Source organism: Oncorhynchus gorbuscha, linkage group LG10, assembly GCF_021184085.1.
Source record: "Oncorhynchus gorbuscha isolate QuinsamMale2020 ecotype Even-year linkage group LG10, OgorEven_v1.0, whole genome shotgun sequence".
NCBI classification, from domain to species: domain Eukaryota; kingdom Metazoa; phylum Chordata; class Actinopteri; order Salmoniformes; family Salmonidae; genus Oncorhynchus; species Oncorhynchus gorbuscha.
The window spans coordinates 79,522,153-79,594,241 of NC_060182.1; the positions used below are offsets into that span (position 1 = coordinate 79,522,153).

The window sequence follows — 72,089 nt, forward strand, 5'->3', positions numbered from 1 at the left end:
CGAGTTGCAGTAATCCAGACGGGAGATGACAAGTGCCTGGATTAGGACCTGCGCCGCTTCCTGTGTGAGGCAGGGTCGTACTCTGCGGATGTTGTAGAGCATGAACCTACAGGAACGGGCCACCGCCTTGATGTTAGTTGAGAACGACAGGGTGTTGTCCAGGATCACGCCAAGGTTCTTAGCGCTCTGGGAGGAGGACACAATGGAGTTGTCAACCGTGATGGCGAGATCATGGAATGGGCAGTCCTTCCCTGAGAGGAAGAGCAGCTCCGTCTTGCCGAAGTTCAGCTTGAGGTGGTGATCCGTCATCCACACTGATATGTCTGCCAGACATGCAGAGATGCGATTCGCCACCTGGTCATCAGAAGGGGGAAAGGAGAAGATTAATTGTGTGTCGTCTGCATAGCAATGATAGGAGAGACCATGTGAGGTTATGACAGAGCCAAGTGACTTGGTGTATAGCGAGAATAGGAGAGGGCCTAGAACAGAGCCCTGGGGGACACCAGTGGTGAGAGCGCATGGTGAGGAGACAGATTCTCGCCACGCCACCTGGTAGGAGCGATCTGTCAGGTAGGACGCAATCCAAGCGTGGGCCACGCCGGAGATGCCCAACTCGGAGAGGGTGGAGAGGAGGATCTGATGGTTCACAGTATCGAAGGCAGCCGATAGGTCTAGAAGGATGAGAGCAGAGGAGAGAGAGTTAGCTTTAGCGGTGCGGAGCGCCTCCGTGATACAGAGAAGAGCAGTCTCAGTTGAATGACTAGTCTTGACACCTGACTGATTTGGATCAAGAAGGTCATTCTGAGAGAGATAGCGGGAGAGCTGACCAAGGACGGCACGTTCAAGAGTTTTGGAGAGAAAAGAAAGAAGGGATACTGGTCTGTAGTTGTTGACATCGGAGGGATCGAGTGTAGGTTTTTTCAGAAGGGGTGCAACTCTCGCTCTCTTGAAGACGGAAGGGACGTAGCCAGCGGTCAGGGATAAGTTGATGAGCGAGGTGAGGTAAGGGAGAAGGTCTCCGGAAATGGTCTGGAGAAGAGAGGAGGGGATAGGGTCAAGCGGGCAGGTTGTTGGGCGGCCGGCCGTCACAAGACGCGAGATTTCATCTGGAGAGAGAGGGGAGAAAGAGGTCAGAGCACAGGGTAGGGCACTGTGAGCAGAACCAGCGGTGTCGTTTGACTTAGCAAACGAGGATCGGATGTCGTCGACCTTCTTTTCAAAATGGTTGACGAAGTCATCTGCAGAGAGGGAGGAGGGGGGGGGGAGGAGGATTCAGGAGGGAGGAGAAGGTGGCAAAGAGCTTCCTAGGGTTAGAGGCAGATGCTTGGAATTTAGAGTGGTAGAAAGTGGCTTTAGCAGCAGAGACAGAGGAGGAAAATGTAGAGAGGAGGGAGTGAAAGGATGCCAGGTCCGCAGGGAGGCGAGTTTTCCTCCATTTCCGCTCGGCTGCCCGGAGCCCTGTTCTGTGAGCTCGCAATGAGTCGTCAAGCCACGGAGCGGGAGGGGAGGACCGAGCCGGCCTGGAAGATAGGGGACATAGAGAGTCAAAGGATGCAGAAAGGGAGGAGAGGAGGGTTGAGGAGGCAGAATCAGGAGATAGGTTGGAGAAGGTTTGAGCAGAGGGAAGAGATGATAGGATGGAAGAGGAGAGAGTAGCGGGGGAGAGAGAGCGAAGGTTGGGACGGCGCGATACCATCCGAGTAGGGGCAGTGTGGGAAGTGTTGGATGAGAGCGAGAGGGAAAAGGATACAAGGTAGTGGTCGGAGACTTGGAGGGGAGTTGCAATGAGGTTAGTGGAAAAACAGCATCTAGTAAAGATGAGGTCGAGCGTATTGCCTGCCTTGTGAGTAGGGGGGGAAGGTGAGAGGGTGAGGTCAAAAGAGGAGAGGAGTGGAAAGAAGGAGGCAGAGAGGAATGAGTCAAAGGTAGACGTGGGGAGGTTAAAGTCGCCCAGAACTGTGAGAGGTGAGCCGTCCTCAGGAAAGGAGCTTATCAAGGCATCAAGCTCATTGATGAACTCTCCGAGGGGACCTGGAGGGCGATAAATGATAAGGATGTTAAGCTTGAAAGGGCTGGTAACTGTGACAGCATGAAATTCAAAGGAGGCGATAGACAGATGGGTAAGGGGAGAAAGAGAGAATGACCACTTGGGAGAGATAAGGATCCCGATGCCACCACCCCGCTGACCAGAAGCTCTAATTTAAAAAGCAGGGATCCAAAAGATCAGGACCTGCAGGCTTTCTCTGATCTAAGGATTTCAGGGCTTTATGTACCACCTGCACTGAGAATGGCAAAAAGCTAAAAGTTTGACCGGCTCTCACTGGTTCATCCACACAGGGTTGTACAGAGACAGAGGACACTGAATCAAACAGCCTACCAGATGATACAAAGTGCTCATTGAAACAATTCAGCATTTCAGTTTTGTCATATATAGCAACTGAGTCCTTCAAAACACATGACGGTAATTCATTAACATTACTGTAACCAGACATAGACTTAATAGTCTTCCAAAACGTTCTAGGGTCATTCAGGTTATCAGTGGTAACAGACATAAAATATTCAGACTTGGCCAACTTGAGAAGAAATGAACACTTGTTTCGTAACTGCCTAAAAATGAGCCAATCAGCATCATAACATGATTTCCTTGCTTTAGCCCCGGTTAGATTATGGTCGTGAATAATACAAGACAGCTCAGAAGAAAACAATGGATTATCCCGCCCTTTAAACCTGAACCTGCGGAATGGGGCATGTTTGTTTACTATTTGGAAAATAACATCATGAAAGAATTTCCAGGCAGTTTCCACATCAGGGATAAGCTCAATCTTGCTCCAGTCAAAATAAAACAAATCATGAAAGAAAGCCTGCTCATTAAAACACTTCAAATTTCTCTTACGAATAAAGTATGGGTTTGTCTTTGGAACCTTAGTATTTTTAACAGCAACAACAGCACAATGGTCACTTAAATCATTACAAAAAACACCAACCGCAGAAAATGTATGTGGAACAATATCAAAACAATCAGGGTAGATTTATCTGGGCATTTAAGATTAAAGCAAGTGTGTGAGTTAATCAACTGGGTAAGATTCATAGAATTACAAAACATTTTTAAATCATCAGACACCGGCTTTAACCAACACCAGTTGAGATCACCAATCAAGATCATTTCACTGTAAAGAAGGTTAGACATAAGGTGCGTAAAAGAAGAAAATGCATCACCGAGAGCAGAGGGAGGTCTATAACAGCCAATCACAGTTATAGAGAGGACCATTTAAACCTCAATATTCAAAGCAAGAAATTCCAACTGTTTACAAATAGTTTCAGACTTTGCCAAACTTACATGGAATTTAGATTTTACATATATAGCCACACCCCCACCTTTCTTAACCCGATCAGAAATGTGTGGATTGGTTGAAAAACTAGTTTTAATGACTCCAACCTAAGTGTATGTAAACTTCCAACTTCAACTCTATACACCAGCGGCGGTCGGTGCTGTTTACGTTTTTTATACGAGCGTGGTATATTATTTATATTTAAGCAATAAAGCACAAGGGGGTGTGGTACAGTGCCTTGCGAAAGTATTCGTCCCCCCTTGAACTTTGCGACATTTTGCCACATTTCAGGCTTCAAACATAATGATATAAAACTGCATTTTTTTGTGAAGAATCAACAACAAGTGGGACACAATCATGAAGTGGAACGACATTTATTGGATATTTCAAACTTTTTTAACAAATCAAAAACTAAAAAAGTGGGCGTGCAAAATTATTCAGCCCCTTTACTTTCAGTGCAGCAAACTCTCTCCAGAAGTTCAGTCAGGATCTCTGAATGATCCAATGTGGACCTAAATGACTAATGATGATAAATACAATCCACCTGTGTGTAATCAAGTCTCTGTATAAATGCACCTGCACTGTGATAGTCTCAGAGGTCCGTTAAAAGTGCAGAGAGCGTCTTGAAGAACAAGGAACACACCAGGCAGGTCTGTGATTCTGCTGTGAAGAAGATTAAAGCCAGATTTGGATACAAAAAGATTTCCCAAGCTTTAAACATCCCAAGGAGCACTGTGCAAGCGATAATATTGAAATGGAAGGAGTATCAGACCACTGAAAATCTACCAAGACCTGGCCGTCCCTCTAAACTTTCAGCTCATACAAGGAGAAGAATAATCAGAGATGCAGCCAAGAGGCCCATGATCACTCTGGATGAACTGCAGAAATCTACAGCTGAGGTGGGAGACTCTGTCCATAGGACAACAATCAGTTGTATATTGCACAAATCTGGCCTTTATGGAAGAGTGGCAAGAAGAAAGCCATTTCTTAAAGATATCCATAAAACGTGTCGTTTAAAGTTTGCCACAAGCCACCTGGGAGACACACCAAACATGTGGAAGAAGGTGCTCTGGTCAGATGAAACCAAAATTAAACTTTTTGGCAACAATGCAAAACGTTATGTTTGGCGTAAAAGCAACACAGCTCATCACCCTGAATACACCATCCCCACTGTCAAACATGGTGGTGGCCGCATCATGGTTTGGGCCTGCTTTTATTCAGCAAGGACAGGGAAGATGGTTAAAATTGATGGGAAGATGGATGGAGCCAAATACAGGACCATTCTGGAAGAAAACCTGATGGAGTCTGCAAAAGACCTGAGACTGGGACGGAGATTTGTCTTCCAAGAAGACAAAACATAAAGCAAAGTCTACAATGGAATGGTTCAAAAATAAACATATCCAGGTGTTAGAATGGCCAAGTCACAGTCCAGACCAGAATCCAATCGAGAATCTGTGGAAAGAACTGAAAACTGCTGTTCACAAATGCTCTCCATCCAACCTCACTGAGCTCGAGCTGTTTTGCAAGGAGGAATGGGAAAAAATGTCAGTCTCTCGATGTGCAAAACTGATAGACACACCCCAAGCGATTTACAGCTGTAATCGCAGCAAAAGGTGGCGCTAGAAAGTATTAACTTAAGGGGGCTGAATAATTTTGCACGCCCAATTTCTCAGTTTTTGATTTGTTAAAAAAGTTTGAAATATCCAATAAATGTCGTTCCACTTCTGGCTCCCAGGTGTATTGTATACAGGTAACGAGCTGAGATTAGGAGCACACTCTTAATTAAAGGGAGTGCTCCTAATCTCATTTTGTTACCTGTATAAAAGACACCTGTCCACAGAAGCAATCAATCAGATTTCAAACTCTCCACCATGGCCAAGACCAACGAGTTCTCCAATGATGTCAGGGACAAGATTGTAGACCGACACAAGGCTGGAATGGGCTAGAAGACCATCGCCAAGCAGCTTGGTGAGAAGGTGACAACTGTTGGTGAGATTATTCGCAAATGTAAGAAACACAAAAGAAATGTCAATCTACCTCGGCCTGGGGCTTCATCCAAGATCTCACCTCGTGGAGTTGCAATGATCATGAGAACGGTGAGGAATCAGCCCATAACTACATGGGAGGATCTTTTCAATGATCTCAAGGCAGCTGGGAACATGGTCACCAAGAAAATAATTGGTAACACACTACACCGTGAAGGACCGAAATCCTGCAGCGCCTGCAAGGTCCCCCTGCTCAAGAAAGCACATATACTACATGCCCGTCTGAATTTTGCCAATGAACATCAATGATTCAAAGGACAACTGAGTGAAAGTGTTGTGGTCAGAGCTCTTTGACGTCAACTCAACTCGCCGTGTTTGGAGGAGGAGGAATGCTGCCTATGACCCCAAGAACACCATCCCCACCGTCAAACATGGAGGTGGAAACATTATGCTTTGGGGGTGTTTTTCTGCTAAGTGGACAGGACAACTTCACCGTATCAAAGGAGGATGGACTGGGCCATGTACTGTCAAATCTTGGGTGAGAACCTCCTTCCCTCAGCCAGGGAATTAAAAATGGGTCGTGGATGGGTATTCCAGCATGACAATGACCCAAAACACACGGCCAAGGCAACAAAGGAGTGGCTCAAGAAGAAGCACATTAAGGTTCTGGAGTGGCCTAGCCAGTCTCCAGACCTTAATCCCATAGAACATCTGTGGAGGGAGCTGAAGGTTAGAGTTGCCGAAGTCAGCCCCGAAACCTTAATGATTTGGAGAAAATCTGCAAAGAGGAGTGGGACAAAATCCCTCCTGAGATGTGTGCAAACCTGGTGGACAACTACAAGAAACATCTGACCTCTGTGATTGCCAACAAGGGTTTTGCTACCAAGTTTTTCCCTCATTAAAATGCAAATCAATTTATAACATTTTGACATGAGTTTTTCTTTTTGTTATTCTGTCTCACTGTTCAAATAAACCTACCATTAAAATTATAAACGGATCATTTCTTTGTCAGTGGGCAAACGTACAAAATCAGCAGGGGATCAAATACTTTTTTCCCTCACTATCAGTAGGGGTGATGTGACTATAATAAATGGCGTAGCAGCAGTGTACAAAACAAATGGAGGAGAGTGTCAATGTAAATAGTCTGATGGCTATTTGATTAATTGTTCAATGGTCTTACGGCTTGGGGTAGAAACTGTTAAGGAGCCTTTTGGTCCTAGACTTGGTGCTTGGGTGCTGCTTGCTGTGAGGTAGCAGAGAAAACAGTCTATGACTTGGGTGACTGGGGTCTTTGCCAATTTTTTGGGCTTTCCTCTGACACCACCTATTATACAGATCCATGGCAGGAAGCTTGGCCCCACGCACTACCGGTCAGGATACTCTTGAAGGTGTAGCTGTAGAACGTTTTGAAGACCTGGGGACCATTGCCAAATATTTGCAGTCTCCTGAGGGGAAAAATGTGTTGTGTGCCCTCTTCACAACTGTCTTGGTTTGTTTGGACCATGATAGTTTGTTGATGATGTGGACACCAAGGATCTTCAAACTCTCAACCCGCTCCACTACAGCCCTGTCGATGTTAATGGTGGCCTGTTTGGCCTACCACTGTTGTTTTGTCAGCCAACTTAATGATGGTGTTGGAGTCGTGTTCGACCACACAGTTGTGGGTGAACAGGGAGTACAGGAAGGGACTAACCACACACCCCTGAGGGGCCCCAGTGTTGAAGATCAGCGCTGCAGACGTGTTGTTGCCTACCCTTACCACCTGAGGGCGGCCCGTCAGGAAGTCCAGGATCCAGTTGCAGAGGGAGGTGTTTAGAATAGGCCTGAGAAATCAAAAACTTTTCACAATGTCATCGGATTTAGGTAAAAATTTGGGTGAAAATATACGGAATGCCGTAACGTTGATTACTTTTTGCAAATCAAATTATTTTTTCACGTTTATTCTGTGTCATCCCAATGATTGTTTTGCATTAAAATTACCTGGAGACAATGATGATTCAAACATTTTTCGCCCAGTGGGAAGTCTCTTATCTGGCTTCTTTTAACAAAATGTAACATTCGTTCTGCCCACAGAACGAGATTGAATAAGGAAAACACCACTGAGCCAATAGACAATGACGAGATTCGATGGGAGCCAAGTTCATTTACAGAAAGACTGAGTGGATTTCACCATTTTGATTGCCAGGCCGGCCGGTGCCTTGACTTGCTTGGCCGCTGGTGTCCTCCAGCTCAGACAGTCCAAACAGGCAGACTGCAAAGCCCGGGGTTTAGTATGTAATTAAAAGGCCTACAGAGACAGCAGAAGGTCCGTCTCAACCCATTTGGCATCAGCCAGACCAACACCCTGCTAGGAGAACAGTGTGAGGATGGGACTCAGCCAATAACTACCAAAATGACATTCTGCTGCTCATGTCTTGTTGACTTCCATCATTAACTACCGTTCTACTGATTGGCCATGTGTAAATCAAATCAAATCAAATCAAATTGTATTTGTCACATACACATGGTTAGCAGATGTTAATGCGAGTGTAGCGAAATGCTTGTGCTTCTAGTTCCGACAATGCAGTGATAACCAACAAGTAATCTAACTAACAATTCCAAAACTACTGTCTTATACACAGTGTAAGGGGATAAGGAACATGTACATAAGGATATATGAATGAGTGATGGTACAGAGCAGCATACAGTAGATGGTATCGAGTACAGTATATACATATGAGATGAGTGTGTAGACAAAGTAAACAAAGTGGCATAGTTAAAGTGGCTAGTGATACATGTGTTACATAAGGATGCAGTCGATGATGTAGAGTACAGTATATGCATATGCATATGAGATGAATAATGTAGGGTAAGTAACATTATATAAGGTAGCATTGTTTAAAGTGGCTAGTGATATATTTACATCATTTCCCATCAATTCCCATTATTAAAATGGCTGGAGTTGGGTCAGTGTCAATGACAGTGTGTTGGCAGCAGCCACTCAGTGTTAGCGGTGGCTGTTTAACAGTCTGATGGCCTTGAGATAGAAGCTGTTTTTCAGTCTCTCGGTCCCAGCTTTGATGCACCTGTACTGACCTCGCCTTCTGGATGATAGCGGGGTGAACAGGCAGTGGTTCGGGTGGTTGATGTCCTTGATGATCTTTATGGCCTTCCTGTAACAACGGGTGGTGTAGGTGTCCTGGAGGGCAGGTAGTTTGCCCCCGGTGATGCGTTGTGCAGTCCTCACTACCCTCTGGAGAGCCTTACGGTTGAGGGCGGAGCAGTTGCCGTACCAGGCGGTGATACAGCCCGCCAGGATGCTCTCGATTGTGCATCTGTAGAAGTTTGTGAGTGCTTTTGGTGACAAGCCGAATTTCTTCAGCCTCCTGAGGTTGAATAGGCGCTGCTGCGCCTTCTTCACGACGCTGTCAGTGTGAGTGGACCAATTCAGTTTGTCTGTGATGTGTATGCCGAGGAACTTAAAACTAGCTACCCTCTCCACTACTGTTCCATCGATGTGGATAGGGGGTGTTCCCTCTGCTGTTTCCTGAAGTCCACAATCATCTCCTTAGTTTTGTTGACGTTGAGTGTGAGGTTATTTTCCTGACACCACACTCCGAGGGCCCTCACCTCCTCCCTGTAGGCCGTCTCGTCGTTGTTGGTAATCAAGCCTACCACTGTTGTGTCGTCCGCAAACTTGATGATTGAGTTGGAGGCGTGCGTGGCCACGCAGTCGTGGGTGAACAGGGAGTACAGGAGAGGGCTCAGAACGCACCCTTGTGGGGCCCCCGTGTTTAGGATCAGCGGGGAGGAGATGTTGTTGCCTACCCTCACCACCTGGGGGCGGCCCGTCAGGAAGTCCAGTACCCAGTTGCACAGGGCGGGGTCGAGACCCAGGGTCTCGAGCTTGATGACGAGCTTGGAGGGTACTATGGTGTTGAATGCCGAGCTGTAGTCGATGAACAGCATTCTCACATAGGTATTCCTCTTGTCCAGGTGGGTTAGGGCAGTGTGCAGTGTGGTTGAGATTGCATCGTCTGTGGACCTATTTGGGCGGTAAGCAAATTGGAGTGGGTCTAGGGTGTCAGGTAGGGTGGAGGTGATATGGTCCTTGACTAGTCTCTCAAAGCACTTCATGATGACGGAAGTGAGTGCTACGGGCGGTAGTCGTTTAGCTCAGTTACCTTAGCTTTCTTGGGAACAGGAACAATGGTGGCCCTCTTGAAGCATGTGGGAACAGCAGACTGGTATAGGGATTGATTGAATATGTCCGTAAACACACCGGCCAGCTGGTCTGCGCATGCTCTGAGGGCGCGGCTGGGGATGCCGTCTGGGCCTGCAGCCTTGCGAGGGTTAACACGTTTAAATGTCTTACTCACCTCAGCTGCAGTGAAGGAGAGACCGCATGTTTCCGTTGCAGGCCGTGTCAGTGGCACTGTATTGTCCTCAAAGCGGGCAAAAAAGTTATTTAATCTGCCTGGGAGCAAGACATCCTGGTCCGTGACTGGGCTGGATTTCATCTTGTAGTCCGTGATTGACTGTAGACCCTGCCACATGCCTCTTGTGTCTGAGCCATTGAATTGAGATTCCACTTTGTCTCTGTACTGACGCTTAGCTTGTTTAATAGCCTTACGGAGGGAATAGCTGCACTGTTTGTATTCAGTCATGTTGCCAGACACCTTGCCCTGATTAAAAGCAGTGGTTCGCGCTTTCAGTTTCACGCGAATGCTGCCATCAATCCACGGTTTCTGGTTAGGGAATGTTTTTATCGTTGCTATGGGAATGACATCTTCGACGCACGTTCTAATGAACTCGCACACCGAATCAGCGTATTCGTCAATATTCCCATCTGACGCAATACGAAACATGTCCCAGTCCACGTGATGGAAGCAGTCTTGGAGTGTAGAGTCAGCTTGGTCTGACCAGCGTTGGACAGACCTCAGCGTGGGAGCCTCTTGTTTTTATTTCTGCCTGTAGGCAGGGATCAGCAAAATGGAGTCGTGGTCAGCTTTTCCGAAAGGGGGGCGGGGCAGGGCCTTATATGCATCGCGGAAGTTAGAGTAACAATGATCCAAGGTTTTACCACCCCTGGTTGCGCAATCGATATGCTGATAAAATTTAGGGAGTCTTGTTTTCAGATTGGCTTTGTTAAAATCCCCAGCTACAATGAATGCAGCCTCCGGATAAATGTTTTCCAGTTTGCAAAGAGTTAAATAAAGTTCGTTCAGAGCCATCGATGTGTCTGCTTGGGGGGGGATATATACGGCTGTGATTATAATCGAAGAGAATTCTCTTGGAAGATAATGCAGTCTACATTTGATTGTGAGGAATTCTAAATCAGGTGAACAGAAGGATTTGAGTTCCTGTATGTTTCCTTCATCACACCATGTCCCGTTAGTCATGAGGCATACGCCCCCGCCACTCTTCTTACCAGAGAGATGTTTGTTTCTGTCGGCGCGATGCGTGGAGAAACCCGTTGGCTGCACCGCCCTGGATAGCGTTTTCCCAGTAAGCCATGTCTCCGTAAAGCAAAGAACGTTGCAGTCTCTGATGTCCCTCTGGAATGCCACCCTTGCTCGGATTTCATCAACCTTGTTGTCGAGAGACTGGACATTGGCAAGAAGAATACTGGGAAGTGGTGCGCGATGTGCCCTTTTTCGGAGTCTGACCAGAACACCGCCGCGTTTCCCTCTTTTTCGGAGTCGTTTCCTTGGGTCGCTGCATGTGTACGGTATCCATATTAGGACAGCATAAAACGTCTATGGTGATTGAATCAGAGTCACTCATGACTCACAAGGACTTTGTACCTGTGATATCTTCAGCAGTGTGTGGAAGAATATGTTTATTCACAAAATGTATAGATATGTATAAAGTTCACCAAAAAGAAAGATTTTTTAAAACTTTATTTTTCTCCATCCATTATTAGGATCTTTTCTTACAATATTTTTTAAAGTTGAACAGTAAGAATTAAAAGGAATTGTAACAATCGTTCTGCCCACAGAACGAGATTGAATCAGGAAAACACCACCGAGCCAATAGACAATGTACCGGCGCCATTTACTATCCATCCCCTGTCACTGCAAAACATGGGGGGGGGGGCTCCTCAGGCCGGTCTTGGCCCGATATGAGACTCCGCAGAGTGGCAGTCAGTTGTCAAAAGCGCCGAGGCATGACCCAGCTTGCCGTATCAACCACACTGGCTCTTCTTACATTAATCATAACATCTCAAGGATGTATACAAAGTAGATAAACTGCTTTACACTATTATTTACTTTGATTACTTTTCAGCATTTTTAATGGTAACAGACTGCCGTTCTGGTAGAGAACTAATGCAGGCATGACAGTTATGTATGGTTCATTTGGATCCAAGTTAATCTCCTCAGCATGCAGACATTCCCTAGAAAGAGAGTTAGGAATAATTTAGATATTGGTAAAGTTCTGCTAGTCTGTTCATATAGAGCCAAACACTATTGACCATGTTTATTAATATCAGTCTTACATTTGACTATGTTTCTGGGGAATTGTCCTCTAGTGTGTCTATTGATTCAATTTAAATAGCTATCTGTGTGATGTCCTAAATGATTTTTGCTTTCATTCATTCTAATAATGTTCTCTCTCAGGCTGAGTGTTGTGGTAAAGCAGAGTTGAAGGCCAGCCACATTGTTAGACTAGTTATCCCATCCTGCCCTAGTGCAAACATATCAATACTGTGATTCATTATTAAATCTCCTATGTTTGCTCTCTTCTCGACTACTGTCTTGGTTTCCCTTCTCTTCTTTATCTTGTAGTGCATCTTTTCTGCATCCAGCATCTCCTTCGGCTATTTCTGCTTAAACATTGTTCTTCAGTACATTTTTACATGACACTTTAGTAGACACTCTTAGCCAGAGTGACTTACAGGAGCAATTTGGGTTAAGTGTCTTGATCACGGACACACAGACAGACCTAGTTTCACCTAGTTGGCTCAGGGTTTTCGAACCAGCAACCTTTCAGTTGCGTGAGTATTGTTTGATGCTTCATGCATTTCTGTAAATGTCCTACACATGCAATGTCTTTTTTTTTACATCTTTAACACTCAGTAACTACTTTGCTGTGTTTTACCAATATAACTCTTTACCAATATCAATCTCAGTATATTGACTGACTGTAAAATTCAGGTGACATGCATCTGTTCAGTGGCAGGCAGGCCTGTAATTTCCTCCAGCCTCTACAGTATGTATAGCATCTCTATCTCCATGAATGACAGTTAGAAGGGACTTTGATAATTGATAGAAGCCAGATCTATGACACATCCATACTGCCTCTGTTGATCAAAGGGGGAGTTTTTCACTTTCCAAAGTTCCTCTGAAAGACCTTCTGGAAGAGGTATTGTTGGTGAAGTTTGATTAGAATTAAATATTTATATAAATTAAACAAAGACTTACCTAGACTAACTAGAGTAGCTCTATATCTCAGTATAGTAAAAAATGCCATGCAAATACATATGAATTCAAATGGCGTGCCAATATACAGTGAAGGTCTACTATATATGCTTCTAGCTGTACGTGTCAGGCTACGTTGGCAATAAGGTCGATGGTGGTTGACCTCAAATGTCATTGTTGACCCACGCATGTTCATTTCTTTGTTTTTTTCCATCTATTTTTATTCTGGTTGAATCCATGTTGTTAAATGATCCATTGTTAAATGATCCATCGAAGATGCCTCGTTGATCTAGACATTCTATTTCAATGACAAATTGTTAGATAAAAACATACATGACAGTGATGTGACTTGGAGGTGATTGTTTCATTAAAGTGTCTCTTAATTAACTGTCTCTGTGAGTGTAGGGCTGTTCATGGCATTAGGTTTGACAAATGTGACCATTTCATTGGTCTTTTTCCAGGGTTCTTATTTCAATGTTATTGGTTGCGATGGTGCCTCCTTTAGGGTGAAGAAGTGTATTTATAGTTCTCATGATAACTGCATACATGCCAAACAATCAGCAGAGGGTCAGCTCATTAGTCAAAGACATGTCACTAAACCCAAAAAGCTTCTCATATACTGCGTAAACAAATAGAACTACAGACTTCATATGTCAAAATATAATCTATTGAATATCATATCATGTCATTTTTTACATGAACACTTCATTATTATATTCATTTATGTGATGTTTATAGTGTTCGTGTGTCCTTCCTGTTGTGTTTTTATTGTGTATTTAGTGTTGTTGTATGTTTTGGCTGGTGCAATCAAATTTGCCCTCTCATTGATTAATAAAGTACTATCTTATCTTAAACATGAAGTCTTTGTAAGAGTATCTCAATTTTAATAAGATAGACAGATTGAGAGAGATAGTGATACACGTGATTTGTTGAGAGGGACAGAAGAAACGTGAAAAGCTATAGAAAACAATTATGACAGTGTTAAAGGGTTTACTGCCTCTGGTGACCCTGAGTGATGTGTGCATGGGGAGTGGCAGTAAATGCTGAAAGTGATGTGGTGGTGAGTAGGGTTATGGAGAGCAGATATGTAGCCAAGCTAATGACAGGGAGATGTGTCATCAGCACAAAACGAGCCCTAGGCCTGAAACGCGGATGTAGGGACCATGCAAGGTAGGACAGAATAAAAACTGATGTAAATCAATGGAGACTTGTTCTATTATTGTACAGGCCAATGGGGACTATATCGGAATAATGTTGGTGAGTTATGGCATTGAGATTAGCGAAACAGGCCCTCTAGATTCAACTCGAGCCAATCTGATTATGGTGTAGGTAGGATGACAGTAGGCCTATGAGCCACAAGATTCAGCTAATGGCTGTAAAATAAAAATTAATTATTTTATAAACACAGAGTTTCCACCCTTCAACCTAATAGATCCAGACTGATAGGTGCAGACTGATTGATCCAGACTGAAATATTCAAAGTGAGTGATTACCAGGATTTGTAACTTGAGTCTGATAATTATCTATACAAAACAGTTAGACCGCGCTCAGGTCTGTTCAACGCTGGTCCGACCAATCTGATTCCACGATTCAAGATTGCTTTGATCACGTGGACTGGGATATGTTCCACATTGCGTCAAACAACAACATTGACAAACACGCTAATTCGGTGAGCCAGTTTATTAGCAAGTGCATCGGCGATGTCGTACCCACAGCAACTATTAAAACATTCCCAAACCAGAAACTGTGGATTGATGGCAGCATTCGCAAGAAACTGAAAGCGCGAACCACTGCTTTTAATCAGGGCAAGGTGACCGGAAACATGACCGAATACAAACTGTGGAGCTATTCCCTCTGCAAGGCAACCAAACAAGCTAAGCGTCAGTATAGAGACAAAGTAGCGTCGCAATTCAACGGCTCAGACACAAGAGGTATGTGGCAGGGTCTTACAGCCAGCCCCGTCGTGGACCAGGATGTCATGCTCCCAGACAGACTAAACAACTTCTTTGCTCGCTTTGAGGACAATACAGTGCCACTAACACGGCCTGCTGCCAAAACGGACTCTCCTTCACTGCAGCCGATGTGAGTAAAACATTTAAACGTTTTAACCCTCGCAAAGCTGCAGGCCCAGACGGCATTCCGAGCCGCGTCCTCAGAGCATGCGCAGACCAGCTGGCTGGTGTGTTTACAGACATATTCAATCAATCCTTATCCAGGTCTGCTGTTCCCACATGCTTCAAGAGGGCCACCATTGTTCCTGTTCCCAAGAAAGCTAAGGTAACTGAGCTAAACGACTACCGCCTCGTAGCACTCACTTCTGTCATCATGAAGTACTTTGAGAGACTAGTCAAGGACCATATCACCTCCACCCTATATGACACCCTAGACCCATTCCAATTTCCTTACCACCCCAATAGATCCACAGACGATGCAATCGCAACCACACTGCACACTGCCCTAACCCATCTGGACAAGAGGAATACCTATGTGAAAATGCTGTTCATCGACTACTGTTCAGCATTTAACACCATAGTACCCTCCAAACTCGTCATCAAGCTCGAGACCCTGGGTCTCGACCCCGCCCTGTGCAACTGGGTACTGGACTTCCTGACGGGCCACCCCCCGGTGGTGAGGGTAGATAACAACATCGCCACCCCGCTGATCCTCAACACTGGGGCCCCACAAGGGTGCATTCTGAGCCCCCCCTTACTCCCTGTTCACCCACGACTGTGTGGCCATGCACACCTCCAACTCAATCATCAAATTTGCAGATGACTCTACTGTGGTAGGCTTGATTACCAACAACAATGAGACTGCCTAAAGGGAGGAGGTGAGGGCCCTCGGCATGTGGTGTCAGGAAAATAACCTCACACACAACGTCAACAAAACAAAGGAGATGATTGTGGACTTCAGGAAACAGCAGAGGGAGCACCCCCCTATCCACATCGACGGGACAGTAGTGGAGAGGGTAGTAAGTTCCTCGACGTACACATCACGGACAAACTGAATTGGTCCTCCCACACAGACAGCGTGGTGAAGAAGGCGCAGCAGCGCCTCTTCAACCTCAGGTGGCTGAAGAAATTTGGCTTGTCACCAAAAGCACTCACAAACTTCTACAGATGCACAATCGAGAGCATCCTGTCGGGCTGTATCACCGCCTGGTATGGCAACTGCTCCGCCCACAACTGTAAGGCTCTCCAGAGGGTAGTGAGGTCTGCACAACGCATCACTGGGGGCAAACTACCTGCCCTCTAGGACACCTACACCACCCGATGTCACAGGAAGGCCATAAAGATCATCAAGGATAACAACCACCCAAGCCACTGACTGTTCACCCTGCTATCATCCAGAAGGCGAGGTCAGTACAGGTGCATCAAAGCAGGAACCTAGAGACTGAAAAACAGCCACCACGAACATTGAGTGGCTGCTGCCAACATACTGACTCAACTACAGCCACTTTAATAATGTAAAAATGTATGAAAAATGTATGTATCACTAGCCACTTTAACCTTTCTTGTGCAGGCATTCTGCTAGCGGAACCCCTCGACAACATTCTGCTGAAAAGACAGAGCGCGAAATTCAAAAATATTTTTTGGAAATATATAACTTCCACACATTATCAAGTCCAATTCAGCAAATGAAAGATAAACATCTTGTTAATCTACCCATCATCTCCTATTTCAAAAATGCTTTACAGCTAAAGCACAACATTTGATTGTTAGGTCAGAGCCAAGTCACAAAAACACACAGCCATTGTTCCAGCCAAAGATAGGAGTCACAAAAATCAGAAATATAGATAAAATTAATCACTAACATTTGATGATCTTCATCAGATGACACTCACAGGACATCATGTTACACAATACATGTTTGTTTTGTTCGATAATGTGCACATGTATATCCCAAAATCTCAGTTTACATTGGCACCTTATGTGCAGTAATGTTTTGATTCCAAAACATCCGGTGATTTTGCAGAAATACTCATAATAAACATTGATAAAAGATACAAGTGTTATTTACAGAATTAAAGATAGACTTCTCCTTATTAATGCAACCGCTGTGTCAGATTTTTTTAAAACTTTACGGAAAAAGCATAATCTGAGAACGGCGCTCAGAGCCCAAAATAGCCAGAGGAATATCTGCCATTTTGGAATCAACAAAGTTAGAAACAACACCATAAATATTCACTTAACTTTGATGATCTTCATCAGAAGGCACTCCCAGGAATCCCAGTTCGACAATAAATGACTGATTTGTTCCATAAGGTTCCATCATTTATGTCTAAATAGCCACTTGTTGTTAGCGTGTTCAGCCCAGTAATCCATCTTCATGAGACGCGAGCATTTCGTCCAGACAAAATCTCGAAAAGTTACAGTCCTTTAGAAACAAGTCAACCGATGTATGGAATCAATCGTTAGGATGTTTTTAACATAAAACATCAATAATGTTCCAACCGAAGAATTTCTTTGTCTTCAGAAAAGCATTGAAACGAGAGGTGACTCTGTCGGGAGCGCGCATCATGAGACCAAAGCTCTCTGCATGACCTCTGACTCAAAGAGATCTCATGAGCCCCTCCTTTATAGTAGAATCCTCAAACCAGTTTCTAAAGACGGATGACATCTAGTGGAAGCCCTAGGAAGTGCAACCTCATCCATATCTCAATATGTATTCGGTTGGCCAAACTTTGAAAAACTACAAACCTAAGATGTCCCACTTCCTGGTTGGAATTTTCTCAGGTTTTTGCCAGCCATATGAGTTCTGTTATACTCACAAACATCATGTTTTCTATCCAATACTGATAATAATATGCATATATTAGCATCTGGGACAGAGTAGGAGGCAGTTCACTCTGGGCACGCTATTCATCCAAAAGTGAAAATGCTGCCCCCTATCCCACAAAGGTTAAACAATGCCATTTAAAATTATGTTTACATACACTACATCACTCATCTCGTATGTATATAATGTACTCTATACCATCTACTGCATCTTGCCTATGCTGTTCTGTACCATCACTTATTCATATATTTTTATGTACATATTCTTATTCATTCCTTTAAACGTGTGTGTATAAGGTAGTTGTTGTGAAATTGATAGGTTAGATAACTCGCTGGTTATTACTGCATTGTCGGAACTAGAAGCACAAGCATTTCGCTACACTCACATTAACTTCTTGGAAACATGGGGCAGTATTTTCACATCAGAATGAAATGCATGCCCAAATTCAACTGCCTTCTACTCATCCCCAGAGGATGAGATATGCATATTATTAGTAGATTTGGATATAAAACACTCTGAAGTTTCAAAAAATGTTTGAATCATGTCTTTGAGTATAACATAATTTATGTCGCAGGCGAAACCCAGAGGAAAAACCATTCAGATGGGTTTTTCTTTTTAGGTCACTCTTTTCAATGGTATTTCATTAGGAATCAATATTTCTAAGGGACCTTCATGCAGTTCCTACCGCTTCCACCGGATGTCAACAGTCTTGACATTGAAATTGGTTGAGGTTATTCCTTTGTGTAATGACTAATTATCCCTGTTCAAAACGAGGGTCACTTCCAGTGTACTGTTTGTTAGAGACACGTGACCAGAAAGGTAGCGTTAGTTTTCTTCCTGTATTGAACACAGATCATCCCGTCTTCAATTTGATCGATTATTTACTATAAAAAATACCTAAAGTTGTATTACAAAAGGATTTTGAAATGTTTTGGCAAAGTTTACAGGTAACTTTTGAGATATTTTGTAGTCACGTTGCCAAGTTGGAACCAGTGTTTTTCTGGATATATATGGACGGAATTAATCGAACAAAATGATCATTTGTGATGTTTATGGGACATATTGGAGCGCCAATAGAAGGAGCTCGTCAAAGGTAAGGCATGATTTATATTTTTTATATTTTTATTTCTGCGTTTTGTGTCGCACCTGCAGGGTTGCAATATGCTTCTCTCTCTTTGTTTACGGAGGTGCTATCCTCAGATAATAGCATTGTTTGCTTTCGCCGAAAAGCCTTTTTGAAATCTGACACGTTGGCTGGATACACAACACGTGTAGCTTTAATTCTTACATGTGTGATTTCATGAAGGTTTGAATTTTATAGTAATTTATTTGAATTTGGCACTCTGCATTTTCTCTGGCTTTTGTCCAGGTGGGACGCTAGCGTCCCACATATCCCATTGCTATCTGCTAACCATGTGTATGTGACAAGTAAAATTTGATTTGTTTTGACATCATCTCAAACCACTTGACATCTCAATACACCCAATTACTGTATTGTGCATTGTTTTTCTTCATGGTGTAGTCTACAGGTACAAACCTAGGTGACCAGCCTATGCACAATACAGTAATATACTATTAACTTAAGTGTTTGGTAAGGATGGTAAATTAATACTGCACAACAAGTGGTTGTTTTCCATGTAATTTGATGTGGATGTTTTGTGTCTTTTCCCATATCTTTGGACATTTTGATGTAGATGTTTGAGGTCAGAGTTTTGTTCTTTCTGGATTCAATGGCATAGAAAGGGACAGGGCAACAACTCTTACAAGATTTCTTACAATTCCAACTATTGAATCTTGCAAGATACTTAATTATACAACTACAATTTTTGCCAAAGCTGAGGTGCTGCAACAACAAAAAATGAGCACACGACAGACATCTCTATCGATCCACTGATACAAATAATATATACAGTATACATTTTTTATAAATATATATTTTTAATTCTGATTTTGCAGGGGGTGCTCCTACTTCCCATTGCTATGACAGTACCATAATCATAATGTTGATGGTTGTTTAAAAAAATAATTGTGCTCTGATGGACACAGAAGAGGACACTCTTGGCAGATTGGTGCCATGATTGGCTCAGTGTCTGAAAAATGGCCACCTCTCTCATGAGACAGCATAACAACTGCATGCACAATCTATGTCATCCACATGAAGGCCAAAGTTTCATGCTCAGCCCGGGAATATATTGAATATTTATGCTCTACAGATAGCTCCCCTAGGGGGACAAACACCATGGCAGAGAGGTTTTTCCCAGAGGTCAACATCTGACGAATGGCTTGCTGCATTTCCCATAAGTCACTCTTCATGTTCAATGTTAATAGAAATCAGATGGTCTGAGGAGAAACGCGATCAGCATGGCAAGACACACACACACAGATGCACACACAACACAAACACACATATGCACACACATATGCACACACATATGCACACACATATGCACACACATACACACACACACACACACACACACACACACACACACACACACACACACACACACACACACACACACACACACACACACACACACACACACACACACACACACACACACACACACACACACACACACACACACACACACACACACCATGTCCTAGCCTGTGTTTAAATTAGCTGGAGCCTAGCAAAATGACAGCAGCCTTTGCGGTGGTGCTGGAAATGCTGTATTAATACCCACAGCCAGATAACACGTGATACAAGTCCATTTTCGACATCCTTCCATGTCTGAGGATGTCGGGAAATGACGTGAAGTAGATTTGAGTCTACTTGACGTCAAGTAGATTTGAGTTGTGCTAGGATGCTGTGGATGCCAAACAGGGCATCTGCCTCTGATTCAAAAGGTTGTAAGTTTATATCCAGCAACAGAAAGTTGTTTTTGAGATTTCTGTTTTAAGCCTATCCCAAACCTTAACCCTTACATGAACCATTTGAAGTCAATGCCTAACTTTAAGATTTCAGAGTAAAAGCCTAAACTTAACCCTAACCTTATACATTTGGACTTAATGCCTAAACTTAACCTTAACACTGTTAAGGTCAAATGTGACATTTGAGAATCATGGCTGAACGTCTAATTCTGACGCAAGGCTGTGATAGCTAGTTGGATACCCAAGGCAGTATTCCTATGTGTGGGAGACACACGGAGATACAATTAATAAATAAATGCGCTATCTGCCCGATGATGTAACGTGCATAGGAACACGCTTACACATAGTGTTAGGCACTAGGTAATGTTAGTCACTAGGTAAATCGGACTTGGACAGGTTTAGGAGGTAAATAATTATGTCAGATATTATATTTGTGTGGGTGTGTACATGGCATGTACACACTCACTCTGTTTAAGTGCTTAGTTTTTGTGTTTGTGAGGGGGCGTGTTTGTGTAAGTATAATGTGACTGGCTTTCTCCACTACATTAGCTAGGATCAGTCCTGTAATCCCTCTAAAGAGGCTTTCTGCACTGGCTCACTGGGTTCTGAGAGCATCCCTCTTTACAGAGATCAATGAAGAGTTATATATCTTAGTATCAGGGCTTACAAAACTTACAAGAGGCAAGTGTTATTTAGTACGGGCTTACCGACCAGTGAATATGAAAAAGTTATATACAGTTGGTGCAAAAGAGTGCTAAACAGAAAAGCAAATCAGCATTTTGCCACACATTTAGATTGTACATTTTCCATGGGCTGTTACTTTGGCCCATTGCGCTCTCGCCATCAAGCCCAGATTTGCTTTTCTGTTTAGCACTCTTTATATATATATATATATATATATATATTTAAATATATATTTAAACCTTTGTTTTTAAACTAAACAGTCTCAATAAACAGTGCATTCGGAAAGTATTTAGACCCCTTGACTTTTTCCAAATGTTAATACATTACAGCCTTGTTCTAAAATGTATTTTTTAAAATATTTTTTATTCCCTCAATCTACACACAATACCACATAATGACAAAACGAAATTCAATTGATTGGACATGATTTGGTAAGGCAGACTCCAAAAACCAAGCCACGAGGTCGAAGGAATTGTCCTTAGAACTCCAAGACAGGATTCTGTCGAGGCACAGATCTGGGGACTGGTACCAACATATTTCTGCAGCAATGAAAGTCTCCAAGAACAGTGGCCTCCATCATTATTAAATGGAAGAAGTTTGGAACCATCAAGATTCTTCCTAGAGCTGGCTGCCCGGCCAAATTGAGCAATTGGGGGAAAGGGGCATTGGTCAGGGAGATGACCAAGAACCTGATATTCACTCTGACATGGCTCCAGAGTTCCTCTGTGAAGATGGGAGAATCTTCCAAAGGGACAATCACCTCTGCAGCACTCCACCAATCAGGCCTTTATGGTAGCGTGGCCAGACAGAAGCTTGGAGTTTTCCAAAAGGCACCTAAAGAATCTCAAACCATGAGAAACAAGATTCTCTAGTCTGATGAAACCAAGATTGAACTCTTTGGTCTGAATGCCAAGCATCATGTCTGGAGGAAACCTGGCACCATCCCTACGGTGAAGCATGGTGGCGGTAGCATCACCATGTTTTTCATGGGAGTTTAGTCAGGATAGAGGGAAAGATGAACGGAGCAAAATACAGAGAGATCCTTGTTGAATGTTTGCTCCAGAGCTCTCAGGACCTCAGACTGGGGCAAAGGTTAACTTCTTATGGGACGGTAGCATCCCACCTGGCCAACATCTGGTGAAATTGCAGAGCGCAAAATAAAAAAATACCAAATTCAAATATTTCACGTTCTTGAAACTGTATTATACATCAAAATAAAGCTTAACTTCTTGTTAATCCAGACGCTGTGTCAGATTTCAAAAAGGCTTTACGGCGAAAGCAAACCATGCGATTATCTGAGGACAGCGCCCCCGCATACAAACACATGAAAATCATATTTCAACCAGGCAGGTGCGCCACAAAAGTCAGAAATAGCTATATAATTCATTTTTTATTTTTTTATTTTACCTTTATTTTACTAGGCAAGTCAGTTAACTCTTGCTCCTACCTGGCACGCAGGCGTCCCATCTAGAGATCTGGAAATGCAAATGCGCTACGCTAAATGCTAATAGTATTAGTTAAAACTCAAATGTTCATTAAAATACACATGCAGGGTATTGAATTTAAGCTACACTCATTTTGAATCCAGGCAACAAGTCAGATTTTTAAAATGCTTTCCGGCGAAAGCATGAGAAGCTATTATCTGATAGCATGTAACACCCCAAAAGACCCGCAGGGGACGTAAACAAAATAATTAGCATAGTCGTCGCTACACAAACCGCACAAATAAAATATAAAACATTCATTACCTTTGACCATCTTCTTTGTTGGCACTCCTAGATGTCCCATAATCACTATTGGGTCTTTTTTTCGATTAAATCGGTCCATATATAGCCTAGATATCGATCTATGAAGACTGTGTGATAAACTGAAAAAAATTGCGTTTCATAATGTAACGTCATTTTTTAAATGAAAAAAGTTGATGATAAACTTTCACAAAACACTTCGAAATACTTTTGTAATGCAACTTTAGGTATTAGTACACGTTAATAAGCGCTAAAATTCATCAGGAGGCGATGTAAATTCTATTGGTGTCCGTCTGGAAAAAATGTCCGGATGTTTCTCAACCAAACCATCAGGTCGGAGACCGGAGGGAATCCGTTCCCTTGATTCAGTTTGACCAAGAATCAAAGCCGAAGCAAATGACAAGACTCTAGATATCATGTGGAAGCTGTAGGTACTGCAACCTCGACCTCATTTAATTCGGTTCTTCTTGAACAATTCCTGGAAGTGGCGCATGGATATTTATTTCCATTATCAGTGATCAGATTTTCCTGCACTTTTCGATGAAAAGCACGTTCTGTTATAGTCAGAGTAGTGATTTAACCAGTTTTATAAACGTCCGAGTGTTTCCTATCCACACATACTAATCATATGCATATACTATATTCCTGGCATGAGCAGCAGGGCGCTGAAATGTTGCGCGATTTTTAACAGAATGTTCGAAAAAGTAGGGGGTAGGAGTAAGAGGTTATGAACAAATTCTTATTTTCAATGACGGCCTAGGAAAAGTAGGTTAACTGCCTGTTCAGGGGCAGAACGACAGATTTGTACCTTGTCAGCTTGGGGATTCGAACTTGCAACCTTTCGGTTACTAGTACAACGCTCTAACCACTAAGCTACCCATGCCTTACCTTTGAAGATCTTCTTCTGTTGGCACACCGCAATGTCCCAGAAACATCACAAATGGTCCCTTTGTTCAATAATGTCCTTCTTTAAGTCACAAAAATGTCCATTTATTTGGCGTGTTTGATTCAGAAATAACTCAACTTCAACTTGCCCAACATGCCTACAAAGTATCTAATAAGTTACCTGTAAACTTGGTCCAAACATGTCAAACAACATTCCTAATCCAACTTCAGGTACCCTAAAACGTAAATATCGATAAAATTTAAGACGGAATAAACTATTTCCAATTCCGGATAAAAACATGAAGCGTGCTCCACTTCACGCGCATCAAAACTGTAGTCCACCTGGGGTGACAGTTACAATGAAAAGCACTACTTCATTTCTCAAAAGAAAAACATCAAACAATTTCTAAAGACTGTTAACATCGAGTGGAAGCCATAGGAACTGCAACCAGGTTCCTAAAAATAAGGGTATCCCATCCACAAGGAAAATCCTATGACCTCAATTTTGTTCCACTGGATGGTTTGTCCTCGGGGTTTTGCCTGCCATATCAGTTATGTTATACTCACATACATTATTTTAACAGTTTCAGAAACTTTGGAGTGTTTTCCATCCAAATCTACCAACATACCACATCCTACCTTCTGGGCCTGAGTAACAGGCAGTTTACTTTGGGCACACTTTTTATCTGGAAGTGAAAAATACTGCCCCCTACCCAAGAGGTGTTAATCTTCCAACAGGACAATGACCCTAAGCACACAGCCAAGACAATGCAGGGGTGACTTTGGGACAAGTCTCTGAATGTCCGAACTTGAACCCGATCGAACATCTGGAGAGACCTGAAAATAGCTATGCATTGACACTACCTTCCAACATGACACAGCTTGAGAGGATCTGGAGACAAGAATGGGAGAAACTCCCCAAATACAGACGTGCCAAGCTTGTAGCGTCATACCCAAGTTGACGAGGCTGTAATCGCTACCAAAGGTGCTTCAATAAAGTACTGAGTAAACAGTGATTTTTCAGTTCTGGTTGTTTTAATGAGCAAAAATGTACTATATAATCCTGTTTTTGCTTTGTCATTGAGGTATTGTGTGCAGGTTGATGAGGGGAAAAAACAATTTAATCCATTTTAGAATAAGTCAATAACGTAACAAAAAATGGAAATAGTCAAGGGCTCTGAATACTTTCTGAATGCACTGTATACTTCCATAAATGTTTTCAACTGGTATCGGAGACATTCAGACGAGTCTTGTGAGGCCCGTGGGCATCCTAGAGCAAAACAACTGACATGTATATATTCGAGAGAGTGTCACCTTTTCACAGAGTGTGTAGCCCAAACTGTTCCGCCACTACAGACAGAAGTGGGTATATAAGCTGTACCGACTTCAGACAAGTCCCAAGACGCTTGAGGAGGTCGCAGAGCAATACGTAAAAATACTGTCGTGTTCGTGAGAGTCTCATCTTCAATAGCGGGTTTTGTGAGTAGATATATTTTTGTGATGTCTCATGGTCTGACAAACACAGCACAGCTCTGTCACCTTTCACTGCAGATGCGGAAGTGCAACATTGGAAGATGTGGTGGATTGAGAAGCATCCAATGCAAAAAGCATATCTCTTGCTTAAACTGACAGATTTTATGGGGATTTTTTAAATATGCTAATTAGATTTCCATGGGGGTGCCTTAGGGTTCAGACCTAGGCAACCAGATAATGGGAGTTCCTTACTAATTAGTGACCTTAATTCATCAATCAAGTAAAAGGGAGGAGTGAAAACCAGCAGACACTCGGCCCTCCGTGGAATGAGTTTGACACGTGACATAAATGTATAGGCCTATGGGTGCCGACAGAGATGGCCGCCTCGCTTTGCGTTCCTAGGAAACTATGCAGTCTTTTGTTTTTTTTACGTGTTATTTCTTACATTAGTACCCCAGGTCATCTTAGGTTTCATTACATACAGTCGAGAATAACTACTGAATATAAGAGCAGCGTCAACTCACCATCAGTACGACCAAGAATATAATATGACTTTCGCGAAGCGGATCCTGTGTTCTGCCTTTCACCCAGGACAACGGAATGGATCCCAGCCGGCGACCCAAAAAACAACTTCGTAAAAGAGGGAAACGTAGCGGTCTTCTGGTCAGACTCCGGAGACGGGCACATCGTGCACCACTCCCCAGTATACTTCTCGCCAATGTCCAGTCTCTTGACAACAAGGTTGATGAAATCCGAGCAAGGGTAGCATTCCAGAGGGACATCAGAGACTGTAATGTTCTTTACTTCACGGAAACATGGCTCACTGGAGAGACGCTATCGGAGTCGGTGCAGCTAGCTGGTTTCTCCACGCATCGCGCCGACAGAAACAAACATCTTTCTGGTAAGAAGAGGGGCGGGGGCGTATGCCTTATGGCTAACGAGACGTGGTGTGGTCACGAAAGCATACAGGAACTCAAGTCCTTCTGTTCACCTGATTTAAAATTCCTCACAATCAAACGTCGACCGCATTATCTACCAAGGGAATTCTCTTCGATTATAATCACAGCCTTTTGCACACAATGTATATAGACTCCCCTTTTTTTCTACTGTGTTATTGACTTCTTAATTGTTTACTCCATGTTTAACTCTGTGTTGTCTGTTCACACTGCTATGCTTTATCTTGGCCAGGTCGCAGTTGCAAATGAGAACTTGTTCTCAACTAGCCTTCCTGGTTAAATAAAGGTGAAATAAATAAAAAATAGAAAAATATATATTCCCCCCCAAGCAGACACATCGATGGCTCTGACCAAACTTTATTTGACTCTTTGCAAACTGGAATCCATACATCCTGAGGCTGCATTCATTGTAGCTGGGGATTTTAACAAGGCTAATCTGAAAAGAAGACTCCCTAAATTGTATCAGCATATCGATTGCGCAACCAGGGCTGGCAAAACCTTGGATCACTGCTATTCTAACTTCCGCAACGAATATAAGGCCCTGCACCGCCCTCCTTTCGGAAAAGCTGACCATGACTCCATTTTGTTGATCTCTGCCTACAGACAGAAACTAAAACAAGAAGCTCCCACGCTGAGGTCTGTTCAACGCTGGTCCGACCAATCTGATTCCACACTCCAAGACTGCTTCCATCACGTGGACTGGGATATGTTTCGTAATGCGTCAGACAATAACATTGAGGAATAGGCTGATTCGGTGTGCGAGTTCATTAGAACGTGCGTTGAAGATGTCGTTCCCATAGCAATGATTAAAACATTCCCAAACCAGAAACCGTGGATTGATGGCAGCATTCGCGTGAAACTGAAAGCCCGAACCACTGCTTTTAATCAGAGCAAGCCAAATGACTGCAGTCCCAATTATAATAATTTCATTTTTTTAGATGCACATTTTCTCCTCTCCTAAGCTCCTGACTGCATGTGCTGCCATAAAAATCGAAAACATTTTCTTTCATTGAGAAGTTTTTTGACCACTCCTCCCTTAGCAAACAGTTTGTCCTGCGTCTGAACTAGTTTTCATTTGTGGCTTGCCTTATTTGTTGTTCCCATTAAAGTCAATGAGGGAGTTATATTAACCGGAGTCACAGTGCAACAGTCTATGGCCCGTGATGTGAACGGGCAAAAGCAGTGAGGAAGATGCACCCTTTTCAAATGGAACATTAACCTGTGCTGCTCAGCCATGCTGTCAACAAGACAGAAACATACATCTCGATTGCATAAAATATGTTTTACATTTTTCAAACTAGTTTTCGTTGGGAGGTCGCATAAAGCATTTTTATCCAAAGCAATCCCTTTTGCATGCGATATCATGTCTTGTTTTGCAATATTTTGACTCATGTCTATGCTAATAATAAAATCAAGAGCCCAGTGAAATACTTGAAGGCAGGATAAGAGGAACAAAGTCAATTCTTTCAGCTTTCATCCAAAGAAATTTCAAATGAGTGAAAGGACAATTGTTAACATCCAAATGATAGATGAACTTGTACCAGGAGTGGGGTTCGAACCCACGAGGACATATGTCCATTGGATCTTAAGTCCAACGCCTTAACCTCTCGGCCATCCTGGTGTAATAAACACAAAATCAAGGGCGCAGTCAAAATGGAATAAGGAGAACACAGTTAGATGTTTTGGCTTTGATCCAGACAATATGTAAATAAAACTTGATTACATCCAAAGTAAGTTTTTTCCAGGAATGCGGTTGGTACCCACAAGAACATAACATTCAATGGATTTTTATTCCAACAGTCTAAACCACTCAGCCATTATGGTGTAAAGTACAATCAAGAGCCCAGTGAAATTGGAATGAGGAGCACACAGTCAGTTATTTTGGCTTTGAGCCAGACAATAACTAAATGAGACTTGTTGACATCCAAATCAAACTTAATACAAGAATGGGGTTTCGAAGCAAGAATAATAATAATTAAGTTGATAATGACTCTAACACCATAACCACCATCCTGGTGTCAAAATGGAATAAGGAGAACACAGTTAGATGTTTTGGCTTTGATCCAGACAATATGTAAATAAAACTTGATTACATCCAAATCAAACTTTCTACCAGATGTAGGTTTGGAACAAAAAAGAACATTTGAATTTCGATCATGAGTCTAACTCCTTAAACACACTGACATCCAGGTGTTTCTAAAAGACTAACAAGAGCAGCGCCAAAGTAGAACTTGTCATAGTCAATTCTTTCAGATTTGATCCACGCTAATTGGAAATGAATGAAAGGTGGGTTGATTACATCCAAAGTAAGTCTTTTCCAGAAATGCGGTTGGTACCCACAAGAACATAGGATTCATTGGATTTTTATTCCAACAGTCTAAACCACTCAGCCATCCTGGTGTAAAGAACAATCAAGAGCCCAGTGAAATACTTGAAGGCGGTATAAGGGGAACAAAGTCAATTCTTTCAGCTTTCATCCAAAGACATTTCAAATGAGTGAAAGGACAATTGATAACATCCAAATGATAGATGAACTTGTACCAGGAGTGGGGTTCAAACCCACGAGGACATATGTCCATTGGATCTTAAGTCCAACGCCTTAACCTCTCGGCCATCCTGGTGTAACAAACACAAAATCAAGGGCGCAGTCAAAATGGAATAAGGAGAACACAGTTAGATGTTTTGGCTTTGATCCAGACAATATGTAAATAAAACTTGATTACATCCAAAGTAAGTTTTTTCCAGGAATGCGGTTGGTACCCACAAGAACATAACATTCAATGGATTTTTATTCCAACAGTCTAAACCACTCAGCCATCCTGGTGTAAAGTACAATCAAGAGCCCAGTGAAATTGGAATGCGGAGCACACAGTCAGTTATTTTGGCTTTGAGCCAGACAATAACTAAATGAGACTTGTTGACATCCAAATCAAACTTAACCTGTTGGGGAAACCCGTTCCCAGTTGGGAACGTTTCTACATAAATTGCCTAATATGTAATCAAAAATATTTAACTTCAATTAAATCAGAAATGCAGCACACCAAAGGAAAGCTAAACCTCTTGCTAATCCAGTCACCATGTCAGATTTTTAAAAAAAATCCAGCCAATCTGCTTATTGATCAGTAGACAACACATTGGGTAAGTTACAGCAAAGTACATTTTTCACAAAAGTCAAAAATTGCACTAAAATTCATCAATTACCTTTGAATATCTTCTTCTTTTGGCAACAGTAAAGGTCACCACAAAACAATAAAGGGTTGTTTTGTTCATAAAATCCATTTCTATAGCCTAACCGAAACATTTTGGAAATCTTCATTTTTTTCTTCAATTTTCCAAAATATATGTTTCCGGGTATGTGTGAATATTTTTTTTAAATTTTGTATATAGTTATTTTCAGCAATGTACCCATGTACCAATTCGGCCACTTGGGTACATTTGGGAAACTTGTGAGGGACACCTGGGTGACTACATACCCAATGGCATGTACCTCACTCATTCCTAGAGGCATCTGTCTGAAACTTTGGGGAAATACTGTTGCCTGGTTATTCTCTCATGTAAAAGTATCCAGAGTATCATAACTGAATATGTTGATGTTCTAGTTGATTTTAAAGATGCTACAACAATAAAATAACTGAAAAATGCCTGTTTATTTCCTTGTATTTTCTTCTACCAGATCTATTGTGTTATATTCTCCTACATTCAATTCACATTTACACAAACTTCAGAGTGTTTTTAATCAAATGGTAACAAGAATATGCATATCCTTGCTTCTGGGCCTGAGCTACAAGCTGTTAGAATAGGGTATGTCTTCAGGCGGAAATTGCACAAAGTGGGGGGGTATCCTTAGCAAGAATAATAATAATTAAGTTGATAATGACTCTAACACCATAACCACCATGCTGGTGTCAAAATGGAATAAGGAGAACACAGTTAGATCTTTTGGCTTTGATCCAGACAATATGTAAATAAAACTTGATTACATCCAAATCAAACTTTCTACCAGATGTAGGTTTGGAACAAAAAAGAACATTTGAATTTCGATCATGAGTCTAACGCCTTAAACACACTGACATCCAGGTGTTTCTAAAAGACTAACAAGAGCAGAGTCAAAGTAGAAGAACTTGTCATAGTAATTTCTTTCAGATTTGATCCACGCTAATTGGAAATGAATGAAAGGTGGGTTGATTACATCCAAAGTAAGTTTTTTCCACAAAAGCGGTTGGTACCCACAAGAACATAGGATTCATTGGATTTTTATTCCAACAGTCTAAACCGCTCAGCCATCCTGGTGTAAAGAACAATCAAGAGCCCAGTGAAATACTTGAAGGCGGTATAAGGGGAACAAAGTCAATTCTTTCAGCCAAAGAAATTTCAAATGAGTGAAAGGACAATTGATAACATCTAAATGATAGATTAACTTGTACCAGGAGTGGGGTTCGAACCCACGAGGACATATGTCCATTGGATCTTAAGTCCAACGCCTTAACCTCTCGGCCATCCTGGTGTAATAAACACAAAATCAAGGGCGCAGTCAAAATGGAATAAGGAGAACACAGTTAGATGTTTTGGCTTTGATCCAGACAATATGTAAATAAAACTTGATTACATCCAAAGTAAGTTTTTTCCAGGAATGCGGTTGGTACCCACAAGAACATAGCATTCAATGGATTTTTATTCCAACAGTCTAAACCGCTCAGCCATCCTGGTGTAAAGAACAATCAAGAGCCCAGTGAAATTGGAATGAGGAACACACAGTCAGTTATTTTGGCTTTGAGCCAGACAATAACTAAATGAGACTTGTTGACATCCAAATCAAACTTAATACAAGAATGGGGTTTCGTAGCAAGAATAATAATAATTAAGTTGATAATGACTCTAACACCATAACCACCATGCTGGTGTCAAAATGGAATAAGGAGAACACAGTTAGATGTTTTGGCTTTGATCCAGACAATATGTAAATAAAACTTGATTACATCCAAATCAAACTTTCTACCAGATGTAGGTTTGGAACAAAAAAGAACATTTGAATTTCGATCATGAGTCTAACGCCTTAAACACACTGACATCCAGGCGTTTCTAAAAGTCTAACAAGAGCTGAGTCAAAGTAGAAGAACTTGTCATAGTCATTTCTTTCAGATTTGATCCACGCTAATTGGAAATGAATGAAAGGTGGGTTGATTACATCCAAAGTAAGTTTTTTCCAGGAATGCAGTTGGTACCCACAAGAACATAGGATTCATTGGATTTTTATTCCAACAGTCTAAACCACTGAGCCATCCTGGTGTAAAGAACAATCAAGAGCCCAGTGAAATACTTGAAGGCGGTATAAGGGGAACAAAGTCAATTCTTTCAGCTTTCATCCAAAGACATTTCAAATGAGTGAAAGGACAATTGATAACATCCAAATGATAGATGAACTTGTACCAGGAGTGGGGTTCGAACCCACGAGGACATATGTCCATTGGATCTTAAGTCTAACGCCTTAACCTCTCGGCCATCCTGGTGTAATAAACACAAAATCAAGGGCGCAGTCAAAATGGAATAAGGAGAACACAGTTAGATGTTTTGGCTTTGATCCAGACAATATGTAAATAAAACTTGATTACATCCAAAGTAAGTTTTTTCCAGGAATGCGGTTGGTACCCACAAGAACATAGCATTCAATGGATTTTTATTCCAACAGTCTAAACCGCTCAGCCATCCTGGTGTAAAGAACAATCAATAGCCCAGTGAAATTGGAATGAGGAACACACAGTCAGTTATTTTGGCTTTGAGCCAGACAATAACTAAATGAGACTTGTTGACATCCAAATCAAACTTAATACAAGAATGGGGTTTCGAAGCAAGAATAATAATAATTAAGTTGATAATGACTCTAACACCATAACCACCATGCTGGTGTCAAAATGGAATAAGGAGAACACAGTTAGATGTTTTGGCTTTGATCCAGACAATATGTAAATAAAACTTGATTACATCCAAATCAAACTTTCTACCAGATGTAGGTTTGGAACAAAAAAGAACATTTGAATTTCGATCATGAGTCTAACGCCTTAAACACACTGACATCCAGGCGTTTCTAAAAGTCTAACAAGAGCTGAGTCAAAGTAGAAGAACTTGTCATAGTCATTTCTTTCAGATTTGATCCACGCTAATTGGAAATGAATGAAAGGTGGGTTGATTACATCCAAAGTAAGTTTTTTCCAGGAATGCAGTTGGTACCCACAAGAACATAGGATTCATTGGATTTTTATTCCAACAGTCTAAACCACTGAGCCATCCTGGTGTAAAGAACAATCAAGAGCCCAGTGAAATACTTGAAGGCGGTATAAGGGGAACAAAGTCAATTCTTTCAGCTTTCATCCAAAGACATTTCAAATGAGTGAAAGGACAATTGATAACATCCAAATGATAGATGAACTTGTACCAGGAGTGGGGTTAGAACCCACGAGGACATATGTCCATTGGATCTTAAGTCAAAACGCCTTAACCTCTCGGCCATCCTGGTGTAACAAACACAAAATCAAGGGCGCAGTCAAAATGGAATAAGGAGAACACAGTTAGATGTTTTGGCTTTGATCCAGACAATATGTAAATAAAACTTGATTACATCCAAAGTAAGTTTTTTCCAGGAATGTGGTTGGTACCCACAAGAACATAACATTCAATGGATTTTTATTCCAACAGTCTAAACCACTCAGCCATCCTGGTGTAAAGTACAATCAAGAGCCCAGTGAAATTGGAATGAGGAACACACAGTCAGTTATTTTGGCTTTGAGCCAGACAATAACTAAATGAGACTTGTTGACATCCAAATCAAACTTAATACAAGAATGGGGTTTCGAAGCAAGAATAATAATAATTAAGTTGATAATGACTCTAACACCATAACCACCATGCTGGTGTCAAAATGGAATAAGGAGCACACAGTTAGATCTTTTGGCTTTGATCCAGACAATATGTAAATAAAACTTGATTACATCCAAATCAAACTTTCTACCAGATGTAGGTTTGGAACAAAAAAGAACATTTGAATTTCGATCATGAGTCTAACGCCTTAAACACACTGACATCCAGGTGTTTCTAAAAGACTAACAAGAGCAGAGTCAAAGTAGAAGAACTTGTCATAGTAATTTCTTTCAGATTTGATCCACGCTAATTGGAAATGAATGAAAGGTGGGTTGATTACATCCAAAGTAAGTTTTTTCCACAAAAGCGGTTGGTACCCACAAGAACATAGGATTCATTGGATTTTTATTCCAACAGTCTAAACCGCTCAGCCATCCTGGTGTAAAGAACAATCAAGAGCCCAGTGAAATACATGAGGGCGGTATAATGGGAACAAAGTCAATTCTTTCAGCCAAAGAAATTTCAAATGAGTGAAAGGACAATTGATAACATCTAAATGATAGATTAACTTGTACCAGGAGTGGGGTTCGAACCCACGAGGACATATGTCCATTGGATCTTAAGTCCAACGCCTTAACCTCTCGGCCATCCTGGTGTAATAAACACAAAATCAAGGGCGCAGTCAAAATGGAATAAGGAGAACACAGTTAGATGTTTTGGCTTTGATCCAGACAATATGTAAATAAAACTTGATTACATCCAAATCAAACTTTCTACCAGATGTTGGTTTGGAACAAAAAAGAACATTTTAATTTCGATCATGAGTCTAACGCCTTAAACACACTGACATCCAGGTGTTTCTAAAAGACTAACAAGAGCAGCGCCAAAGTAGAAGAACTTGTCATAGTCAATTCTTTCAGATTTGATCCACGCTAATTGGAAATGAATGAAAGGTGGGTTGATTACATCCAAAGTAAGTTTTTTCCACAAATGCGGTTGGTACCCACAAGAACATAGGATTCATTGGATTTTTATTCCAACAGTCTAAACCGCTCAGCCATCCTGGTGTAAAGAACAATCAAGAGCCCAGTGAAATACTTGAAGGCGGTATAAGGGGAACAAAGTCAATTCTTTCAGACAAAGAAATTTCAAATGAGTGAAAGGACAATTGATAACATCTAAATTATAGATTAACTTGTACCAGGAGTGGGGTTCGAACCCACGAGGACATATGTCCATTGGATCTTAAGTCCAACACCTTAACCTCTCGGCCATCCTGGTGTAATAAACACAAAATCAAGGGTGCAGTCAAAATGGAATAAGGAGAACACAGTTAGATGTTTTGGCTTTGATCCAGACAATATGTAAATAAAACTTGATTACATCCAAAGTAATTTTTTCCAGGAATGCGGTTGGTACCCACAAGAACATAGGATTCATTGGATTTTTATTCCAACAGTCTAAACCACTCAGCCATCCTGGTGTAAAGTACAATCAAGAGCCCAGTGAAATTGGAATGAGGAGCACACAGTCAGTTATTTTGGCTTTGAGTCAGACAATAACTAAATGAGACTTGTTGACATCCAAATCAAACTTAATACAAGAATGGGGTTTCGAAGCAAGAATAATAATAATTAAGTTGATAATGACTCTAACACCATAACCACCATGCTGGTGTCAAAATGGAATAAGGAGCACACAGTTAGATTTTTTGGCTTTGATCCAGACAATATGTAAATAAAACTTGATTACATCCAAATCAAACTTTCTACCAGATGTAGGTTTGGAACAAAAAAGAACATTTGAATTTCGATCATGAGTCTAACGCCTTAAACACACTGACATCCAGGTGTTTCTAAAAGACTAACAAGAGCAGAGTCAAAGTAGAAGAACTTGTCATAGTAATTTCTTTCAGATTTGATACATGCTAATTGGAAATGAATGAAAGGTGGGTTGATTACATCCAAAGTATTTTTTTTCCAGGAATGCGGTTAGTACCCACAAGAACATAGCATTCAATGGATTTTTATTCCAAAAGTCTAAACCACTCAGCCATCCTGATGTAAAGAACAATCAAGAGCCCAGTGAAATACTTGAAGGCGGGATAAGAGGAACAAAGTCAATTCTTTCAGCTTTCATCCAAAGAAATTTCAAATGAGTGAAACGACAATTGATAACATCCAAATGATAGATGAACTTGTACCAGGAGTGGGGTTCGAACCCACGAGGACTAATGTCCATTGGATCTTAAGTCCAACGCCTTAACCTCTCGGCCATCCTGGTGTAAAAAACACAGAATCAAGGGCGCAGTCAAAATGGAATAAGGAGAACACAGTTAGATGTTTTGGCTTTGATCCAGACAATATGTAAATGAAACTTGATTACATCCAAAGTAAGTTTTTTCCAGGAATGCGGTTGGTACCCACAAGAACATAACATTCAATGGATTTTTATTCCAACAGTCTAAACCACTCAGCCATTATGGTGTAAAGCACAATCAAGATCCCAGTGAAATTGGAATGAGGAGCACACAGTCAGTTATTTTGGCTTTGAGCCAGACAATAACTAAATGAGACTTGTTGACATCCAAATCAAACTTAATACAAGAATGGGGTTTCGAAGCAAGAATAATAATAATTAAGTTGATAATGACTCTAACACCATAACCACCATCCTGGTGTCAAAATGGAATAAGGAGAACACAGTTAGATGTTTTGGCTTTGATCCAGACAATATGTAAATAAAACTTGATTACATCCAAATCAAACTTTCTACCAGATGTAGGTTTGGAACAAAAAAGAACATTTGAATTTCGATCATGAGTCTAACGCCTTAAACACACTGACATCCAGGTGTTTCTAAAAGACTAACAAGAGCAGAGTCAAAGTAGAAGAACTTGTCATAGTAATTTCTTTCAGATTTGATACATGCTAATTGGAAATGAATGAAAGGTGGGTTGATTACATCCAAAGTATTTTTTTTCCAGGAATGCGGTTAGTACCCACAAGAACATAGCATTCAATGGATTTTTATTCCAAAAGTCTAAACCACTCAGCCATCCTGATGTAAAGAACAATCAAGAGCCCAGTGAAATACTTGAAGGCGGGATAAGAGGAACAAAGTCAATTCTTTCAGCTTTCATCCAAAGAAATTTCAAATGAGTGAAACAACAATTGATAACATCCAAATGATAGATGAACTTGTACCAGGAGTGGGGTTCGAACCCACGAGGACTAATGTCCATTGGATCTTAAGTCCAACGCCTTAACCTCTCGGCCATCCTGGTGTAACAAACACAAAATCAAGGGCGCAGTCAAAATGGAATAAGGAGAACACAGTTAGATGTTTTGGCTTTGATCCAGACAATATGTAAATGAAACTTGATTACATCCAACTTTCTACCTTGATTACATCCAAAGTAAGTTTTTTCCAGGAATGCGGTTGGTACCCACAAGAACATAACATTCAATGGATTTTTATTCCAACAGTCTAAACCACTCAGCCATTATGGTGTAAAGCACAATCAAGATCCCAGTGAAATTGGAATGAGGAGCACACAGTCAGTTATTTTGGCTTTGAGCCAGACAATAACTAAATGAGACTTGTTGACATCCAAATCAAACTTAATACAAGAATGGGGTTTCGAAGCAAGAATAATAATAATTAAGTTGATAATGACTCCAACACCATAACCACCATCCTGGTGTCAAAATGTAATAAGGAGAACACAGTTAGATGTTTTGGCTTTGATCCAGACAATATGTAAATAAAACTTGATTACATCCAAATCAAACTTTCTACCAGATGTTGGTTTGGAACAAAAAAGAACATTTTAATTTCGATCATGAGTCTAACGCCTTAAACACACTGACATCCAGGTGTTTCTAAAAGACTAACAAGAGCAGCGCCAAAGTAGAAGAACTTGTCATAGTCAATTCTTTCAGATTTGATCCACGCTAATTGGAAATGAATGAAAGGTGGGTTGATTACATCCAAAGTAAGTTTTTTCCACAAATGCGGTTGGTACCCACAAGAACATAGGATTCATTGGATTTTTATTCCAACAGTCTAAACCGCTCAGCCATCCTGGTGTAAAGAACAATCAAGAGCCCAGTGAAATACTTGAAGGCGGTATAAGGGGAACAAAGTCAATTCTTTTCAGCCAAAGAAATTTCAAATGAGTGAAAGGACAATTGATAACATCTAAATGATAGATTAAATTGTACCAGGAGTGGGGTTCGAACCCACGAGGACATATGTCCATTGGATCTTAAGTACAACGCCTTAACCTCTCGGCCATCCTGGTGTAATAAAAACAAAATCAAGGGCGCAGTCAAAATGGAATAAGGAGCACTCAGTTAGATCTTTTGGCTTTGAACCAGACAATAACTTAATGAGACTTGTTGACATCCAAATCAAACTTAATACAAGAATGGGATTTCGAAGCAAGAACAATAATAATTAAGTTGATAATGACTCTGACACCATAACCACCATCCTGGTGTCAAAATGGAATAAGGAGCACACAGTTAGATCTTTTGGCTTTGATCCAGACAATATGTAAATAAAACTTGATTACATCCAAATCAAACTTTCTACCAGATGTAGGTTTGGAACAAACAAGAACATTTTAATCGTCCATTGCATCTTAAGTCCAACCCCTTAAGGCAATAGGGTGCACAGATACGTTTTTGGAGACATGAGTGGTCCATGCCACTGAGTATGTCATTCCTGAGCATACAACGGGATTGAACTCTAGTGACAATAATGATGTGATCCTCAGCCAGTTTTACAGAAAAGGAATCAATTGTAATAATAAATATGAATATCAAACTCGTTTTGGCTATTGGACATCTTATCTGTAGAGATGAAGACACTGCACGCTCAGCAGGAGTGGCTCGCAGACATGATGGCTTTAGAAAATCCTCCTATGGAAATATAGTTTCTTTTGAGTTTTTCAAAAAATTGTACATTGTTTTTGATTGGAATATTCTTAGAATTTGATTGTTCTCATTTACTTCCTGAACCATAGGGGAGGAAACGGTATTTGCTCAACACTATATGGATTGTTTGAGAGTGTTCTCCTTTGTTTCCAAACTCATCCCTCTCAAAGGGGAGGAGTCATTGTATAAGGGTGAGACGCAGATGCAGACATGGGAGGCAGATGTTTCGAGCCTCTGATATTTATTAGTATCCAGGGGTAGGCAAGAGCTTCATCAATAAGTGCAATGACGCCGTCCCCATATATCTGTTAAGAGAATTTTGTTCTCAATGTTCATAAACTGAACTTTAATTTTATGTGGGACCGTAGCGTCCCACTTGGCCAAAAGCCGTAGAAAATGCAGAGTGCCAAATTCAAATAAATTCATATGTTACATTCCCCAGTTTCTGTGTTGTAGTTTGTGTATTTGAGTGTGTTTCAGGAGATGGCTTCCTGAAATCCCCCAGCAGCTGATTGGTCGACTCCATGGCTAATTGGAGCTGACCCCGCCCCCTCGTCGGGACGCAGCTGTCTCCAGTTTCCAATGCCTTCTGAAGCTATAAAAGCCAGTGTTCTGTTGTTCAGGGGAGAGATTGTTTTTGATATAGATCATTGCTGAGAGAGGAGGTTGATGGATGGGCGGTATAGCATGTTGGTCGTTGGTATGTAATATGTTAGTTGTTGTTGGTAGCAGCTTTGGTATGTTCTGTGTTTGTTGCTTTGTCAGAGCTTCTTTAACTCTTGGAACTACCCATCCCCGGATCTGGGAGAATTGTCATCAACTACACTAATTAGCATAGCGCAAAGGTCCAAAAATATTACTAGAAAATATTCATATTCATGAAATCACAAGTAAAATATCGCGAAACACAGCTTAGCCTTTTGTTAATCACCCTGTCATCTCAGATTTTGAAATTATGCTTTGCAGCCAAAGCAAGACAAGCGTTTGTGTAAGTTTATCGATAGCCTAGCATAGCATTATGTCCAGCTAGCAGCAGGAAGCTTGGTCACGAAAATCAGAAAAGCAATCAAATTAATCATTTACCTTTGATGATCTTCGAATGTTTTCACTCACGAGACTCCCAGTTAGACAGCAAATGTTCCTTTTATTCCATAAAGATTATTTTTATACCCAAAATACCTCCGTTTGTTGGTCACGTTATGTTGAGAAATCCACCGTAAATAGCGCTCACGACAATGCCAAAATGATATCCATAATATCGACAGAAACATGGCAAACATTTTTTATAATCAATCCTCAAGGTGTTTTTCAAATATCTATTCGATAATATATCAACCTGGACAATTGGCTTTTCAGTAGGAGCGAGAGGAAAAATGACTACCACTGTCTTTTACGAATGAATCACTCAGAGCTTTCAGCTGGCCACTTACGCAATGTAGTCGTTTACGCTCATTCTTCAACATAAAGGCGTGAAACTACGTCTAAAGGCTGTAGACATCTTAGGAAATACGTAGAAAAATGAATCTGGTTGATATCCCTTTCAATGGCCAATAGGGATATATATATATATATATATATATATATATATATATATATATATATATATATATATATACCTATATATATATACCTATATATATATATACCTATATATATATATACCTATATATATATACCTATATATATATATACCTATATATATATATATACCTATATATATACCTATATATATATATGAACACAACGGTTTCAAAATAAGAGGCACTTCCTGATTGGATTCTCCTCAGGATTTCGCCTGCAATATCAGTTCTGTTATACTCAGACAATATTTTGACAGTTTTGGAAACTTTAGAGTGTTTTCTATCCTAAGCTGTCAATTATATGCATATTCTAGCATCTGGTCTCGAGAAATAGGCCGTTTACTTTGGGAACATTATTTTTCCAAAAATAAAAATAGTGCCCCCTAGTTAACCTCTTGGCCTGAGTTAGTTTTTTCTCAGTTTTGTTGTTAAGTGGATTGTTTAATATTCTGTTTCATTTTATCCCAGGGGGAGGGGAAGGCACCTAGAGTGCTTAGGCAAGAGGTCCGCGGGCATACATATACCCGTAGTATATTCACTGTCTAGGCACACTAGGTAAGACCTGGGCGGACTACCTCCTGTATTTTGGTTAGCGCACCAGGTGATGCTAAGTTAGATAGGTAGTGGGTATGCAGGGTAGATGAGGGGGGCTTTGACATTTACTTTCTTTGGTTCCGTCCAGTCCCCTTTCCCCATATTACCATGTGACGGAATAAATTCCTAGGAAACTGTAAATTCAGACTTTTGTCATCCTTACTCGCACCTACAGTCCATACCTCTTTCACCTCATGGGGAGTTGAGTTGTAGCAGGGTGTTTAGTTCCCTCTTCACAGAGGAGTGCGTAACACTATAAAAATCTAACTTTCGTGAAATCACACATGTAAGATAGGCAAATTAAAGCAACACGTGTTGTGAATCCAGCCAACATGTCAGATTTCAAAAAGGCTTTTTGACAAAAGCAATAGATGAGGATAGCACCTACGTAAACAAAAGACAGAAAACATATTTCAACCCTGCAGGCGCGACAACGCAGAAATAAAAATATAAATCATGCCTTACTTTTGACGAGCTTCTTCTGTTTGCACTCCATTATTTCCAATAAACATCAAAAATTGTCATTTTGTTCGATTAATTCCGTCCATATATATCCAAAATGTCCATTTATTCTGGCGTGTTTGATCCAGAAAAACACTGGTTCCAATTTGTGCAACGTGACTACAAAATATCTCAAAAGTTACCTATTTTTACAGTAAATCATCGATAAAATTGAAGACGGGATGATCTGTGTTCAATACAGGATGACAACAAACTGACGCTAGCTTTCTGGTCAGGCGCCTCTAACAAACAGTACACTTGAAGTGACCCTCGTTCAAGATGGCCGTACTTCTTCATTACACAAAGGAATAACCTATACCAATTTCTAAAAGACATCCAGTGGAAGAGGTAGGAACTGCAAGCAAGTCCCTTAGAAATCTGGATTCCCAATGAAATCCCGTTGAAAAGAGTGACCTAAAAAAAAAGATCTGAATGTTGTCCTCAGGTTTTCGCCTGCTACATAAGTTCTGTTATACTCACAGACATGATTCAAACAGGTTTAGGAACTTCAGGGTGTTTTCTATCCAAATCTACTAATAATATGCATGTCTTATCTTCTGGGGATGAGTAGCAGGCAGTTGAATTTGGGCATGCTTTTCATCCAAAATTCCAAATACCGCCCCTTATCCTAGAGAAGTTAACTACTCAGTCTGCAACCCAGAATTTGTAAGATATTGGTTGAAATTAAATCAGACAGAGGCCCAGCCTACAATAGTTAAATATTTATTCACAGGAACGTTCTGAAGTCCACAATACAAAGACATCCATTTTTTTGCGGCGCACATATGGTCTCCCTACCCAGCCGACATAGGTTAGAGGCCATGAGACCAAATCTCTCAGTGGTCCCTAGACAAGGTCGGCACCGAATTTTGCTCAGACCGTCTGTGTTTAAGATACTGTAGAGACATATTGTTTTACTGATAAATTACACAATTTCATGCAATTATATGGTTTCAGGGTGGAGTATTCTAATCATTCATTTAAACATAAATCCCATGAACAATATATTTTTATTTTACCTTTATTTAACTAGGCAAGTCAGTTAACCTCTTGCTCCTACATGGCACGCAGGCGTCCCATCTAGAGCTCTGGAAATGCAAATGCACTACGCTAAATGCTAATAGTATTAGTTAAAACTCAAACGTTCATTAAAATACACATGCAGGGTATTGAATTAAAGCTACACTCGTTGTGAATCCAGGCAACAAGTCAGATTTTTAAAATGCTTTTCGGCGAATGCATGAGAAGCTATTATCTGATAGCATGTAACACCCCAAAAGACCCGCAGGGGACGTAAACAAAATAATTAGCATAGTCGTCGCTACACAAACCGCACAAATAAAATAGAAAACATTCATTACCTTTGACCATCTTCTTTGTTGGCACTCCTAGATGTCCCATAATCACTATTGGGTCTTTTTTTCGATTAAATCGGTCCATATATAGCCTAGATATCGATCTATGAAGACAGTGTGATAAATGGAAAAAAATAGCGTTTCATAACGTAACGTCATTTTTTAAAATTCAAAAAGTCGACGATAAACTTTCACAAAACACTTCGAAATACTTTTGTAATGCAACTTTAGGTATTAGTACACGTTAATAAGCGATAAAATTCATCAGGAGGCGATGTAACTTCTATAACTTTCGGTCTCGAAAAGATGTCTGGAGAGAGCTCGACCAAAACATCCGGTCGGAGACCGGAGGGAATCGATTCCCTTGATTCAGTTCGACCAAGAATCAAAGCTGAATCAAATGACAAGACTAGACATCGTGTGGAAGCTGTAGGCACTGAAACCTCGGCCTCGTGTAATTCGGTTCACTTTGAACAATTCCTGGAAGTGGCGCAAGGATATTTATTTCCATTTTCAGTGATCAGATTTTCTTGCACTTTACAATGAAACGCATGTTCTGTTACATTCACAGCCGTGATTGAACCAGTTTTATAAACGTCTGAGTGTTTTCTATCCAAACATACTAATCATATGCATATACTATATTCCTGGCCTGAGTAGCAGGGCGCTGAAATGTTGCGCGATTTTTAACAGAATGTTCGAAAAAGTAGAGGGTCGACTGAAGAGGTTAAGTACAAATTCTTATTTTCAATGAAGGCCTAGGAACAGTGGGTTAACTGCCTGTTCAGGGGCAGAACGACAGTTTTGTACCTTGTCAGCTCGGGGATTTGAACTTGCAACCAGAAGCCATGGATACAGGCAACATCCGCATCGAGCTGAAGGCTAGAGCTGCCACTTTCAAAGAGCGGCAGTCTAATCCGGACGCTTATAAGAAATCCCTCTATGCCCTCAGACGAACCATCAAACAAGCAAAGCGTCAATACAGGATTAAGATTTGAATCCTATACACCGGCTCTGACGCTCGTCAGATGTGGCAGGGCTTGAAAACTACTATGGACTACAAAGGAAAACCCAGATGTGAGCTGCCCAGTGACGTGAGCCTACCAGTCGAGCTAAATACCTTTTATGCTTGCTTGAAGGCAAGTAACACTGAAGCATACATGAGAGTACCAGCTGTTCTGGATGACTGTGTGATAACGCACTCGGTAGCCGATATGAACCAAACTTTTGAACAGGTCAACATTCACAAAGCAGCAGGGCCAGACGGATTACCAGGATGTGTACTCAAAGCATGCACGGACCAACTGTCAAGTGTCTTCACTGACATTTTCACCCTCTCCCTGACTGAGTCTGTAATACCCACATGTTTCAAGCAGGTCACCATAGTCCCTATGCCCAAGGAAGCCAAGATAACCTGCCTAAATGATTATCGCCCCGTGGAACGTTGGTAGCCATGAAGTGCTTTAAAAGGCTGGTCATGGCTATCAACAGCATCAACAGCATCCTCCCGGACACCCTAGACCCACTTCAATTTGTATACAGTCCCAACGTCCCAACGTATCCATAGATGACGCAGTCTCAATCGCACTACAGACTGCCCTTTCTTATCTGGACAAAAGGAACACCTATGTGAGAATGCTGTTTGACTATAGCTCAGCGTTCAACACTATAGTGCCCACGAAGTTCATCACTAAGCTAAGGATTCTGGGACTAAACACCTCCCTCTGCAACTGGATCGTGGGCTTCCTGACGGGCCGCCCCCAGGTGGTAAGAGTAGGCAACAACACGTCTGCCACGCTGTTCCTTAACACTGGGGCCCCTCACAGGTGTGTACTTAGTCTCCTCGTGTATTCCCTGTTCACCCACAACTGCGTGGCCAAACATGACTCCAACACCATCATTAAGTTTGCTGACGACAACAGTGGTAGGCCTGATCACCGACAACGATGAGACGGCCTATAGGGGGGAGGTCAGAGACCTGGCAGTGTAGTGCCAGGACAACAACCTCTCCCTCAATGTGAGCAAGACAAAGGAGCTGATTGTGGACTACAGGAAAAGGTGGGCCGAACAGGCCCCCATTAACATCGACAGGGCTGTAGCGGAGCAGGTTGAGACTTAAGTTCCTTGTTGTCCACATCACCAACAGACAGTCATGAAGAGGGCACGACCAAACCTTTGCCCCCTCATTAGAATGAAAAGATTTGGCATGGTCCCCAGGTCCTCAAAAACTTCTATTGCTCCAGCGTCGAGAGCATCCTGACAGGTTGCATCACCGCCTGATATGGCAACTGCTCGGCATTTGACCGTAAGGCACTACAGTGCGAACAGCCCAGTACATCACTGGGCCCAAGCTTTCTGCATTTACATTACATTTACATTTAAGTCATTTAGCAGACGCTCTTATCCAGAGCGACTTACAAATTGGTGCATTCTCCTTATGACATCCAGTGGAACAGTCATTTTACAATAGTGCATCTAAATCTTAAAGGGGGGTGAGAGGGATTACTTATCCTATCCTAGGTATTCCTTAAAGAGGTGGGGTTTCAGGTGTCTCCGGAAGGTGGTGATTGACTCCGCTGTCCTGGCGTCGTGAGGGAGTTTGTTCCACCATTGGGGGGCCAGAGCAGCGAACAGTTTTGACTGGGCTGAGCGGGAGCTGTACTTCCTCAGTGGTAGGGAGGCGAGCAGGCCAGAGGTGGATGAACGCAGTGCCCTTGTTTGGGTGTAGGGCCTGATCAGAGCCTGGAGGTACTGAGGTGCCGTTCCCCTCACAGCTCCGTAGGCAAGCACCATGGTCTTGTAGCGGATGCGAGCTTCAACTGGAAGCCAGTGGAGAGAACGGAGGAGCGGGGTGACGTGAGAGAACTTGGGAAGGTTGAACACCAGTCGGGCTGCGGCGTTCTGGATGAGTTGAAGGGGTTTAATGGCACAGGCAGGGAGCCCAGCCAACGCCGAGTTGCAGTAATCCAGACGGGAGATGACAAGTGCCTGGATTAGGACCTGCGCCGCTTCCTGTGTGAGGCAGGGTCGTACTCTGCGGATGTTGTAGAGCATGAACCTACAGGAACGGGCCACCGCCTTGATGTTGGTTGAGAACGACAGGGTGTTGTCCAGGATCACGCCAAGGTTCTTAGCGCTCTGGGAGGAGGACACAATGGAGTTGTCAACCGTGATGGCGAGATCATGGAACGGGCAGTCCTTCCCCGGGAGGAAGAGCAGCTCCGTCTTGCCGAGGTTCAGCTTGAGGTGGTGATCCGTCATCCACACTGATATGTCTGCCAGACATGCAGAGATGCGATTCGCCACCTGGTCATCAGAAGGGGGAAAGGAGAAGATTAGTTGTGTGTCGTCTGCATAGCAATGATAGGAGAGACCATGTGAGGTTATGACAGAGCCAAGTGACTTGGTGAGATAGGTTGAAGGTTTGAGCAGAGGGAAGAGATGATAGGATGGAAGAGGAGAGAGTAGCGGGGGAGAGAGAGCGAAGGTTGGGACGGCGCGATACCATCCGAGTAGGGGCAGTGTGGGAAGTGTTGGATGAGAGCGAGAGGGAAAAGGATACAAGGTAGTGGTCGGAGACTTGGAGGAGAGTTGCAATGAGGTTAGTGGAAGAACAGCATCTAGTAAAGATAAGGTCGAGCGTATTGCCTGCCTTGTGAGTAGGGGGGGAAGGTGAGAGGGTGAGGTCAAAAGAGGAGAGGAGTGGAAAGGAGGCAGAGAGGAATGAGTCAAAGGTAGACGTGGGGAGGTTAAAGTCGCCCAGAACTGTGAGAGGTGAGCCGTCCTCAGGAAAGGAGCTTATCAAGGCATCAAGCTCATTGATGAACTCTCCGAGGGAACCTGGAGGGAGATAAATGATAAGGATGTTAAGCTTGAAACGGCTGGTAACTGTGACAGCATGGAATTCAAAGGAGGCGATAGACAGATGGGTAAGGGGAGAAAGTCGATAAAAGACAGCACTGTGCAGCCATCTTCATCGACCTGGCCAAGGCCTTCATACATTTACATTTACATTTAAGTCATTTAGCAGACGCTCTTATCCAGAGCGACTTACAAATTGGTGCATTCACCTTATGACATCCAGTGGAACAGCCACTTTACAATAGTGCATCTAAATTTTTAAGGGGGGTAGAAGGATTACTTTATCCTATCCTAGGTATTCCTTAAAGAGGTGGGGTTTCAGGTGTCTCCGGAAGGTGGTGATTGATTCCGCTGTCCTGGCGTTGTGAGGGACGCTGTCAATCACTGTATATTTATCGGCAGACTCAATAGCCTCGGTTTTTCTGACTACTGCCTCGCCTGATTCACCAACTACTTTGCAGACAGAGTTCAGTGTGTCAAATCGTAGGGCATGTTGTCCGGACCTCTGGCAGTCTATGGGGGTACCACAGGGTTAAATTCTCAGGCCGACTCTTTTCTCTGTATTTATCAATGGTGTCGCTCTTGCTGCGGACGATTCCCTGATCCACCTCTACGCAGACGTCACCATTCTGTATACTTCTGGCCCTTTCTTGGACACAGTGCTAACTAACCTCCAAACGAGCTTCAATGCCATACAACACTCCTTCCGTTGCCTCCAACTGCTCTTAAATGCTAGTAAAACCAAATGCATGCTTTTCAACCGTTCGCTGCCCGCACCCGCCCGCCCGACTAGCATCACCACCCTGGACAGTTCCGACCTAGAATATGTGGACAACTATAAATACCTAGGTGTCTGGCTAGACTGTAAACTCTCCTTCCAGACTCATATTAAACATCTCCAATCCAAAATCAAATCTAGAATCGGCTTTCTATTTCGCAACAAAGCTTCCTTTACTCACGCCGTCAAACTTAACCTAGTAAAACTGACTATCCTACCGATCTTCGACTTCGGCGATGTCATCTACAAAATAGCTTCCAACACTCTACTCAGCAAACTGGATGCAGTCTATCACAGTGCCATCCGTTTTGTTACCAAATCACCTTATACCACCCACTACTGCAACCTGTATGCTCTAGTCGGCTGGCCCTCACTACATATAAGTCTATGCTAGGTAAAGCTCTGCCTTATCTCAGTTCACTGGTCACGATAACAACACCCACCCATAGCACACGTTCCAGCAGGTATATCTCACTGATCATCCCCAAAGCAAACACCTCATTTGGCCACCTTTCCTTCCAGTTCTCTGCTGCCAGTGACCGGAACGAATGGGAAAATCGCTGAAGTTGGAGACTTTTATTTCCCTAACCAATTTTAAACATCAACTATCTGAGCAGCTAACCGATCACTGCAGCTGTACATAGTCCATCTGTAAATAGCCCACCCTAATCTACCTACCTCATCCCCATACTGTTTTTATTTTATTTACTTTTCTGCTCTTTTGCACACCAGTATCTCATCATCTGCTCATTTATCACTCCAGTGTTAATCTGCTAAATTGAATTTATTCGCTCCTATGGCCTATTTATTGCCTACCTCCTCATGCCTTTTGCACACACTGTATATATACTTTCTTTTATTTTACTGTTTCATTGACTTGTTTGTGTTATTGGCTCATTTATTGTTTACTCCATGTGTAACTCTGTGTTGTTATCTGTGTCACACTGCTTTGCTTTATCTTGGCCAGGTCGCAGTTGCATAAGAGAACTTGTTCTCAACTAGCCTACCTGGTTAAATAAAGTTGAAATAAAAATAAACAGAGAAACTGTGTTATTCTGTTTGTAGGACAGCGAAGTTAAAAGAGGAGTGACACAGGTGTGTGTGTGCTCTTATCATACAGTGCTGAGGTGTGATGATTAGATCCAAGAATGTGTGAGTTATTTTCATGCCTTTGTTTTAATATTTAGGGCCATGCAAAGTGAAGTTAATTATATGATAGGAGACACTGGGGCTCTTGGTAGAATAAAAGTTGTTTAAACGCTGATCATTCAGTCATTGGAAAACAGCTCTCCTGGCGTATATATTTGTATGTCATAATTGGTGAATGTTCTGTGCTGTTAAGACTTAGGATATTTTGCATTCTTTATTTCGTGAAGATTTCTGGTGTGTACCATTTGTTAATTGCATTATTGTAATAAATCTGAATACTTTGAGATGGATAGTGTTGAATTATTTTTTGGTGAATGTCTAATGCTAAATCTTGTTCACAATGTACGTTGCATATATGCTTAGTCTCTAACTATGCATCTCTGAGTCAAGGTTAACTCAATAATTTAATGCTAGGACATTGATTGCAAGATATTAGCTCCTTGTTCCTTAGCCTCTTAATAAATCCATAACGGTAAACCTGTACACGTGCATCTTATACTATTCAGTGGTGATGCAAGGCTCGCAACCTTGGCTATACCCACAGGATACAGTAATGGCCCTATATCATTCACATGATAATGGAGTCAGACTGATAAATTAAGTTTATTATTATGATCAACATTGGATCATTTCCATCCACCCACATAATAGTGACACACACACACGCACAAACACACACACACACACACACACAGTTGGTTGCACTTGCTACAGGGCCTACATATGTGAAGGCAGCTAAGTATTTTGTCCAAACTGTATCTGAGTTGTTTATGTTATATCAGGATCAATGGGTGATTTGGAGTGGGATGGGGGAGAGCTCCATAGTCTTCATTTTTATAAATGTATAATTTTAACCTTTATTTAACTAGGGAAGTCAGTTTGTTGAGGCACAGCCTACAGTACAAAATACAACAATCAAAGCAGATTGTACTGAACCATCATCTCGAGCCTTGTCATTCCACCTCCCTGCCACAAGGTAAAATATCATTACAATGGATATGTATCATGACCTAGCTAGCTTTTTCATTTAACCAGGCAAGTCAGTTAAGAACAAATTCTTATTTACAATGACGGCCTAGGAACAGTAGGTTAACTGTCTTGTTCAGGGCAGACTGACAGATTTGTACCTTGTCAGCTCTGGGATTCAATCTAGCAACCTTTCGGTTACTAACCCAACGCGCTACCCGCTAGGCTACCTGCCTGCCCATTAGTAAATATGAAAGATTGATATCTATGATTAAAAATAGAAATTGACACAGTAATTTACACTGATTGTACAAAACATAAAGAACTGCTCTTTCCATGACATAGACTGAGCAGATGAATTGAGGTGTAAGCTGTGATCCTTTATTGATGTCACTTGCTAAAACCAATTCAATCAGTGTATATAAAGGGGAGGAGACAGGTTAATAAAGAAGGATTTTAAACCTTGAGACAATTGAGATATGGATTGGGAATGTGTGCCATTCAGAGGGTGAATTGGCAAGACAAAATATTTAAGTGCCCTTGAACGGATTTGGTAGTAGACGCCAGGTGCACTGGTTTGTGTCAACAACTGCAACACCACTGGGTTTTTCAAACAACAGTTCACCGTGTGTATCAAGAATGGCCCACCACCCAAAGGGCATCCATCCTTTTTGACACAACTGTGGGAAGCATTGAGGTGCAACTCAACATTAGGAAGGTGGTCTTAATATTTTGTACACTCAGTATAGCTTGGAAAGTTGCAACAGTTAGCTTACACATCGATGTATTGAATGTCGATGTCCTGAACATCAATGTACTGAATGTCAACAATCAAACTTTTATTCAATATGAAAATAAACTCTTCCATAATCAGATATCTATAATTAAAATGTTAAACTTTTCCTCCTTTTCTTAAAGAAGTTATGACGCTATGTCTATTTATTGTTAACGTTCAACTGAACAGCCAAGAAAGTGTTTGCAGTCATTGTTATTAGGAGAGAAGGTTGAAAGTGAGTTTGGAAACAAAAGCTCCTTTTCTAATATATTATTCAGGTTAATCGATATTTGTCTGATTGGGGAACAATGGTTCTGATTAAACGGATGTGTTACCATACATTAGTTAAATCATCTCTGATAAAGTAAAACATTTTTATTGTGTAAACATTTGTATGAACATAACAAGATTCAACAACTGAGACATAAACTGAACAAGTTCCACAGACATGTGACTAACAGAAATGAAATAGTGTGTCCCTGAACAAAGGGGGGGTATCAGTATATGGTGTGGCCATCAGCTGCATTTAGTACTGCAGTGCATCTCCTCATGGACTGCACCAGATTTGCCAGTTTTGCTGTGAGATGTTACTCCACTCTTCCACCAAGGCACCTGCAACATTTCTGGGGAGAATGGCCCTAGCCCTCACCCTCCGATCCAACAGGTCCCAGACGTGCTCAATGGGATTGAGATCCAGGCTCTTCGCTGGCCATGGCAGACCACTGACATTCCTGTCTTGCAGGAAATCACGCACAGAACGAGCAGTATGGCTGGTGGCATTGTCATGCTGGAGGGTCATGTCAGGATGTGGTCCTTCTGTAGCTCAGTTGGTAGAGCATGGCGCTTGTAATGCCAGGGTAGTGGGTTCAGTCCCCGGGACCACCCATACGTAGAATGTATGCACACATGACTGTAAGTTGCTTTGGATAAAAGCGTCTGCTAAATGGCATATATTAGGATGAGCCTGCAGGAAGGGTACCACATGAGGGAGGAGGGTGTCTTCCCTGTAACAAACAGCGTTGAGATTGCCTGCAATGACAACAAGCTCAGTCCGATGATGCTGTGACACACAGCTCCAGACCATGACGGACTCTCCACCTCCAAATCTATCCCGCTCCAGAGTACAGGCCTCGGTGTAATGCTCATTACTTTGACGATAAACGCAAATCCGATCATCACCCCTGGTGAGACAAAACCGCGACTCGTCAATGAAGATACATTTTTTTGCCAGCCCTGTCTGGTCCAGCGACGGTGGGTTTGTGCCCATATGCAACGTTGTTGCCGGTGATGTCTGGTGAGGACCTGCCTTACAACAGGCCTACAAACCCTCAGTCCAGCCTCTCTCAGCCTATTGCGGACAGTCTGAGCACTGATGGAGGGATTGTGTGTTCCTGGTGTAACTTGGGCAGTTGTGGTTGTCATCCTGTACCTGTCCCGCAGGTGTGATTTTTGGATGTATCGATCCTGTGCAGGTATTGTTACACATGGTCTGCCACTGCGAGGATGATCAGCTGTCCGTCCTTTCTCCCTATAGTGCTGTCTTAGGCGTCTCACAGTACGGACATTGTAATTTTTTGCCCTGGCCACATCTGCAGTCCTCATGCCTTCTTGCAGCATTCATGTGACTCCTCTCTTTGGCTAGAAAATGTTTTTTTGTGACTAGGCTCTGACCTAACATAATGATAAGGTGTGCTTTCTCTGTAAAGCCTTTCTGAAATTGGACATGATGGGCAGATTAACATAAAGTTAAGCTTTAATTTGGGGCGTTGCACCTGTGAATATATGATAGTTAAATATTTCAAAAAAATATTTTTGAATTTCGTGCTCTGCCTTTTCAGCAGATGTTGTCGAGGGGTTCCGCTAGCAGTTCCAAGAGCACTAGTATTCAGCTAGCAAGACATTACCATCAATCTGGAAGTACTAACAGGCTAACATGACCATACAAGGACATATGACAATCAATGGTGAAGCAGGGAACCGAGCGGGGTATCAGACAGACATAGGTGAGGTAATGACAGAGGTGATTGCGTCCAGGTGAGTCCAACAATCTCTAGTGTGCGTAATGATTGTGGCAGGAGTGTGTAATTCTGGGGAGCCTGGCCCCCCTCAAGCGCCAGGGTGGGAAGAGCGGGAGCAGGCTTGACCTCCCCAGGGGCGAGCCTGAAATCCCGACGAACCAGCAGAGGCGTGAGAGCCTAGCGAGCTGGCTGAGCTGTGGGAGACCGATGATCTGGCTGAGGCGTAACAGCCTGATGAGCCAGCTGGGCATAAAAACCTGATGATCAGGCTGAGGCCTGACATGGGATGGGGCAAGAAACCTCTTGAACCAGCTACGGCGTGACAGCCCGACGAGCTGGCTTAGGCACCCCTGGTTTCATTGGTGGCGGCCCCCGGACCCGAAGTCACCACCAACCGGAAAACCATCATTCCCCGATGCTTCGTTTGGTGGCTTCAGCATTCTGTAAAGACCTACGCTGGAGTAGAGAAGCAGGTACGATGATGCAGGGGTTCTTCACTTGATCGACTCTAACTTTGTCAAATAAGCACCAATCGGGGTCAAACAAAGCTAACTAGATAGCCAATCAATCAATACGGAAGTATCCGGAAACCCTGTATACGTCGCAAAATGTAGCTGCTAACTTTGTGCGACAGCATACCTTTTCCTTTTGGACAAAAATTATAAGAATATTCAGAGTTATGCAGTTATGATAACCAGTCCAAGTTTACAGATTTGATGATATTCTTGCAGAAATGTTTTATATGAATGCAAATGTCTCCTTCGATTTGCCCAAATGTACCTAGGTGACACACTAAATGTCATGTAGTTTGCTCATACTTCAAGTTATCGGTCTGACTTTGCACACACTGCTGCCATCTTGTGGACACCATCAGAATAACAACCAGAGTGGTGGCTCGAAGTGGGATCTTTCTGTTGCATTTCAAAGATGGTGGTAGAATTTTTTTGTTTGTTTTTTCTTTCTATTTTCTTCTAGCAGATCTATTGTGGTATATTCTCCTACATTCAATTCACATTTCCACAAACTTCAAAGTGTTTCCTTTAAAATGGTACCAAGAATATTAATTTCCTTGCTTCAGGGCCTGAGCTACAGGCAGTTAGATTTGGGTATGCAATTGTTGGCCCCCAAAAATTTAAAAGGGGCTATCCCTAAGACACTCTAGCTAACACTTTAAAAGTATGATGTTGACATAATCAGTCCAATCAAAGCTACTGTAGATATAAAGTGATTTGATGTAATTTTATCTGTGGACAATGACCTTGAGCCTTCTTGGATGGGCACTTCTAATGTGGCAGCACCCATGAGCTCTCCCTGTAGATTTTGCCGTGATGTTGTGTCCCCATGTGTGACAGAACACAAAACCAATCACAGCGCATCTAGAGAACATTACCAACCCCTACGCTCCGTATTTTCCACTGGCTACCCCACACCACAGAAAGCACTGAACTAGTCTGAAACACCTGCATTTTGGAGCTCCCTTTTGATGGGACGCCGATCCTTAAGAAGTTTCAGAAAACTAGCAGTCATCATCATCAACTAAGTCGACAATCTACTGGCAAATCATTTTCGGTATTTTTAAAATTAAGAGAAATTATTGATAAAATGTATCGGTGCTCATTGGCCATTGGGCATAAAAATTACACAAGAAGTTGACATTTCCAAATTCAACAATGAGTGGTTTGGAAGGAATCAGTGGCTAAATTCAAGCATTGCAAAGCAATCACTAGCCTGCTATTCATTGGAGTGGTTGTGTGGTCCAAGTCTGGTGTTAAGGGTTTCTTTTACAAGCTTAAATGGATAAACATTCAGCATTGGCAGCATGACTTATGCTGCTTTCAAAACAACTGGAAATTCTGAACTGGGAAATCTCAGACGTCAGTGAGTTCAAGATAACTGGGAACTAGGATAAAAACGAGCTCTTACTGGAAAAAAATATGTTTTAAAAGGTCATCCAACTAGGAATTGCAAAGCAGGAACTCGGGCCTCTTTCTAGCGCTCCGACCTGAAGATCACTGATGTCATGATTCGACCTTGTGTTTTTCCGAGTTCCCCGTTGTCTTGAAAGCACCATAAATCCAGAGAATGCTAGACTTTGATGACAGTTTGATGACAAATATTGCCCACGAAATACCGCCACGCCACCTTATTGTTCAAGTGGGTTCAAAAAGGTATTGTATGCTGCTGCATAAATTATGTAATATGCCATGGAGATACAGTGCCTTGCGAAAGTATTCGGCCCCCTTGAACTTTGCGACCTTTTGCCACATTTCAGGCTTCAAACATAAAGATATAAAACTGTATTTTTTGTGAAGAATCAACAACAAGTGGGACACAATCATGAAGTGGAACGACATTTATTGGATATTTCAAAAAAAATTAACAAATCAAAAACTGAAAAATTGGGCGTGCAAAATTATTCAGCCCCTTTAAGTTAATACTTTGTAGCGCCACCTTTTGCTGCGATTACAGCTGTAAGTCGCTTGGGGTATGTCTCTATCAGTTTTGCACATCGAGAGACTGAACATTTTTCCCATTCCTCCTTGCAAAACAGCTCGAGCTCAGTGAGGTTGGATGGAGGGCATTTGTGAACAGCAGTTTACAGTTATTTCCACAGATTCTCGATTGGATTCAGGTCTGGATTTTGACTTGGCCATTCTAACACCTGGATATGTTTATTTTTGAACCATTCCATTTGAGATTTTGCTTTATGTTTTGGATCATTGTCTTGTTGGAAGACAAATCTCTGTCCCAGTCTCAGGTCTTTTGCAGACTCCATCAGGGTTTCTTCCAGAATGGTCCTGTATTTGGCTCCATCCATCTTCCCATCAATTTTAACCATCTTCCCTGTCCCTGCTGAAGAAAAGCAGGCCCAAACCATGATGCTGCCACCACCATGTTTGACAGTGGGGATGGTGTGTTCAGGGTGATGAGCTGTGTTACTTTTACGCCAAACATAACGTTTTGTATTGTTGCTAAAAAGTTCAATTTTGGTTTCATCTGACCAGAGCACCTTATTCCACATGTTTGGTGTGTCTCCCAGGTGGCTTGTGGCAAACTTTAAATGACACTTTTTATGGATATCTTTAAGAAATGGCTTTCTTCTTGCCACTCTTCCATAAAGGCCAGATTTGTGCAATATACGACTGATTGTTGTCCTATGGACAGTCTCCCACCTCAGCTGTAGATCTCTGCAGTTCATCCAGAGTGATCATGGGCCTCTTGGCTGCATCTCTGATCAGTCTTCTTCTTGTATGAGCTGAAAGTTTAGAGGGACGGCCAGGTCTTGGTAGATTTGCAGTGGTCTGATACTCCTTCCATTTCAATATTATCGCTTGCACAGTGCTCCTTGGGATGTTTAAAGCTCGGGATATCTTTTTGTATCCAAATCCGGCTTTAAACTTCTTCACAACAGTATCTTGGACCTGCCTGGTGTGTTCCTTGTTCTTCATGATGCTCTTTGCGCTTTTAACGGACCTCTGAGACTATCATAGTGCAGGTGCATTTATACGGAGACTTGATTACACACAGGTGGATTGTATTTATCATCATTAGTCATTTAGGTCAACATTGGATCATTCAGAGATACTCACTGAACTTCTGGAGAGAGTTTGCTGCACTGAAAGTAAAGGGGCTGAATAATTTTGCACGCCCAATTTTTCAGATTTTGATTTGTTCAAAAAGTTTGAAATATCCAATAAATGTTGTTCCACTTCATTATTTTGTGTCCCACTTGTTGTTGATTCTTCACAAAAAAAATACAGTTTTATATATTTTTTTTAGAAGCTTGAAATGTGGCAAAAGGTCGCAAAGTTCAAGGGGGCCGAATAATTTCGCAAGGCACTGTATGTATACTGTAGCTAAGAAAGTAATACTAAGGGTATGTTGTGAAGTGAGCTGTTAGTAGCCCATGTGCCTCACCCTAATCATTTGGTCCCTTTTCCCCTAATAACATACTGTTCAGACTTGGTGGTGCACATGTAGCCTATAGCCTGTTTGAGAAGAAATGCAATTAGCAAATATTGTAAGAGCTTTCATTGTCTGCTTATATGCCCCTTTATTTATCCTACTGTTCTGCACAGGGAGAACACTGTAAGAACGGCACTGTACATTTCAAAATTGCTGAACAAATAGTTATATCGACTACATCCATCCTAGCCCGCTCATTAAAGTCTTAACCAAAATTACGGATTGCCTCTTATCCACTCGTTGTCCCCTTATGCCATAGTTTGTACATCTCAATCATCAGTAGAAACCACATTTGTTTAAGCAAGCCAGCCATATCAGCTATGTTTTTTGAAAAGGCAGTAAATGAGGCTGAATGAACTGTTTCGCTGCCAGACAAGCCTCCGCTGATAGCCAGGTGTAGCAGTGGTAAGGTTTTGGGACTCCTAAAAATTTGTGGGCACCGTTATAATGCAAATAATGTATTGCTGTAATGATGGGGCGGTGAGTCGGAAGCAGGTGAAACATTTTAGCAAAACAACAAAACCAAGAACAAGACACAAACATAAGGCAGTACATTGATACACAAAAACAATACCAACTGGTGAGTAACATGGGAGAGTGACATATAAAGGGGAGGAAATGATGAAGGTAATGGAGTCCAGGTGTGAATCATAATGGATAATAATGATGCACAGGTGCGCGTAATGATGTGTGCCAGGTGTACGGAATGATGAATCTCAGGACCGTTGTTTAGTACTCTGGTGACGTTGTATGCCGGAGGGGAGGTGCAGGAGCAGATGTGACAATTGTTTAGTGTTGTGTTGTGTAGTGGGTTTGCTAGCATGCATCAAAAAATATATATTTTAGTTTGCCCCACCAAGATTTTAATGCTAAAGTTGCCACTGCATATGGAGATGTGTAAATTCGATGTGCATTTTGTACTCATATTCCTGTAGCATATGATGCAGCAAATGTGGGGATTACAATGGAAATAAGTCCCCAACTTTACTGTGCATTCCCGGTCACAGATGTTTTTTGTGTGTATATATGTATTTTTTTACTAACAAATCAAATCAATCAATCCTAACTGTGCTACTGCAATTTGTTGAATGGCAAGAGACATCAAAACATGTAAATACATCTGCCGATTCTCAAGACGAGCTTTTGATACCGAGTAAGCCTACAAGATAAGGAGGGATGTGTTTTATGTTTCTCGAGATTGACACAGTCTGTTTATTGTGGTGTTGAAAATGCAAATATTGAAGTGCCCGAAATCGGTACAGTATATTTTGTTTATGAGTTGTATTGTACATTGGGACAGAAACCTGTTGCTGGAAAATAAGTTGCATACATTTTATATAACTATAAATATAGCATCAAAATGTTGAAAATCTGATTCCCTAATCTGATCATTGTCTGCAACTGACTTTGATCGTGAAGTAATGAAACAGGCAGGGAGCGTGAACTCCTCTGTGGTGGTCGCCAAATCATCAACTTTCTGGCCCGTAGCCCTGCATGGCATCGACTGTGCCACATGCTATAGTGGCAAAGTCAATATCCCCGGTTATAAAAACAATTGTTATTTGTGGGTGTAAACATTATTTAGAGTTAATTATATGAGGGGGGACGGTGTTCAATATATTTGTCATTACAAGAGGAGGGTCATGTGAACATATTTTGAAGCTTTTCACCCTCTCTACTGCTGGATGTGGATGGGGCGTGCTCTTTCTGCTGTCTCAAAGTCCACGATCATCTTATTCGTTTGTTGACGTTGATGGTTATTTTTCCTGGCACCACTCTGCCGGTTCCCTCACCTTCTCCCTCTAGGCTGTCTCGTTGTTGGTGGTAATCAGATCTACCGCTGTTGTCGTCTGTAAACTTGATGATTGCGTTGAGGACTAGCGTGACCAGGGAATACAGAAGAGGACAGAGCATGCACCCTTGTGGGGCCCCCATGTTGAGGATCAGCGTAGGTTGGTCCGTCAGGAAGTCCAGGACCCAGTGGCACAGGGCGGCCCCGAGCTTAATGATGAGCATGGAGGGCACTATGGCGTTGAAGGCTGAGCTGTAGTCAGTGAATGACTTTCTTACATAGGTATTCCTCTTGTCTAGATGGGATAAGGCAGTGTGCAGTGCGATGGCTTTTATTTTGTCAAAGACATTTATTGACAATTACATGAAGTTGATGCAAAGAGTCAATATTTGCAGTGTTGACCCTTCTTTTTCAAGACCTCTGCAATCCACCCTGGCATGCTGTCAATTAACTTCTGGGCCACATCCTGACTGATGGCAGCCCATTCTTGCACAATCAATGCTTGGAGTTTGTCAGAATTTGTGGAATATTTTGACCACAAGTTCTCAATGGGATTAAGGTCTGCAGAGTTTCCTGGCCATGGACCCAAAACATCGATGTTTTGTTCCCCGAGCCACTTAGTTATCCCTTTTGCCTTATGGCAAGGTGCTCCATCATGCTGGAAAATGCATGGTTTGTCACCAAACTGTTCCTGGATGGTTGGGAGAAGTTGCTCTTGGAGGATGTGTTGGTATCATGGCTGTGTTCTTAGGCAAAATTGTGAGTGAGCCCACTCCCTTGGCTGAGAAGCAACCCCACACACTCAGGATGCTTTACTGTTGGCACGACACAGGACTGATGGTAGCTTTTTCCAGATGCCCCAAACAATCGGAAAGGGGATTCATCAGAGAAAATGACTTTACCCCAGTCCAATCCCTGTACCTTTTGCAAAATATCAGTCTGTCCCTAATGTTTTTCCTGGAGAGAAGTGGCTTCTTTGCTGCCCTTCTTGACACCAGGCCATCATCAAAGTCTTCGCCTCATTGGGGGTGCAGATGCACTCGCACCTGCCTGCTGCCATTCCTGAGCAAGCTCTGCACTGGTGGTGCCCCGATCCCGCAGCTGAATCAACTTCAGGAGACGGTCCTGGTGCTTGCTGGATTTTCTTGGGCACCCTGAAGCCTTCTTCACAACAATTGAACTGCTCTCCTTGAAGTGGTTGATGATCCGATAAATGGTTGATTTAGGTGCAATCTTACTGGCAGCAATATCCTAGCCCGTGAAGCTATTTTTGTGCAAAGCAATGATGACAGCACGTGTTTCCTTGCAGTTAACAATGAGTGACAGAGGAAGAACAATGATTCCAAGCACCACCCTCCTTTTGAAGCTTCCAGTCTGTTATTCGAACTCAATCAGCATGACAGAGTGATCTCCAGCCTTGTCCTCGTATCACTGACATGTCAGCTGGTCCTTTTGTGGCATGGCTGAAATGCAGTGGATATGTTTTGGGGGGATTCAGCTCATTTGCATGGCAAAGAAGGACATTGCAATTATTTGCAATAATGTCATACAAACTGAGGCAGCAGACTTTGTGAAAATGTAATGTGTGTCATTCTCAAAACTTTTGGCCACGACTGTACATGGGAGTGCGTGTAAGGGAGTGCGTAACTGGCGGCAGGGAAGTCAGACGCAGGAAGGCAAAACTGGGTAATCAACGGAGTAGTTATATTCATAAAACCACCGGTAACCAGAACCACAAACAAATGGGTACAAAACCCGTTGCGCACCAGAGAAAACGTGCAAGTGCACTTACAAATAAACTAACAAGACAAAACTAATGGAAAATGAAAAGTGGATCGATGATGGCTAGAAGACCAGTGACGCCGACTGCCGAGCACCGCCCGAACAAGGAGAGGAACCGACTTCGGCTGAAGTCGTGACAGTAGTCATATTGTACATATTGTTACTACTGACCACAAAAATCACAAAATAATTCCACTGTATCTCATCCAAATATTTACTTAGTTTAATGTTTAGGATTTTATGAAATTTATGAAAACTACATTTTAATACCAGCTACCAACAGGCAGGCTAGCTACTTCACTTACCAGAGTGTTTTATTATTGTCTTTGTTTTCTGTGTATTATTTAAGAAATGGTGATATGAATACAGTCTTATGTCAGCCAGGATGCTTGGCTGACCAAATTTGTAAAGCATTACTTTAATATCATGGCTCTTAGCCACCATGGAAATGTACTTGCCATGAAAAACACCCCTATACATGTCCTCTCTTTAGGCACGATTTCCCACCATGATTATTTATGTGTCTTACTCCTAATAGTGTCGTTATTAGATTAATTTCCTATTAAAATGTTAAACACCTCAATACTGATTGTGGCCACAAATTGGTTTGACAAACAATGTCAGCCTTCAGACACACATTGGAAGATTACGAGGCAGCCATAGTAAACATTGCCACCTTAATTAACTTCTTGGCGCACCCATCCCTTTAGTGGGATCATGTTCGTCAACATCCGCTGAATTGCAGAGCGCCAAATTCAAATTAATTACTAAATTACAAAAAATATTTAATTTTCATGAAATCACAAGAGCAATATAGCAAAACACAGCTTAACTTCAAAAAAGCTTTTCGGCGAAAGCTATCCAAGCGTTTTTGTAAGGACATCTCTCTCAGCAGACAAAACATTACAAACAGCTAGCAGCAAAGTAGAATGGTCACGAAAGTCAGAAAAGCTTACCTTTGAATCGCTTACCTTTGATGATCTTCGGATGTTTGCACTCACGAGACTCCCAGTTACACAATATCCAAAAACCTCTATTTGGTTGGCCCGTTATGTTCAGAAATCCACAGGCTTGAGCGATCATGACGGGGCAGACGAAAATTCCAAATAGAATCCGTAAAGTTCGTAGAAACATGTCAAATGTTTTTTATAATCAAGCCTCAGGTTGTTTTTACAATAAATAACCGACAATATTTCAACCGGGCGGTAGCATTTTCAATAGGAGAGAGATAAAATGTCTGCTTAGAGCTGCTCGAGCATGCAAAACTCTGCTGGCACCCAGCCATCCAATGTGATCTTTCTTGCTCATTTTTCAGAATAAAAGCCTGAAACTATGTCTGAAGACTGTTCACACCATGTGGAAGCAATAGGAAAATGAATCTGGTTGATATCCCTTTAATAACACATGTTGTTCTAGCTTGATGTCTCTCCATTAGATCTTGTGGAGAATACTGATCTGAAGATCCTAAGATTTTCATAATGTTATACCCATAGAGATCCTATTAAATTAGTAAAGAGGCTGTGTCATAAAAACTCAATGTTCTATCTTGATCAGGGAGAAATCCAAAACCAGTCGACTATATCTTATCACAGCACTGGCAAACTATGGTTGACCAACTCCCTGATCAACAAAGTTGACCTTAGGACCACCATAAGATGGTGAATGTCCATTCTAGTATTTTAATTCCTAATTATATGGTTATACCCTGGTAGTATGAATATACCATGGTAGTAGGAAATTCAAAATATGGGTTATAAAGGTCATTTATGGTAATTCTATTTTTTGAGAGGCTCTCTAGGAGGCTTCTGAGAATGAATAATGCATTTATAATAATACATATTCAGCCTGTTGACATATTCATCTTGTTATTTCTACTTCCGTCTGCTTACCATTTTTTCTTCAACTTCAGGAGGAATAAGAAATTCGGTTTGGCCCCTAAGACCCTCAAACTTTAACAGATGCACAATTGAGAGCATCCTGTCGGGCTGTATCAACACCCGGTACGGCAACTGCACCGTCCGCAACCGCAGGGCTCTCCAGAGGGTGGTGTGGACTGCCCAACACATCACCGGGGGCACACTGCCTGCCCTCCAGAACACCGACAGCCCCCGATGTCAAAGGAAGGCCAAAAGGATAATCAAGGACAACAAACCAAGCCACGGCCTGTTCACCCATCATCCAGAAGGTGAGTTCAGTACAGGTGCATCAACGCTGGGGCCGCTAGACTGAAAAACAGCTTCTATCTCAAGAACATCACTGTTAAAAAGCCATAACTTGCTGGATACCCACTAGTTACTCAACCCTGTACCTTAGAGGCTGCTATATGGAATCACTGGTCACTTTAATAATGGAATACCAGTCACCTTAATAATGTTAACATACTGCTATACTCATTTCATATGTATATACTGTAGTCTACTGTATTTTAGTCAATGCCACTCCGACATTGCTCATTCTAATATTTATATATTTCTTAATTCCATATTTTTACTTTTAGATTTGAGTTTATTGTTGTGAATTGTTAGATACGACTGCACTGTTGGAGCAAGGAACACAAGCATTTCGCTACATCTGCAATAACATCTGTTAAATATGTACACTATCGTTCAAAAGTTTGGGGTCACTTGGAAATGTCCTTGTTTTTGAAAGAAAAGCATATTTTTTGTCCCTTAAAATAACATCAAATTGATGTGAAATTCAGTGTAGACATGGTGAATGTTGTAAATGATTATTGTAGCTGGAAACGGCTGATTTTTAATGGAATATCTACATAGGCGTACAGAGGCCAATTTTCAGCAACCATCCCTCCTGTGTTCCAATGGCATGTTGTGTTAGCTAATCAAAGTTTTTCATTTTAAAAAGCTAATTGATAATTACAAAACCCTTTGGCAATTATGTTAGCACAGCTGAAAACTGTTGTTCTAATGAAAGTTGAGTGTCGGGAGCATCAGCATTTGTGGGTTCGATTACAGGCTCAAAATGGCCAGAAACAGATTTACTTCTGAAACTCATCAGAAAGAGGAGTGGGTGCATAACTGAGAAAGAGGACGAGAACATTAGTGTCTTGTTTGAGAAACAGACGCCTCACAAGTCCTCAACTTGCAGCTGCATTAAATAGTACCTGCAAAACACCAGTCTCAACTTCAACAGTAAAGACGCAACTCCAGGATGCTGGCCTTCGAGGCAGAGTTCCTCTGTCCAGTGTCTGTTGTTTTGCCCATCTTAATCTTTTAATTTTATTGGCCCGTCTGAGATATGGATTTTATTTTGCAACTCTGCCTAGAAGGCCAGCATCCTGGAGTCGCGTCTTTACTGTTGAAGTTGAGACTGGTGTTTGAGACAGGAGTCACCTCTTCGCTGTTCAATGAAGCTGACAGTTGAGGACTTGTGAGGTGTCTGTTTTTCAAACTAAAGACTCTAATGTACTTGTCATCTTGCTCAGTTGTGCACCGGGTGCCTCCCTATTCTCTTTCTCTTCTGGTTAGAGACAGTTTGCGATGTTCTGTGAAGTGAGTAGTACACAGCATTGTAAAAGATCTTCAGTTTCTTGGCAATTTCTCACATGGAATAGCCGTCATTTCTCAGAACAAGATAAGACTGATGAGTTTCAGAATAAAGTCTTTGTTTCTGGCCATTTTGAGCCTGTAATTGAACCCACAAATAATGATTCTCCCGATACTCGACTAGTCTAAAGAAGGCCAGTTTTATTGCTTCTTTAATCAGATCAGCAGTTTTTAGCTGAGCTAACAATTGCAAATAAATTCATTAAAACATCCTACAGTGTGATTTTCTGGATTTTTTTTCTCATTTTGTCTGTCATAGTTGAAGTGCACCTATTATGAACATTACAGGCCTCTCTCATCTTTTTAAGTGGGAGACCTTGCACAATTGGTGGCTGACTAAATACTTTTTTGCCCCACTGTATGTATGTATGTATGTATGTATGTGTGTATGTGTGTATGTGTGTATGTGTGTATGTGTGTATGTGTGTGTGTGTGTATGTGTGTGTGTGTGTGTGTGTGTATATACAGTATGTGTGTAGGTATATATTGTTTTTACACATACAGTATTTAACTCTTTTCTTTAGGTAGGCACAAAACTACTGACATACTTCCATACATTTTGTAAACCAGTACCGGTTACCTCCATGACACTTGTGAGAGCAATCTCCTCTTTCCATAGAGTGGTCATAGTAGTTTGTAGGTCAAACCGTTCGGACGCTACAGACGTTTTTGTTAGAAGAAACATTATTGGGATGTCTCATGGTCTGACAAACACCGCTGTAGCTCTACCACCTTTCACCGCAGATGTGAAAGGCCGACATAGGCAGATGTGGTGGATTGAAATGCAGTCCCCGCATATCTATTATCTCTAGCTTGAATTGACATATTTTGATTGGGATTTTTTAAATTATGTTACTTAGATTGATGCACCCATTTATCAATAGACTCTTAAGGAATAAATCACCAAGACATAGCTGGCAATCCATACATTTCTGATGTTTTGCAACTGTCATAAGAATCTGTACGTGAGACACTGTGTGGGTTTGCAGAATGTGATTTTGTTTTCAGAGAGAACTGGCTTCATCTGTCACACCCTGGCCATAGTTTGCTTTGTATGTTTCTATGTTTTGTTTGGTCAGGGTGTGATCTGAGTGGGCATTCTATGTTGTGTGTCTAGTTTGGCATTCTATGTTGTGTGTCTAGTCTGTTTCTGTGTTTGGCCTGATATGGTTCTCAATCAGAGGCAGGTCTTAGTCATTGTCTCTGATTGGGAACCATATTTAGGTAGCCTGTTTTGTGTTGGGTTTTGTGGGTGGTTGTCTCCTGTGCCAGTATTTGTACCACACGGGACTGTTCTGGGTTTTCACGTGTCTTGTTTTTGTAGTTTATTCATGTATAGTTTCTGTATTAAAGAACCATGAATTATAACCACGCTGCATTTTGGTCCTCCTCTCCTTCACCAGAAGAATCCCGTTACATCATCACATAACACTATGTAATCAAAAGCTCAGTTGTGTTATTTAGATTGACGCACCTGTGGTTACTCTTTGGGGTTAGTGTTGTTCAGCAAATCTAGGTTATATAATAGATTAAATTAAATGTGCCAATGAGGAAGACTGAGTATGTAGACAGTCTAATACTGTATATTGCTTATGATACTTTGTTCATATACAAAAAATATATAGCTTGAAAACCTCTTCTTGTACGGTCTAACAATGTTTTTACTGTTAAATGGACCCAGCTCAGCACATTATATTTACCTCTCACTGTAAACAGTTTAGAGCGCTTTCTAAAATGTGTGTGAAGGACCAAGGACACCTTGGATTCAGCACCTTGTGTTCCCATGCAGCGATGCCTGTTAATTTACTTCATTCCTTTTTTCCTTGTTAACTAACTCCAAGGCCAACTCCTGGCATAGAAGATATTAGCTAGCCCCCAGTCTTGCAGTAACACAGAACAATGTAGTCATCCCATTTGCTATGCTCTTTAAGCCCCTCAGAGACAAACAGAGCCTCAAGCTCCTAACTTGGAAACAAACCTGGCTGTTCTGTCTTGGAAATTCTGTTAAGAGACATTCAGAGCCGGTGTGTTGTGACCCACTGATAGATAAACCTTCAACCTTCTCAGAGGCAGCCCCGCTTTGAAGAAATCAAAATAGTTTGTCAGGCATTTGAACCAACCAATACAAATGTCCCATATTGACAAGTGCTTTGGTTTTCTCGATGGACCACCCTGAGGATGTCCTTTGTGAACAAGAGAAAGGGGAGAAAGTCCAAATATGGCTAATAGATCATATTTCACTCTACAGAGGCTTAGGGTAGAGAATGACAGGCCTTTAATGTCCTCCACGGAAAGTGTGTGGAGACATCCAGATGCTATTTCCTGTCCCACAAATATTAGAATTCTGTTTGTTTTCGAATGACTCTGGACACTTAGCGAATACAAATGATGCTGTCCTCTCCCAGCCTCTTCCAGGCGAAAGTTATATGAGTTAAGTACACTAATACATTTTTTCCATGCCAGAGTTTCAGAGCAAAACAAGTTGATCATTGCTGCTGTTATTTCTGTGATTTCATCAATATGTAATTTGAAATAATATATTTGCCAAATGTGAAAACAAGGTAAAATATTGTTAGTTGATAACTGTGTGCATGACTTAGATGCCCCTGACAGTTTTTTTAAATCAAGTGGACATCAAAATGGTTATTTACTGGTTCCCATCACTCATATGTATTTACTTCCCATGGACAACATTTACTTGCTAACTTATTTGAACTCACTGGTCTCCAGCAAAGTCACCAAACTCAAAGTGGTAAGTTTGCAAGACTTTCTCATTGAATGTTACAAAATAGATACAGAATCCTACATTCACACTGTGAGTCAGTAGATACAGTTGAGAAGCAAGACTATAATAACATTTCTGAAAATAGTGATAGGTCAAGTTTTGAGAAAGGCCACTTATTGTTCAGGTAGTGTGGAAACAGCACCTTTACTAGCACAGTCAGACACATATTGCATGACATTAAGCGACTTTACATAGGAAAGCTATTGCAAAGGACAGTTGTGTCTGGCCCTACATTGGGCGGCAGGGTAGCGCTCAACTGTTTACAGTGAGAGATAAATATAATAATGTGCTGAGCGGAGCCTCTCAATGGTTGGGAAAGCTGGGTCCATTTAACAGTAAAAACTTTGTTAGACCGTACAAGAAGAGGTTTTCAAGCTATATTTTTTTTGTATATGAACAAAGTATAATAAGCAATATACAGTATTAGACTGTCTACATACGCAGTCTTCCTCATTGGCACATTTAATTGAATGGTGGTTAGAGAGTTGGACTAGTAACCAGAAGGTTGCAAGTTCAAACTCCCGAGCTGACAATGTACAAATCTGTCGTTCTGCCCCTGAACAGGCAGTTAACCTACTATTCCTTTGTTCTTAACTGACTTGCCCAGTTAAATAAAGGTTAAAAAAATAATTACACAGGAATGGAAGAGCTATGGGATAAGAGATGGGACCAGCTATTACTGCCAATGGATGGGCCCCACATGACTGATCTGTTCACAGCCTAATGTGTGCGTGCAAAGAAACTCACACACACACACATACACACACACACACACACAAGAGAGAAACATAGACAGAGAGAAACACAGGCAGATAGATACACAGACAGAAACGCACACTCACACACACTTCATAGAAACTAAACTCCAGAAACAATGTTATTCCGGTAGTCCTGCTGTCAAGCCAAATGCCAAGCTGCCTGCCTCCAACTGCAGGTTACTGTATGTCACATCATGCTGTGCTCTATACACTCACACCCTTAACATTTAGCAGCATTTGTATAGTGTTCAGTTCAATGGCCCATTAAGTGCAGACTTTACAGCTCAGTCATTGAAGCCATCATGATGTTCTTCTTCTGGGAATGGTATGGTGCTCTGACGGTTAGATATACAAACACAATCAATAGAATAGTCAAAGTAAGTTGCAGGATATGTCAGTACTTGTTGACTTTGCAATGGCTACAAGAAGATGAGAAAATCCTTGTTGAAACATCCACTATCAAGCCCACTACCACTGTCTGGAGAGAATACCCACCACACCACTACACAAGATAAAGATAGTTTAACAACCATTCACTCCCCTCAGCATTGGTTTGCTAAGACACTAAACATTGACAAAATCCCACTAATTTGTTTGTGTTCGCTAAATGTGCAAATATTTCTGCATAAATGCACACAATTTATTTGTGTTTACTGTTTACATGTTTGTGTCACAAGCTGCCCTCAGAGCAGACCAGCACACTGCTGACTGAGATGGACTTGATCAAGCAAGTGGATTTCACCTGTTGACTCTTTCCTTGTGCACATGACATTACATCTTGAAGCTGAAACTTAACACCTTTTACGTTATGCAACCTGCTCGTGTTGTCTCTCCTTTGTTGCAGAACCACACGCCAACCTTTACCATGTCCAACTGCCAGTCCTAAATAAATATGAGCTTTGGCACTGTCTCTGTCGTCTGATTGCTCTCTGACTGGAGCAGAGTACCCTGGTGGCATCTATCCAACCAGTTACCTATCTCGGTTCTTAAGCCTATTTTTCACTGTTTTGCTTTCTGCTGTTAACATTCCAGTTAATATGTAGGGAGCATTCCCCTGATGGATAAAGCACTTTATCGACCCTGAACACACCAATTAATAACAGTACTGTAAATACATGTTTGTGTGTATATTGTACTGCTGATTTGACATGGCTTTACTAAGGATTAGCAGTACTGTGCTGTGCCAGCTCCAGGATGCTAAATTGAATAACATACAAATCATCAAATCTGCACATCCTGTTCTCATTAGTCAAGAATAGCAGTAGAAAGGCTATTGAGCACTGTATACATTGTAAACTGATGATACTCATGGGCTAAACAGCTGTTTATTTCCCCCTGAAATAGGGCCTTGTTTAACATTCATTCATGTGTTGGCATAATACTGTGTGTAACATTCATTCATGTGTTGGCATAATACTGTGTGTAACATTCATTCATGTGTTGGCATAATACTGTGTGTAACATTCATTCATGTGTTGGCATAATACTGTGTGTAACATTCATTCATGTGTTGGCATAATACTGTGTGTAACATTCATTCATGTGTTGGCATAATACTGTGTGTAACATTCATTCATGTGTTGGCATAATACTGTGTGTAACATTCATTCATGTGTTGGCATAATACTGTGTGTAACATTCATTCATGTGTTGGCATAATACTGTGTGTAACGGTTCTCTTTCAGTGAAGTACAGTCAGACCAAAATGTGGCGTGGCTATTGCAATCCATGTTTAATGAAACAAAGTAAACACAAATCAAATACAAAAACGTACCAAAACAGCCTAATACTGGTGCAAAGTAACACAGAGACAGTAACAAGGACAATCATCCACAAAACCCAACACCAAACAGGCTACCTAAATATGGTTCCCAATCAGAGACAATGATGAACACCTGCCTCTGATTGAGAACCATATCAGGCCAAACACAGAAACAGACAAACTAGACACACAACATAGAATGCCCACTCAGATCACACCCTGACCAAACAAAACATAGAAACGAAACATACAAAGCAAACTATGGCCAGGGTGTGACAAATGCGTCCAACTCCATAATCAAGTTTGCAGACGACACAAAAGTAGTAGGCCTGATTACCAACAAGGGAGGAGGTGAGGGTCCTGGCGAAGTGGTGCAAGGAAAATAACTTCTCCCTCAACATCAACAAAACAAAGTGATTGTGGACTTCAGGAGACAGCAGAGGGAGCACACCCCTATTCACATCAATGGGACAGCAGTGGAAAAGGTGGAAAAGCTTCAAGTTCCTTAGCGTACATATCACTGAAAATCTGAAATGATCCACCCACACAGACAGTGTTGTGAAGAATGCGCAACAGTGCCTCTTCAACCTCAGGAGGCAGAAGAAATTCGACTTGGCCCCTAAGACCCTCACAAACTTTTACAGATGCACAATTGAGACCATCCTGTTGGGCTGTATCACCACCTAGTACAGCAACTGCACCATCCGCAACCACAGAGCTCTCCAGAGCTCTCCAAATTGCCGGTGTTCCTTCCAGGACACCTAGAGCACCCAATGTCACAGAAAGGCCAAGAAGATCATCAAGGACATCAACCACCCGAGCCACAGCCAGGTTCACCCTGCTATCATCCAGAAGGCAAGGTCAGTACAGGTGCATCAAAGCTGGGACCGAGAAACTGAAAAAAATCCTCTATCTCAAGGCCATCTCTAGCCTGCTACCACCCAATTACTCAACCCTGCACCGTAGAGGCTGCTGCCCTATATACATAATAATGGAACACTAGTCACTTTAATAATGTTTACATACTGCAATACTCATTTCATATGTATAGACTGTAATCTACTGTATTTTAGTCAATGCCAATACGCCTTTGCTCATCCTAATATTTCTTTCTTAATTCCATTATTTTACTTTTAGATTTGTGTGTATTGTTGTGAATTGTCAGATACTACTTCACTGTTGGAGCTTGGAACATAAGCATTTAGTTACACCTGCAATAACATCTGCTAAATATGTTTATGTGACCAATACATTTGATTTGTCTCAGTAAATTCACACTCCACTGGGAAGCATTGTGTCTCAACAATTTCACTTACTAAAGATCTGTATTTTCTTTTGCACCGTAAAGCTCATAAACAAAGGCTCATAGAGATACCTAAAATGGTTACTTTATTTTATTTTTAAAACACCAGCAAGCATTCCACCTACAACAGAGAGAGTTGTGTCCTATACAGAGCTGATAAATGTTTATCACTCAACATATCTTCCGTATGGTTTGACTGAACTCCAAGCAGTTTACCTGCACGGCCCAATAATCCCTGCTCAATTACTCACTTGAAACTCCAGGCAAGCGATGTCAAAGATCCACGAGGATTACATATGCAAATAAAAAAAGAGAGTTTAGCTATAAGAGCTCCATCCCTCAATCTCCTCCCCCATACCTATTTCCACATTGTGAATCCCATTGTGAGAAAAGCTTTGAACTGAACTCCATTTAGTTCTGTGAAAATGTAGATGTATCTGACTGACTTCAGCTGCAACCACCAGTACCTCATCTAGGTCACGGTGATAAGAGAACATGTTTGTTTAAAATAAGAAAAGTAGAGTTATGGGACGAAAGAGAGCAAGGTGGATTGTTTAAGCAAATGTAAAGTTACATTTATTTAGTAAGAGACAGGAGGTAGAGACAATGTAATGGCTGGGAGACAACTACTGTCCATAAAACCATACGTTTCCTTACCTGACTGTCAACCACAAAAAGCTGAACAAAAGTGAAGTGCAAGATAGTTGTTATGTTTGGTTAAATGGAGTCAAGATTGTGGACCGTGCAGAGACCCTTGTCGTTTTGGCCCAGTGTGGCACCAAGGGACAGACTGACAGCAGTGGCAAGTCTTCTGTTTCAGCTCAGTGAGGTAGCCTCTGATGTGAACATCTCAGAGTGCCTTACAATACTTGGCCCAGTTTTGTGGACCAATGAATTGCTCTGAGTGAAGTGTGTGACTAGTACATAATGAATCCATTTTGGATGTCAGCATGCTTAAAACAAGATTTTCAAGGAAAAAAAGGGTCCATCAATAAGTCAATAATATGTCCCTGGGATTATGTATGCATGTTAATTCTACATAATCAACATCTTTACAGAGTATACTTGCAGTGGGGCGTGACTTGTATGTATCTACTACTTGAATAACTGCTTGCTATTCTTTCCTTTCTGCAGTTTGTGACACAATCACATTCTTGTTATCAGCCTATATGTAGCCTGGTGAAATCAAACCCAGTACAGGATGCAAAACTAATTTGAGGTTGTTTATTCTGTGAGAGCTTACATTTCAAATAGGGTACTGTAGAAGGAAAATCACTGCAAGGTGAAGTCACCATAAAGTAAAGTTCAGTCTGAATCACCATCAAGTGAAATAAACCTGTTAGTAAAGTGCATAAAACAATCTTTACAACAAGTTAAAATTTAAATGCATAAATGGTAGTGGCTCTGCTTTCTATAAAATAAAACAGAAAATACAAAGACCACAATGTTCACAGTTAGAATAGACTTTCTAACATTTCAAACGTCTGAGTACAAGATGACAATAAACAAAATGACTTCTTGCATTAAGTCTAAATAAATTAAGTCATAAAACATAGCATGAATACTTACAAACACACTGACCAGGTGATACCCTAACCCCACAGGGAAGAGTAGATCCTCATCTCACCATTACAGCACTGAAGGAAATGACATTTCAACAATATAAATATGTTTACATTTTGAAAATGAAACAAAATACTAAACACGGACGGACGCCTGCATGAATAGAATATGTAAATAGAATAATTACAAACCCTTCAAATAATGTTATTAACCAACAATGTGGTTCCGAGAGCACTAGTATTCAGGTAGCAAGAAGGTAACATCCTCATGTCAATCTGAAAGTATTAACATGACCATCTGGCATAAATATTACAAAACAAACTCTTATGCATTGCAGATGATTACAACAGCTCTCCAAGTTAATTGCTTGATCTCACTCTTACACACTGTGCTGGCTCAATCCCATAACACTTTGCACACATTATTTACTGTTCTATTAAAGGGACACTACCATCTAGTGGATTTAAATTAATACAGCTATGTGCTTTTACCACTTGGCTACATACACTATATAGAAGAAAGTATGTGGACACCCCTTCAAATTAGTGGATTTGGCTATTTCAGCCACACCCGTTGCTGACAAGTGTATAAAATAAAGTATACAGCCATGCAATCTCCACAAAAAAAACATTGGCAGTAGAATGACCTTACTAAAGAGCTCAGTGACTTGCAACATCATAGGAAGCCACCGTTCCAACAAGTCAGTTTGTCAAATGGAAATGTCTAGGAGCTACAACGGCTCAGACGTAGAGTGTTAGGCAACACAAGCTCATGGAAATGGGCCGCTGAAAATTGTCTGTCCTCAGTTGTAACACTCACTACCGAGTTCCAAACTGCCTCTGGAAGCAACGTCAGCACAATAACTGTTTGTCAGAAAGCTTCATGAAATGGGTTTTCATGGCCGAGCAGCCACACACAAGCCTAAGATCACAATGCTCAGTACCATGCATCGGGTGGAATGGTGTAAAGCTCGCCGCCATTGGACTCTGGAGCAGTGGACAACATTCTCTGGAGTGATGAGAATGTGTTTCACACTTCACCATCTAGCAGTCCAACGGATTAATCTGGATTTTGCAGATGCCAGGAGAACGCTACCTTCCCCAATGCATAGTGCCAACTGTAAAGTTTGGTGGAGGAGGAATAATGGTCTGGGGCTGTTTTTCATGGTTTGGGCTAGGCCACTTAGTTCCAGTGAAGGAAAATGCTAACGCTACAGTATACAATTACATTTTAGATGATTCTTTGCTTACAACCTTGTGGCAACAGTTTGGGGAAGGCCCTTTCCTGTTTTAGCATGACAATGCCCCTCTGCACAAAGCGAGGTCGATAC

At 41.6% G+C, this 72,089-nt stretch overlaps 9 non-coding genes across 9 annotated transcripts; all 9 read right to left on the bottom strand.

The window, feature by feature from the left end:
• Positions 1-27,651: 27,651 nt before the first annotated feature.
• On the bottom strand, positions 27,652-27,734 carry trnal-uaa. The gene has a single exon. It is a non-coding gene; the product is annotated as a tRNA-Leu (tRNA).
• Positions 27,735-28,651: 917 nt separating this feature from the next.
• On the bottom strand, positions 28,652-28,734 carry trnal-uaa. The gene has a single exon. It is a non-coding gene; the product is annotated as a tRNA-Leu (tRNA).
• Positions 28,735-30,534: 1,800 nt separating this feature from the next.
• Positions 30,535-30,617, bottom strand: trnal-uaa. Its single transcript has one exon. It is a non-coding gene; the product is annotated as a tRNA-Leu (tRNA).
• A 920-nt stretch (positions 30,618-31,537) lies between these two features.
• Positions 31,538-31,620, bottom strand: trnal-uaa. The gene has a single exon. It is a non-coding gene; the product is annotated as a tRNA-Leu (tRNA).
• Positions 31,621-33,537: 1,917 nt separating this feature from the next.
• Positions 33,538-33,620, bottom strand: trnal-uaa. The gene has a single exon. It is a non-coding gene; the product is annotated as a tRNA-Leu (tRNA).
• Positions 33,621-34,163: 543 nt separating this feature from the next.
• On the bottom strand, positions 34,164-34,246 carry trnal-uaa. Its single transcript has one exon. It is a non-coding gene; the product is annotated as a tRNA-Leu (tRNA).
• A 919-nt stretch (positions 34,247-35,165) lies between these two features.
• On the bottom strand, positions 35,166-35,248 carry trnal-uaa. Its single transcript has one exon. It is a non-coding gene; the product is annotated as a tRNA-Leu (tRNA).
• Positions 35,249-36,168: 920 nt separating this feature from the next.
• trnal-uaa lies at positions 36,169-36,251 on the bottom strand. Its single transcript has one exon. It is a non-coding gene; the product is annotated as a tRNA-Leu (tRNA).
• A 937-nt stretch (positions 36,252-37,188) lies between these two features.
• On the bottom strand, positions 37,189-37,271 carry trnal-uaa. Its single transcript has one exon. It is a non-coding gene; the product is annotated as a tRNA-Leu (tRNA).
• Positions 37,272-72,089: the final 34,818 nt, after the last annotated feature.